At 35.9% G+C, this 72089-nt stretch overlaps 3 protein-coding genes across 6 annotated transcripts; 1 reads left to right on the forward strand and 2 right to left on the reverse strand.

Annotated features, from left to right (window-relative positions):
* The first annotated feature begins 29249 nt into the window (after window positions 1-29249).
* On the forward strand, window positions 29250-33543 carry LOC107848110 (serine/threonine-protein kinase AFC2). Of its 4 annotated transcripts, XM_016692794.2 has the most exons (12): window positions 29250-29463; window positions 30539-30725; window positions 31363-31389; window positions 31481-31634; window positions 31716-31764; window positions 31860-31974; window positions 32176-32267; window positions 32404-32560; window positions 32651-32715; window positions 32820-32917; window positions 32993-33095; window positions 33175-33543. In XM_016692794.2, exons 1-12 carry the CDS (start codon window positions 29365-29367, stop codon window positions 33322-33324), a joined length of 1296 nt encoding a protein of 431 aa, XP_016548280.1. In that variant the 5' UTR covers window positions 29250-29364; the 3' UTR covers window positions 33325-33543. The 4 variants fall into 4 exon arrangements, 3 of the variants coding, with proteins under 3 accessions (XP_016548280.1, XP_047254838.1, XP_047254839.1); XR_007046761.1 differs by lacking the exon at window positions 33175-33543 and having other exon boundaries at window positions 29273-29463; window positions 32651-32748; window positions 32993-33061; XM_047398882.1 differs by lacking the exon at window positions 30539-30725 and having other exon boundaries at window positions 29332-29463.
* Window positions 33544-33896: 353 nt separating this feature from the next.
* Window positions 33897-35875, reverse strand: LOC107846909 (uncharacterized protein At1g08160). The gene is made up of 2 exons (XM_016691182.2): window positions 35117-35875; window positions 33897-34684 (listed from the first exon to the last, which is right to left on the reverse strand). Exons 1-2 carry the CDS (start codon window positions 35511-35513, stop codon window positions 34089-34091), a joined length of 993 nt encoding a protein of 330 aa, XP_016546668.1. The 5' UTR covers window positions 35514-35875; the 3' UTR covers window positions 33897-34088.
* A 2065-nt stretch (window positions 35876-37940) lies between these two features.
* LOC107847800 (myosin-10) lies at window positions 37941-47545 on the reverse strand. Its single transcript, XM_016692296.2, has 5 exons — window positions 45841-47545; window positions 45679-45755; window positions 45367-45478; window positions 45089-45205; window positions 37941-38578 (listed from the first exon to the last, which is right to left on the reverse strand). The coding sequence occupies exons 1-5, from the start codon at window positions 47227-47229 to the stop codon at window positions 38225-38227; spliced, it is 2049 nt and encodes a 682-aa protein (XP_016547782.1). The 5' UTR covers window positions 47230-47545; the 3' UTR covers window positions 37941-38224.
* Between the last annotated feature and the right edge of the window lie 24544 nt (window positions 47546-72089).

A 72089-nucleotide genomic window follows, 5' to 3' on the forward strand; every position in this document is an offset into this window, starting at 1 on the left:
TCCTAAGCCTTTATGGTGTGTTTCCACTCATTTTCGAGCCTTGAATGCATCCATATACCACCATAATTGGCTCATAAAACATCCTACATCATAATACACCAAGGACGAGAGATCAACACAACACAACATCAAGAACAACGAATTCAAAACACAAACTAAGACTAGGCTTGTTCATATTGAACATTAACGTATTGTTTTGACTCTAAACTTGATCCAAATGACCATTGCACATCATAAAAAAAATTTCCACTTATAAACATACAATTAAACCATTTGGAACTCATTTAACACACTAGAATCCATCAAAATAGAATAGACAAACACCTAGCTCAAGCTAGTAACACTAATTTCCACAATTGAACTCTAAGTTTCCCATTTAAGTACAAACTTGTTTTAAAGCACCTTTACACATTTTAATCATATCCTTGAACACTTATATGCTTGTTTATATCATCATCACACATAAAGAACACGAATTATCCTCAAAGCAAGGCTCAATAAGCTAGAATAATAACACTAGAGTGCATAAATACACCCAACATCACCGTTCCTTGGGAATGTCGTGTCTAAGTATGGGATTATAATAGACCCGACGAAGATTGAGGCTATTTGTGATTGGGCTAGGCCTACATCTCCGACCGAGGTTTGCAGTTTTATTGGTTTGGCTAGTTATTATAGATGATTCATCGATGGTTTTGCTACTTTTTCAGCACCTATGACTAGATTGACTCGAAATAAGGTTCATTTTCAATGGTCTTAAGAGTGTGAGTCAAGCTTTGGAAATCTTAAGGACTTTCTCACTTCATCTCATATTCTAACTTTTCCTATAGAGAGGGAAGGGTTCACTGTGTATTGTGATGCTTACAGTGTTGGCTTGGGTTGTGTGTTGATACAGTAGGGCCGTGTTATTGATTATGATTCAAGGCAGCTTAAGGTGCACATGTGCAACTACCCCACTCATAACTTGAATTTGGTGGCGATAGCTTTCGCACTCAAGATTTAAAGACATTATCTTTATAGTGTGCATTATGAGATTTTCACCGACCATTGTAGTCTTCGGCATCTTATGACCCAGATAGAGCTTAATTCTAGGCAGCGTAGATGGATGGATTTACTTAAGGATTATGATATTTTTATTTTGTATCATTTGGGTAAGGCAAATGAGGTAGCAGATGCCTTGAGTCAGAAGGTGGTGAGTATGGGTAGTTTGGCTTGTATTTTAGTTTCTCAGAGATCACTGGCACAGGATATTTAGTCCTTATCCAACTTAATGGTTTACATTGATATTTCAGACCCAAGGAGGATTCTTGCTAGTATTGAGGCAAGATTTTTGCTTTTTAAGCAGATTCAGGATCGTCAGTTTAAGGATAGTAAGCTTCGCTTCCTTCGTGATTAGGTGCTGAGAGGTGAGTCTAAGAGAATTACCATAGATTCTGGGGGTGTTTTGATATTTGATAGCCATATTTGTTTTTCGAGGATCGATGACTTGATTCAACTGATTTTGTATGAGGCTCATAGCTCTAGATATTCTTTTTATCTAGGTATAGTTATAATGTATTGAGATTTGAGACAGCACTATTAGTAGAGTGGCATGAAGAGAGATATGGCAGAATTTGTAGCTCATTGCCTTTATTGTCAGAACGTGAAGGCTGAGCATCAGCGACCATGTGGTTTGATTCAGAGATTGCCTACTATCAAGTGGAAATAGGAGCATATTACCATAGATTTCATTATTAGGTTGCCTCTTACTTCCTGTGGTTTCAATGGCATTTAGGTCATTGTATATTGGTTAACCAAGATGGCACATTTTATTTCTATTCAGATGTCTTTCGATGTCGAGAGGTTAGCACATATTTATTTAAGGGGGATAGTCTATTTGCATGGTGTAACCATATAAATCATTTCATATTGGGGTTCTGTGATCACTTCTCGCTTTTGGAGATCTTTTTAGGAGGAGTTGTGTATTCAGGTGAACCTTAGTACAGCCTTCCATCCTCAGACAGATGCCCAGTCTGAGAGGACTATTAAGGTGCTTAAGGATATGCTCTGAGCCTGTGTTATGGATTTTGGAGGCTAGTGGAAGGAGCACATAGCACTGGCAGAGTTTTCATACAACAACAATTATCATTCGAGTATTAAGATGGCACCTTTTGAGGCTGTGTAAGGTAGGAGATATTATTCGCCAATCGAATAATTTGAGACTTCTGAGATTCAACTCTACGGTACTGATTTGGTTCAGGAGTCGTTGGACAGGGTTGGGGTAATTTAGGATAGGTTGAAAGTAGCTCAGTATAAGCAGAAGTCCTATGTAGACCGTAGGCTTCGCGCCTTGAGATTTGGAGTTAGTGATCAAGTATTCCTCCCAGTGTCTCCTATAAAGGGTATGATAAGGTTCGGGGGAAGGGAAAGTTTAGCCCCAGGTATATTTCACCTTTCAAGATCACTCACACAGCTGGTGAGGTGGCTTATGAGTTTGCCTTACCTCCATATTTAGTCGTTGTCCAACCGGTTTTCTATGTTTCAATATTGTAGAGATACATCCCTGATCTATCTCATGTGCTTAGATGGGAGTCAGTCCAGTTGGATGAGAGGCTGACCTTTGTGGAGGAGCCTGTGCTCATTTTGAATAGTGATGTCAGGCGCTTGTGCACCATAGAGATTCACATAGTTAAGTTATAGTGAAGGCACCGTATAGTAAAAGAGGCTGCTTGGGAGATCAAAAGTGAGATACAGACCCATTATCCTCACCTATTCAAGGCTTCAGGACATCTTAACCCTTTTACTTTTGCGGATGAAAGTTCCTTTAGGAATGGATATTGTAATTATCCTTCGAATTATTTTCCATTTTTTAACGTATTTTCACTGTTAGATATTTCCTATAGTTGCCCCAAGTCATTTATGACTTGCTAAAACTAACAATTCGGTTACTAGGAAGTTCATTTGATTTTTAGAATCGATTATCTATTTTGAATCTTTCACTAGTTCCAAATGGCCACTAGGCAAAAACTTCAGTCAGACGACCTCGCATGCAATTTCTGACTACTCCAGTAACTTCAAAATGTTGATTTTAGGCTAGGTGGACTCTTGATTTGGGTCCCGACATCCTGGATTATTTTGACCTATTAATCTGAAATTTAAGAAAATAAAAGTTAGGTGTAGGATCCATTTTTTGTCGAAATGACCTTGGGCGGAAATTTTTTTGTGCCATTAAGTCTGAAATATTGAACCTGCTGTGGTAGCATAGTTTGCTTGTGCATACGGGGTTTCAAATAAATCTCGAGCACCCAATCGAAGTTCATTTCAAACTTAGAAAATCTAGTGTACCAAATTTTTTAGTGCAACTGCGATCATATGCTATGAATCATGATCGCCAAGTGAGTTTTACTCACAAATTGCAATCACAAGCTGTAAATCCTAATCGCTGAGCCTGATTTACCCTATGGAAGAAATTGCGATATCAATGGTAATAAATCACAATCATGACATACATTTTACATTGCCAGATTGCGATTGCAAGACTCAGGTCAAGATAGCGACACCCGTGAACCTGGTATGGGTATAAATAAACCATTTCTGTCCGATTTTGCTCATTTTTCATCCATTTCAAGAGAGCTAAAACCTTATATAGTGAGATAGATTAAAATTGGAGCTTGTGAGTGATTTGGGAGCTTAGTTAACTCTTGTTAACGCGATTATTTTTCGATTTGTGGTAAGATTTCACTTTTTCCATGGTACATTTCCTCATTCTTGCTCAAAAATTTTAAAACCTTGGAGGCTTGAATTTAGCCCCAAATTAGCTCAGATTTCACCTATTTTTTAGTGCAATGATTCCTTAAGCGTATGAAAACATGATGTCGGTTTAAAAAATATGATTTCCATAAGTAGGTCCCACATGGGATTTTGGTATAATTTTGGGACTCAAAGCAAAATGGTGCAATATGGGTATTGTTATTCTCATATTGATGAGTAGAATGTGAATTTAATAGCTTGACATCTTGTGGAAGCTTCTCAAAAGGGAAAACCGGTGATTTAGTGGATCTTTTGAGCTTTCTTAGGCGTCCATATAGGCTAGGTTTTACCTCTTGTTAGATTCAGTTAATTTATAGTATGTTTATGATATTGTGTTGGATTTGGGATGGGTTTTAGGTGTTGATGGAATAAATAACAATACTTGGGTTAGTTGGGTCATTTATGCTATGTTAGATATCGTTTTGGGCATAATTAGCATAGTTAAGCATTATCTTAGGTGAAGTTGACCTTTTAGGATCTTGCTTATGTTAGAAATGCTTTGGTTACTCTACAAATAAGGAGATTACCTTAGTCACTTAAGTTTAGGATGGAACTTACCTTAGTTGCCATCACCTTAGGTGGAATTGACTTAGCTGCTCTTTATTGGAATAAATTACTATCCTAGGACTAATTATGGATTATTCAACATCTAATAGTGGATTTAGATACATTAGCCTAGTTCAGGATAGACATTGCTTGGTAAAGGATTTCTGGGAGTTAGGAGTGGGGGCCTTTGACCCACCATAGGCCAAGACTTGTGTTAGTAATTAAAGACCATTTTATGCATTTGTGTACATCTAGGAAATATGTATTTCGGTGGTACTGAGATGCCTTGGTACTTGATAGTTATGATGGGTTGACATTGGGAGTAATTCTTATTAATTTTTCTTTGAATAACTTATTGATTAAGCAAACAATGAGCTAATTGATTAAGTCATCAATTATGTTATGTATTATACTTAAGACTATGCTTATTAATCATATTAGCGAATATGTTATTGCTTATGCTAATGGTCATGCTTAATTACTATATCGGTGATTATGCTAGAGATCGTGCTTCTATTACTGTAACACCCTAATTTTCTGGAACTGGAATGCCAAACGGTGCTCATGATCCCGAAAGACCACAAGCTAACCCTTTTCTAATATCTGTACCTGAGCACTGCATAATATACTAAAATAAATGCAGAAAACTGGTGGAAACTTGCCATAAGGTTCAAATATCTAAAAATACTCAATAATAAAAACTGAATACTAATACATCTGTCTGAAAAGCCTCTATACTTGTCTGAACTGTGGAGTTGATGGGACATATCCCCAACTAACTCCATTCACTAAAAATAAACTGAGTCTAATGCCATAATAAAATAAGGATCATCCTCGAATGAAGATGACTCACTGCTACGTCTACTGTTGCTGACTGAGTCTAGACTGCTAAGAGTGCTCAAGATCTCGCGCTTTGGAACTTATAGTATAAGACACCATAGAACAAAAGAAAAGTATGCGTCAGTACCTTAAATGTACTAATATGCTAGATGAGGTAAGGCTAAATGCAAGGGCTTGTGCATGAACATAGCTTAACTGAATAACATGAGAGTACTGAATGAGGACATATGCATGAATACACAGACCAAAATTGGAATCGCAGTAACACTGAATACGAACTCTGAATACTAGTTTTTGAATACTGACTTACTGATGACTGAGTTTACTAGTACTGATGTCTGAGTTTACTAATACTGAGAGATAGAATAATTGAGTCTATTGAGATTGATGTCTAATCTTGCTGATACTGATACTGATTTATTATATCTGAGATTAAGCCTATATAATAGGTGACCTCTGATTTTACTGGTAATGATGCCTGATACTTGATAAACTGAGTCTGAGATCAAACCTATATAACGGGTGACCTCTGAGTATACTGATAATGAATATAATTGTCTGAATCTGAGATCAAGCCTATATAATGGGTGACCTCTGAGTCTACTAATAATAAATATGATTATCTAAATCTGAGATCAAGCCTATATAATGGGTGACCTCTGAGTCTACTGATAATGAATATGATTGTCTGAATCTGAGATCAAGCCTATATAATGGGTGACCTCTGAGTCTACTGATAATGAATATGATTTTCTGAATTTGAGATCAAGCCTATATAATGGGTGACCTCTGAGTCTACTGATAATGACTATGATTGTCTGAATCTGAGTCAAGCCTATATAACGGGTGACCTCTGAGTCTACCGATAATGAATATGATTGTCTGAATCTGAGATCAAGTCTATATAACAGGTGACCTCTAAATCTACTGATAATGAATATGATTGTCTGAATCTGAGATTAAGCCTATATAACGGGTGACCTCTGAGTTTACTGATAATGAATATGATTGTTTAAATTTGAGATAAAGCCTATATAAAGGGTGATCTCTAAGAGGTAGTCAAGCCTAGTATAACGGGTGACTCCTCGGCAGAATTCTATTACTGAGACTGAATCTAAAACTAACATTGTGGGAGGTAGTCATGTAACCGACATGCCCCTTCTAACTTCTTTGGGTTCCAACCTGTAACCCCAGTTGGAATCATGTCAGTACCGTGCCATAGGTAAAGACACTTCTCTCTGAACCCATGATGCCATGCCTAATATAACGGATGACACCTGGTTGAAGCCAAGCCTAATATAATGGGTGACTCCGAGGAGGTAGTCAAGCCTAATATAACGGGTGACTCCTCATTCTACGCTGGCTATATAGTTCTGGAGTACAGGGATTGTTATTAACGACTCTGCCTAAAATAATGGGGAAGCCGTCATTCCTGCCCTCACTCGATGCTGAATCTTACTCCCAACTGAATAGACACTGAACTGATTCCTAGACTATTCTAGACTGAGCTGAATCTGTTACTGGTCATCTTACTTGACTGAGCTGATTGAATTTACTTGGTTCCATTATCTGACGGAATGCTACTGAATTCCTGTTAGCTTACTGAGTTTCACTGAAGTCTGAACTGAATATTGGATACTATGAATACTATTGAATCAAAACTGAATACTGAGTTGGATTAGACTGATACTAAGACTGAATTAAACTAGTACTGAGAGTACTGAATTTTCTTAAGTTCTGTACTGGCTGAATTCTACTGATCATAGTACGACTGAAATTATCTTGAGACTGACTCGGCTCTAGACATGCAGATAAATTTTTGGGTATAAATACCCCCAGGACTCGATAGCATAAATAAATAAGACAGGACCACACTTGAGTATCATGATAATGGACTTTCATTCACAACACAATCAATACGATATCTCGTCAATCACTTAAATGTCATAAACATATAAATGTATAGGGAATGCATACTAATACCTCATAGTTGTTCAATAAGGAATACACATGGATAAGAATGCATGCAACTTTTCATAATACATTAACTAAGGAATTTCAACAAACGTTTGGCATGCACTCGTTATCACATAATTGGGGATTTCATGCTTAACATACTAAAGAGGGCACTATTCTCTTTACTTAAGCATTCTATCAAACATATGGGGAGCATTCTTTAGTTATACCACAGATTCTATACTTAATTATCATGAATACATCAATATCACGCAACTTGAAGAGGGTTTATCATGAATATCATACAATTCATTACATACTAGAATCAACTCTTGAAATTGGTAGTCTAAATCATGAATTAAAACTCAATAATACTATGAACTTCTATTTTAATTCACATGAATCATGAAAACTCATAAATATAAGATCTTTGAATTTAGAAAAGGATTCTTGAACTTCTTGGGTGGAAGGAACCCAAGAATCAATATTTGCATACCTTAGAAGACTCTTTCTTAAAGGTTCTTGAAGAAATCCTTAGGCTTGTTCTTGATTTCTTGGCTAGGGTTCTTGACTTCTTGAGAGAGAAAATATTTTGATTTGGGGAAAAATTGATGAATAATGAAGTATTTTCATTATTTAGTGTATAAATCCCTTATATAGACTAGTTTGGGGCTTTAGAAAATTACCAATTGGTCCTTGAAATTTAAAAATAGAATTTGAAAAAAATCCTAATTTTACATACTGGCGCGACGCACCATAATCGCGCCAGCTTACTGAAAATTGGACAATTTGGAAACTGAGCCTTGGCGCGATGCGGTGGAAATCGCATTGCCACCTTGGTTGCAAACTAGAAATCCATCAAGACATGGTGGAATTACGGAGGCTTACTGGATTTTGACAATTGTCATTTTAGCTGGCTCCGCGATGTACTAAAGTACCTGGCGGTACACTGTCTCACTAACATGGCTCTAACTCTTCACCCGAATATCGGATTTGGGCGAATTTGGTATCAATGGAAAGCTTATTTGATTTTTCACAGAATAAAAAGTCAAAATCTTAAAATTTTCACATGGAATAAATTATATTCATCTTTGAAGCAAGATCTTTGATATTCTAGAGATGAATTTGAACTTGGAGAAGGGTGGGTATTACAATTACGAATGATAATCATGCTAAGTAGCTATACTAGCAGTTATGTATTTAAAACTCTAATGATCATGCTATTGGATATGATATTGATGATATGGTTATCGGAATAAGTCCGAATATTGATTATGCTATTATCTATGTAAAATTTGGTTCAAGTCCGAATAATGATAATGTATCGATTATTTATATCCGGTGTAAGTCCGGAGGATAGCTATGATATTGATAACAATGTTGATGGTATTGGTGATGCTATAGAGAATGATATCGTTATGATAACTATGATAATATTGTTGATTATACTTACTAATTCAAGTTCGGATATACATCTTATACCATGATAATATACTCCTTATGATATGATGATATTGGGGTGTGAGACTTGGAAATAGTAATTCTAGGTAAGTCGGAATATTAGGAAATGGTTATAATGTGGCATAATATGAATGGGTTCTAGTGACATCATGACTAATTGATAAATTGTGGTTAGTTGTAACTAACGAATAGTTGATAATTAATGATTGGTTGATAATTGGTAATTAGTTGAAAAATATTGGCTAATGGATATAGGATGGCATGACTTGGGTGAATTCTGTTCGTGTTATGGGTTTTGATAAATGACAGTTGTGGGTTATGCTATTTTATAGGGGTCAATTTTGTAGTTATGGTTGCATGTGTTGATGTTGTATGTTATGTTATATTATTATGGTGTTTATCTACATATTCATGTACAGTGATGGAGTTATTTCAGGTTTGTTCCCTTACCTTGATTTAGTTATGTTATCTTGCATTTTATCATACTTATATCATAATTTAGCTTAGTCGACCAACAATGCCTACTGAGTACTCGTGGTTTTTGTACTCATACTACACTTTTGTACATTTTTTGTGCATATTTGAGTACTAGTTGTCGTCGTTGATCGATGTTTGTGTTGTGTTAATTGTCAGAGATAGGATGAGCTCTTGGAGTCAGAGTCCCTCATTTCCTTCTATCTTACTTATGTCTAGTCTTTAGTTTCAAGATTGATTATATTGAGTATTTTAAATATTTGGATTGTATTTATAGTTTCTCTTGTACTGGCTCTACCAAGCTGTGGGATGATATCTATATATTGATTGTTTTTTATCTATTCCTAATACTCTGTGTTATTTACAAATCGCACTAGTTGTTTTTCGCCTTGTGGGCATTTTCTACCAAGATTAACCCATTATTTTTAGCTCCAGGTTTCAGTTTGGCTTGTCTACTGGAGGGATATAGTAGGCACCATCATGACTCGTAAATTTGGTCATGACAATATGAAATTGTTATTTTTCACTTTAGAATCATATTATTATTAATCTTTTGTTAAAATTTAAAAAGATGTAAGGAATATAATGCTTGATTTTAAGGACTTGAGGAATAAATTTTGGCAGATAGTAATTTTGTTAGAAACCAAAGTTTCAGTATAATCATACTACCAACCAACTTAATTTTTGTTATAATTTTATTCAATATCAAATAATCTTTGTTTAATAAATAATTTAATATTGTAGGATATAAACTTCTTAATCTATAATTTTATTAATATTTAAATTTTGGAACTAACTGAAATAAATAACTATTAGATATTTGATTTTAAATTATCAAAGATCACGTGTGAGGCACGAGCATTTAAACTAGTACAAAGAATAGTCCAAACTTTTCAAAATACGAAAAATGACTAGGATAATGAGAAAATTTGAGGCAACCGAGATCAATAACTGCTACCTCAGAATCATCGAGAAGCAATCACCATACACCCGTAAGATTAACGTTCAGAGGCCACTGGCTCAGTACATGCATGTAAGGTGCATAAAAAGCAAGAGTGAGTATGAAACACGTGTACTCAACAACATCGTTAATTATCCCTAATTCAAAGTAGTGGCAAGAAATATTGAAACCAACCATCCAATACAGCTAAATAACCTGCACTCAAGAAAGTCAGCCTACTGTAACAGTTATATCATAACAATACTAGTAATTATCACCAATTCTTGAAACCATAATGATATAAATCAATCAAATATAGTGCTAAAACACAATAAATCAATTATATGAAAATGATAAGGTGATGTAATATGATGTAATGAACTACAGTATACACCTGTTGGTCTGTCTGGCTACTTGGGACCCATAGGGGACTCCAAGGTCCATATACCCACATAAAATAATTTCTTGATGGACATGCAAATCAATGAATCTGCCCAAAACCATTTCTATTAAGCTACCAAAATAATTTATGTTAAAACCCTAGGGGATTGCACTACACAGTGATGGACCAAGTCCCTTAAAGTCAATTATAGGTAATCAAACACTGTTGTGTAGGAAAACTAAAGGTTGTGTAGGAAAATAACAGCACACAAGATTTAACATGGAAACCCTCTTGCTTAAGGGAGGAAAAACCATGTCTTGTCATCATAAGCACCCAAGAAATCTACTATAATCAACCTCTTCATTACAGACTAGATTTCAGCCTAACTCTAGGCTCTTTTCGCTTGTAATAACTCTACTACAAACTCATCTTGGCAACTTTGGCAAGGACCCTCTACACTGATTAACTCTAATCAGTATCAACTTAGGCAACTCTACCTAAGAACTCTCGAATAACAAAAGAAAACACTATTCTTATAGCATGAGTAGTTCGATTACAAATCAGCACTCAAGAACACTCACTACTCTTTAAGCATACCACAAAATAAGAACATGAGAAATGCTTGAGAAATTTTGAAATGGAGTTCTTGCTACCTCTTTTCACTCTTTAGATTTATGCAAAAATTATTTGATGAAGAATCATCTTTTTATTTTATAGATGAGTGATAATTAGGGCAGAAATATCACTGGACGAGGTGTCCTATTCAGTACAAGAAGCACCTGCAAGTTTGTTACACAAGAAGACAAAACTATGCAAACACGCATACCAGTTGTATTGTACCATGAACATCCAAGGACCTAGTCCCTTGCAGTTAGCTGCTCATTATCAAAACTACACATAGAAATTTTACCCCTTTTTGATGATGACAAACCAACCATATATCTTTGAGCACATCCATCATATTTAATCAATATGATTACCACTCTAAAGATAAATGTTTCCTCTATCATCATGCTTCCACCATCATACAACACAGGGATATGGTCCCTTATTGTCATTTGTAGCAAAAAAAATAATTTCTTCCCCCGTCATCATGCACCTTCATTTAGTACATTTGCATAATTTCCCCTGTCAACACATCTTTCTTCATTCATCTATTCAGGACATTACTTACTTCCCCCTACCAGCATGACATTTAAATTTACAACATAACTCATCATAGGCATTTGCATCAGTTCCACCTAGTACCTGGTCCCTACTACATCAACTCAGTATTTCCCCTTTTGGCATCATTGAAAATTAAGTGCAGTAAACCAAGAGTAAAATAAGCACAAGTTAGTTAACTTATGGCCACTGGGCAACACTAACATGAAGAATAACTTTACAATTTAAAGGTAACAAATGTAACACACAACAAAAAGATTCATTCATAAGTAGAGAATAAGTATCATAGCAGTGCATAAATTAAATGTTCTAGGGAAAAAGCAACAGGAATTAAGAAGGATTAATAGGTGAAGGACTGGGGAAAAGATTTTAAAGGAGTAGGTTCAGGTTGTTGTTGAGATGCCTTATCTCTGAATTTAGGCTAAGGACCTCATTAGTTAAGATTAACACCCTCTTCCTCAGTTCAATATTCTCAGTTTTGAGCATTTCAGAGTCACATGGGCTTCTTTTTGGAGAGATGCTAAATTGTAACCTGGAGCTTGCTAAATTCTTTATCCTTGGTAGCTGAATTAACCTTCAGTTACTCTATTTCCTTGTTGAGCTCTCTTTGATAAATGCTACTTGATTTGACACACTTAGTTTTGACCAGTGTTTTCATGCCAAGCATTCGAACCACAAATCCTTGGGTTCCAGAGTCACAGACAATGCCATAGTGATCAAGTTCTTTGTTCAACCAATATCCATAAGGCATGCCATCTTTTCCATTTTCCCAAGAACCATTTTGTGAATATGTTCTATCATTAATACAGGTAGATTAATAAACTCAAAGCAACTAAGGCATTCCATCACATATAAATCAGTGGCTGAGGAAATGTTTATCTTCTATGACCTAGGCAGAATTACCTTGTTCACAAAGTCAAAAAATAATTGAAACTCACACTTGAATGAGTTCCTACTCACTGCAGCCATATATTTTCCTTTGAAAGTGGATGCATTTTTTAAGAATTTAATTGAAGGCAGCTGCTTAGAGACAATTCTTACCCCAAACCTAGGAACTTCCAAAAAAATTTCCAGTGTTTTATCATTTAGCTTTAGTTTCTTTCCTTGGACCTGTGCAGTCAGATTCATCCTATCTTCTGAGAATTCCAAAGTGAAATAGAATTCCCTGACTATCTCATCAAAAACATTGGGAATAGGTCTTTCCATGATATGCATCCAACCTTGATGTTTTACCAGCTCAACTAATTCCACCATACCAGGTTCTGTTAGCACATTTGAATCAAAAATCCTTCAGTTAACGCCTTTTGATTCTTCAAGAACCTGTTTATAACTTTCTTAGGTACAACCTTACTTTTCTCTCCATTCTTTCTTTTAATATAAGTGATCATAGATTCTCCTTCAGCTACTTTTCTCGTCTTGGTACCAGGTCCCTCAAGAGTCAGTTGCTTCTCAGTAAAACTTCTAGTTCAATTTTTAGAAATTCTTGGTGTTTTACTAACATTGTTTTTCTTGTGATAAACTATGCTCTTTCGGGGCTATTTGACAATAAGATGAGATTTTCAGCAGCCCAGGTTTCTTTCACTATAACACTATCAGAACGGTTTTGATGATTCAGAGATGATTATTTATTAATAGGTTGAGTGATAAAGGAGTTAGGCTTTGTAAAATTAAAAATAGAAGGATGTTTTTCAGGAAGATTTGGGAAGGGATTTTTAACTATACTAAGCTCAGAATCCTTTAAAGGATAAGAAACTGAGAGAGCTGCAGCCATTAAGAAGGTCCTTTTATCAGAGGGGATATTTGCAATTAGGATTTTCCTTTTTGATAAGAGAAAGAGTGGGTGCAGCAAGATTTAAGGAATAATGAGCAGCAAGATTTAGGTGACTCACCTTTTTTTTTAGAATAAGATAACTTTTTTCTGACACAAGGATAAGGGGCGTGGCTTTTTCTTGACAGAACAGACAAAATTTGCACATACAAGATACTAACCTAAGAGATAGGACTAGGTCCCTCTCTAGTTTGAATGAATCTTCAATTTTGTGCCTATCACATTTGTCCACCTCTAAAGTTGTTCCCATGGGTATATACCTGCAAAGGTATGGTATTGAGTTAGACCAATATATACCTAATTTACCAAGGATACCTAACTCCTGAACATAGCAAATTTTGTGAAGAGACACTGATTCACTTAATAAAAGGTCAGGCTAATCTGTTCAATACCAACATCAACTTGTTAGATTTATTGCACCACATCATACCATGATTTGTTCTTGAAATAGGTCTAAGGACCAGGTCCTAGACTTGGCTTTCTTCAAATGTCCAGAGTTCCTTCTACATTGCTTTGAACTTGCTAGACTCTTTCACATATTTGTGAGTTTATTCTTGGGATAGGATGCTAATCACATAAGACACCTTCACCTTAAAGTGTCTTAGGAAAGAGAATACAAACATACCTTTATTATAGACTTAAGCAATTCTCAAGAAGATTATTCTGATTTCAAACCCTTTCTCCCACTTGTACTTATGATCATTTGTTAGACTTGGGAACCTATTTGAGTTTGAGTTTCCAGTAGGAGGATAATGGTGTAATCAAATCCTTTTTTGTCCATCTAGGTAATATGAGTTTCTTCATATTTTTCCAAGGTATTAAACCTTTGGGATAGGTTCTTCCCTGATGTATATGTCTAACATTTTTCAATTTTGCTCTGAGCCAGCTTTGACGTTCCTTTTTTATATGTCCATCTCTACCATAGTGAGTACATAGAGGCTTGTGGACCTTGTTCTTAGCATTTTGAGTAGTCTTTCCATAATATTCAAGTGATTGAGTTTTCAACTAATACCCAAGCCCTTTGCTATTATTAATTTCTTGATTAGTCAAGTTAGAAAGGATCTGAGAAGATGCAGTCCATTATAGGGATTTTTTAAACTCTTCCCTCAGATGTACCAAGTCCCTTTCTAACTCCCTATTCTTCTGAAGTGTAGTCATGAGAAGCCTTTGAGAATCCTCCAATTTCTTTTCAAGCTCAACCTGAAACTTTGAGGCTTATTTCTTTTCTTTACACTCAAAAATATCTACTTTCTCCAGTTGACTTACCAAACTTAAATTTTCAAGTTTCAACTTAGCAATATGTTGCTTAGTTTCTAATATTTGGAGAGTCAAAGCTATCAACTCAAGCTCCTGATCTTCTATTTTTTCTTCTAGAGCATTATTCTTTTCTTTGTCACAAGCATAATCTCTTTTCTCCAGTTGACTTACTAAATTCAGATTTTCATACTTTAACTTAGTAACCTGCTCTTTAGTTTCAGATATTTGGAGGGTTAGAGCAATTAACTCAAGCTCTTGACTTTCCACCTTTTCTTCTAGAGCAATTTTTTTCTCAGTCATTTTACGTATAGACTCAATCAGCACATTTGCAAGTTATTTTATCTTTCTAGTAGAATAGTTGTCCAAGTTTTCATTACGGTCAAAAAGTGTTACCCCATTTTCTTCCTCATTTCAGTGTTTGCCACAAAAGCAAACAAGGAAACAAAGGTCACCTTCTCATCCTCCATGACAAGCATGGAAACATCTGCAGACTTTTCAGCCTTATCAAATTCACTAGAGGAGTTACCCTAACCAGCTAAAGCTTGTTTAACTACAAAATCAGCTGCAGTCTGTCTTCTGGATTTTACAAGGACCTAGTCCCTACTTCTTCCTTTATCATCTCCAGTGTTGTGATAATCCTAATAGTCCATTTTGTGCATTGACAATCCTTAATGATATTTTCAGGACTTCCATATCTGTGACAAACTTCCATAGTGCCTCCCATTTTGTTGTTACTCCAACTTCTTTAAAACTGGCCACTTTGTCTCATAGCTCTAACTATTATTTTCGCTAAATAGGCAACATCAGTGTCTTTTTCATTAGAGTCTAACTTAAATACTTTTAATGCCAAAGATTTTTCCCTTTTTACCTTCATTTTCTCATGCTCTTGCTGCTTTTTAAGTTCATGAGTCTTCAGATTCCTAATGAGTTCATCTATGGTGAGAGTTTTCAAGTTCCTAGTCTTAGTGATAGCATCCACTTTGCTTTTCGAGGATTTAGAAAGAACCCCAAGGATTTTTCTCACCTATTTGTACAAAGGAATTACTTCTTCTAAGCAGTGCAACTCATTAGTGATAGAAGTAAACCTGGTATGCATCTGTTGAATAGTTCCTCCTTCTTTCATTCTGAAGGTTTCATACTGAATGGTCAGCATATTAACTTTTGAATCCTTCACATCAGCGATTCCTTCAAGAGCTGTCTTAAAGAAATCCCAAATTTCCTTAGTTGTTTCACAAGCTAAAATCCCATTGTATTCATCTGGTCCTATGCCACAGACAAGCAATTTCCTGGCTTTATAGTTTTACTCAATTCTTTTTTTGTCTTCATCATTGAACTCCCTCCTATTTTTTATAATCATTCTAGTAACATCTCCTTCTTTGAATCCTCTTGCAGGTACATGAGGACCATCAAAAATAATATCCATTAGTTCACTGTCCTAAGCCATAATAAAGCCAAATATCCTTGTTTTCCACAACCCATAGTACTGTCCATTAAATCTAGGTGGTCTAGTGGTAGATTATCCTTCTTTCAGGTTTGGTGGGGCAGCCATGATAACCAAAACACTCGAGGTGTGAAACTTTTAGAGTGAACCAGCTCTGATACCAATTGTTGGAACTCTTGGGGGTTGCACTACCCAGTGAGGGACCAGGTCCCTCAAAGTCAATCACAGGAAATCAAACACTAAAGTGCAGGAAAACTAAAGGTTGTGTAGGAAAATAACAACACACAAGATTTAACGTGTAAACCCCCTTGCTCAAGGGAGGGAAAACCCATGGTTTTCCCTCACAAGAACCTAAGAAATCCACTATAATCAACTTCCTGATTACAGACTTGATTTCAGCCTAACTCTAGGCTCCTTTCGCTTGTAATAACTCTACTACAAGCTCATCTTGGCAACTCTGGTAAGGATCCTCTACACTGATTAACTCTAATCAGTATCAAACTTAGGCAACTCTACTTAAGCACTTTCGAATAACAAAAGAAAACACTACACTTATAGCATGAGTAGTTGGATTAAACTCAGCACTCAAGAACACTCGCTCACTTTTTATGCATACTACAAAGATAAGAACATGAGCACTGCTTGAGCAATATTGAAATAGAGTTTTTGTTGCTTCTCTTCACTCTTTAGATTTGTGCAAAGGCGGTTTAATAAAGAAGCATCTTTTTTGTTTTATAGATGAGTGATGATTAGGGCTAAAATATCATTGGATCAGGTGTCCTATTCAGTACAAGCAACACCTGCAAGTTTGTTACACAAGAGGACAAAACTATGTAGACACGCGTGCCAGCAATACTATACCATGAACATCCAGGGACCTGGTCCCTTTTAGTTAGCTGCTCATCAACAAAACTACATATAGCAATTTTCCATTGGGCATACAAGTAAAAATCAATAGAATCCACCTAAAAAACTTTCCCATCAGGCATACAAAACATTTTAAATTAATCTTTCTCACAATATCAATTTCACAGTGCTATAATTAAATATGAATGAGTATGCATGATTCACAGTAATAAGAAATGGGCTCACAAGGTCATACTCAGCTCGATAATACCGGCTACAAGCTTATAATTCATCAATCTAGATCAATTATCTCAATTCTCACTCATAAAATGCTATATAAACAATATCAACAACCACTAAGTTCAGATTCACCACTAAAATATTTCACACAAGATAATCCAACAGTCAAGAATAGAGAATTACCCACAAGTCCTTGAATTTTACTTTTACCCCTTTCAATACACTGGTACCCGCATAGATGTTTGCCACCTCATCTATACTTGACTCTTCATCCCCATTACTCTCAATTCAAGCAACACACATATATGCACGTTGAAAAGGAGCAAAAGAAAGTCTCAACATGCCTTAAAAATTCGAAGAATTAAATTGACATTTTACCCTTCTAAATTGCCTCCAACGAGTCCAATCTATTAAAATATGATTTATAGGTGAAAACAAAGCTAACGATGCCTATATTTACACACTCTAGATACAATTTCAAAAGTCAACTCAAAAATTGACCCTAATCCCACAAGGGTAAAATGGATTTTTTATTGAAAAATCATGTTTTCCATAGTTTAAGATATTTAAATCTGAAATTTCATCAAAATGGGGTTAAAATAAAGTTTGAAATCACCGAAATATCATATTTTAGCTTTACCAAAAAATCTTCAAGCTCAAGGTCGAAAAAAAAAGATTTGACGTAAATATCATGGGGAAATTAGGAGGGAATGATAATAGCTTTAGGAACCTACCCAAATATCGAATCTCAAAAATCTCTTTGAGAACACTCAAAATCATGATTCATATGTTATAAATGGTAGAAAAATAGAGTTTAGGCTCGACTTGGAGTTTTTTAAAGCTACTAGCCTGATCCTTCATCACATTCATGGGACACATTCGTATCTGTGAGGATCCCCACCCTCGGGCTATTGTGTTTGCAAGAGCCCAATCGCGATCGTGAAAAACAACTCTGGCGATCTAACCCCGACCCACTGAGACCTTTTGTGAATGTGAATGACTACCAAATTCTTCTTCACGAAAATAATGAGAAGCCTACCAACAAGAAGAAGGAATCATAGTTGGTGGTGTCTTAAAAAATATCTCAAATGTAATCTTAGAAAAAGTTCAGACCGTACAAATATAATTCGACTATTCCACTAGACTAAATTTGATATTTCGAACACAATACTACGGTCAGAAATTCCAGTGGAGGTAGTTAACATCAAATATTGAAAAAAAATCAACCCTTAAGATTAAACTTTCAATATTTCATCTAAACGCTCAAAACCACAATGAAAGTCTCAAGACCCGAACCAACTACACTACTAACTTAAAATTGATGTTTAGGAGTTGATAGACCTAACGGTATTTCCATACGACACTCAGATCTCTGAATATTGACCAAAGTCAACCATTCTAATTCTAACCCATTCCAAACAAAATCCCCCCTAGATCTAAACCAAATGTATGGGTGGGTGAAATATCAAAAAATAGAAAAAATGAACGAACCAAATTGATTCGTTTTTTTAGTTTTGATTTTGTTTTGGTTTTTCAATTTGGTTTTGATTTATTTTTTAATAATTTTGATATGTCGGTTTACTTTTCAGTTATAGGATTTTGATAGTTCGTAATCAGGGTTTTGGTAGTTCGATGTTTCGGTTAAATCAAAATCTTATAATGTATTCTAAAAATATTTTTAATACAAATATTTTGTGTATGTACATATTATTATATTCTATTAATAATTCCAACAACCCACTCTCCACTAAGCCTAAGTCTGCCAACAACCCGTGAGCACATACCCACTTAAACTTAAAAGGCTAAACCTAATTCACAAACAAACAAAACACAAACACAAATCACACAATACAAATCTTAAGCACCGATTCACAATTGAATTCACAACTCATAAGCAGCGTGCAGTGATTCACATGTCATGACTCATAAGTAGCGAACAGAGAACGACAAATAGTGACTTTGTGATTTCAAGTACGTCGTTGTTTTAATTTTTCTGTTTTTCTTCTTCTTCTTCCATTTTCTTTGATTCTGATTTTTTTGAAATATTCCTAGTAAAATTGTGTCACGGCCTGAACCAGGGACTGAATGTGATGGATATCTTAAGTCCACCAAGGACCGAAGACCACCCCCTTTTCCTAGTCAAAAACAACAAAATGCAACTAGCAGTGGTTGAATTCCAAACATATAACAAGATAGAGATGAGTTCCAAACATATAACAAGATAGGTAACTCAACTAGCTCAACAAGGAATCTAAGAATCTCAATAACAATCCCAATCCACAGTAATCCACAAAGCCTCTAAACAGAGCAAAACCAATTTAAGTTGGAACATACCCTCGGTGATAGCCAAAATAGTCCAATAGAAGTAGTCTAAGACATAAATGAAACAAGACTTTACAATGATATCCCTTCTAAAGAACGAAAGCTCACCACTACAAAGTTGACTTACGAACAATCCAAGAATCACCTAACACTGTGTAAGAAAAGCAGAAGTATCTCCGTTCCCTACATCGCATGGGGATATAGCATCTGAAGATGGTTAGCAGGGTGAGTGCTAGCATGTAACTTAGGGAAGGGGATAAAGTAATTCCATGAATCAACAAATCAAAATCATTTCGAGCCAATGCTCACAATCATATGCATATACACATATTTATAACGTGTCGGGATAGGGAACAAGGCTTAGCGTAAACTTTAAAATATTAGCCTGGAATGTGTAGCTTAACTGTCATAAAAAGGCACCTACGGGCTATATAGGCTCAACTCTCTCTACTGAAAGGGCCTTAGTGCATGTCAACCGCATGAACTAGAGAATAATAATATATGTATATGCACTAAGGGTGACTCGAACACTCAGCCATATATCAAGGGTGACTCAAAGGCCCGATCATAAAGCAAGGGTGACTCGAACATCCAGCCATTTAGGCCCTCATGCCGGCAAACGTGATTTCTAGCATTGGTCCCTTGGGACCTCCACTTTCACAGCCTAGTTACACAACCCCCTTTAAGCCTAATTAAAACATGTTTCACAAAATCCATCCATTAACCAATGATACATGTCAGGCATACGCTGTTGGTATCATCATACCAACTACACTTACAAGCTTATAATTATTCCATTTCAATTCCATTAACTTGGGAGAATGCATCGACCCTCTTTATTCATTAAATCAAATTTAGTTCTATAGCATTTTATACTACGCAATAGTTCTAAAGGTATTTTCAATACGTATATTCTCATGTTCAAAATAAGTTTTAAGAAATTGGGTCGAGTTTATCACCAATTCAATTATCAAAATCCACATAATTTAGGAAATTTATGACCCTCTAATTTATTCACCATGCCCATGTACCCCATACGTTTAAAACCATCATTAGAGCATGAAAAATTACATATAAACCATGGGAACATCATTTAAGGAAACAATCATCCTTAACCCATATTCTAAAGCCAACATTCAAAACTACTTGAATAACAATTTAAAACACATGCTTTAACAAAATAAGTTTTGGGGAAGAGTAATATGCCTGAGATATCAAGAATTATGGAGAGAAATCAACCCTTAGAGGCTCTAATTATCAATTCCTTGGAAGCCCTAGTGTTCTTGACTTAGGGATTTGAGAGAGAAGTGAGTATGTATTTGATTGGGCTTGGATGACAATGTGGTCCCCAAAGGGTTTTCAGGTCATGCGGCACTATGGGGAAAAGGAGAAATGTCCAAAGTACCCTTAATAAAAAGTTGAAAAATGATCGCCAGTGACTAAGGGTCACCTTATGACTCGTCTCCATGAGTCGTGGCCTGGGCAGAAATATGGGTCCTTCCCACTGTTTTCCTTATGAATCATACTATACAGGTCGTATTGTGACCCTATGACTCGTGGGGTCTAAGTTGTAGTCAGAACAGAATCAAGGGGTCCCCATACTATTGAGGCTACGATTTACACTATACGATTCATAGATAGTCTTCACGACTCGTGAGGTACAAGTCGTGGTCAGGGCAGTAATCTAGACAAACCTTACTGGTCAGGCTACAATTTGGGTCCTACAACCCATATGGACATATTACGACTCATAAGGTAAGTTGTGATCTGAGCAGTAAGCCCAAAACTCAAGGATTTTTCAGAGGCAAACACCTGGGGTGCTAGATTCTCTCCCCTCCCCCTAGGATCATTCATCCCTAAATGATAAATCAAGGCATCCATTTGTATGTTTTAAGAAAGAACACAACCACAATTTCCTTTAACAAAGTTAGAAAACAAAAATGTTAAGGAAAACACATACCTTAAGAACGATTATCCAAAATAGGGAATAAGAATGGATATCTGGACTTCATGACCTCTTCAATTTTCCAAGTAGCTTTTTCAACCTTATGATTCCTCCATAGAACCTTTACCGAAGCCACATCCTTAGTCCTCAAATGATGGACTTTCCTATCCAAAATCTCAATCGGGATTTCCTCATAATACAAGGAATTCGAATGCCAACACTCTCCAAAGAAACAACCAAGAAAGGATCACCCACGCACTTCTTCAATATCGAAACATGGAACAACGAATGAATAGAATCTAAACTCAAAGGCAACTCCAACTCATAAGCCACATTGCCTACTCTCCTCAAAATCAAGTATGGGCCAATATAATGGGGGCTGAGCTTCCCCTTCTTTCCAAACATCATCACCCCTTTCATGGGAGATACCTTCAAGAACACCTAATCACCAACCTCAAACTCTGACTCCCAATGTCTCACATCCGCATAGGATTTTTGGTGACTTTGGGAAGTCTTAAGCCTATCCTTAATCACATACTGATGAACTAAGTCAGGGCCAATCAATCTAGTGTCACCAAACTCGAACCACCTAATAGGAGAACGACATCTCCTACCATATAGAGCCTCAAAAGAAGCCATCTGAATACTAGAATGCTAGTTGTTATTATATGCAAACTCTATAAGAGGCAAACGATTAACCCAACTACCACCAAAGTCAATCATATAGGCCCTTAGCATATCCTCCAAAGTCTAAATAATCCTCCCCGTTTGTCCATCCATCTAAGGATGGAAAGCGGTGCTAAGGTTTACCTTATTTCCTAAAACCCTCTGAAAGACTACCAAAAGTGCGATGAGAACTGCGTACCTCAATTAGATATAACAGAAATAGGCACACCATGCAACTTGATGATCTTCTGAATGAAAAGCTTATCATAATCCTCCAAATAATAATTAGTCCTTATGGGAAAGAAATGAACAGACTTGTCCATCCTATCCATGATGAGCCAAATCGAATCAAACTGACTACGAGACCGCAGAAGACCAGTAACAAAGCCCATGTTAATTACTTCCAACTTTCACATGGGTAACTCAATCTCTTGAAACAAACCACCAGGCCTCAAGTGCTCTACCTTCACTTGCTGACAAACCATATACTTAGCCACAAAATTGGCCACATCCCTCTTCATGATATTCCACCAATAGATCTTTTACAAATCATGGTACATTTTCATCGAAATAGGATGGATAATGTACCTTGACTCATGAGCCTCAATCAAGATCCTCTCTCACATCCCATTAATATCGGGAACACACAATCCCATCAAAATACCATCACCACCAATCTCAGAAGTCATGACTTTCTGCTGACCTACATCATCCTTAATCTACATTAAGATAGGGTCCAAAATCTGCTTCTCCTTCACCACAGTACCAAGAAAAGACTTCACCATCTCTTGAAAAATCACACCTTCATATTCAGAGTCCAAAAGACGAACTCCAAGATTAGCCAAATAGTGAATATCCTTTACCAAGCCTCGCTTTCTCTCATCCACATAAGATAATCTCCCCATAGACAACCTGCTACAAGCATCACCAACTATATTAGCTTAACCTGGATGATAATAGAGACTCATATCATAATCCATGAGCAACTCAAGCCATCTTCTTTACTTGAGATTCAAATCCTTCAAAGCAAAAACCATAGCCAATAACTCCAAGTCATGATTCGGATAATTTTTCTCATGCACCTTAAGCTGCCTAGAAGTATATGCCACAACTTTACCATGTTGCATCAAAATACAACCCAGTCCTACACGGGATGCATCACAATAAACAACAATGCCATCAGTTCCCTCAGGTAGTGTTAAAATTGAAATTAAAGTTAACCTATCCTTCAACTTCTGAAAGCAACACTCATAAGCATCGAACTACAAAAACTTTACTTTTTTGAGTCAACTTAGTCAACGGAGCAGCAATCGAAGAAAAACTCTCCATAAACCTCCTATAATACCCGGCTAAACCCAATAAGCTCCAAGTGTCAGTTGGAGTCGTAGGTCTAGGCCACTTCTTAACTACTTCAACTTTCTATGGATCTACTATCATTCCCTCACTAGAAATAACATGACAGAGGAAGGTCACAACATTCAACCAGAACTTACACTTTTAAAACTTAGTATTCAACCGTTAATCCTTAAGAGTCTGCAATACTATACGGTGGTGATTGGCATGGTCCTCCTCACTCAAAGAATATACCAAGATATCATCAATAAACACAATGCCGAATAAGTCTAGAAACTGATGACAAACCCATTTTATAAGACACATAAATATTGTTGATGCATTAGTCAAATCGACTGACATGACCAAAAACTCATAATGGCCATACCAGGTATGGAAAGCAGTCTTAGGGATATCCATCCCCCTAATCTTCAACTGATGATAACTCAACCAAAAATTAATCTTAAACAAAGTACTTAGCACACTAAAGATGGTCAATCGGGTCATTAATCCTAGGAAGAGGACACTTATTCTTCACAGTCACCTTATTCAACTATCGATAGTCTATACATATTCAAAGGGGCCCTTCCTTCTTATGCACAAAAAGCACAAGAGCACCCCACGAAGAGACAATAAGGAAAATAGAACTCTTATCAAGAAGATCTTTTAATTATTTCTTGAGTTCTTTCAACTCGGCTGGAGCCATTCTGTAAGGAGGGATAGAGATAGGACAGGTATCCAGGAGAAGATCAATTCCAAAGTCTATTTTCCTATCAGGAGAAATACAAGGAAGATCATCGAGAAATACTTTAGGAAATTTGTTAACCATAGGGACAGATTGTAAAGAGGGCCCCTCAGAATTAGAATCCTTAACCCGAACTAGATGATACAGACACCCCTTGGAAATTAATTTTTGGGCTCTTAGATAAGAAATAAACCTCCTCTTTGGTGCTAAAGAACTACCTTCCCACTCAATTACCGGTTCATTCAGAAATTGGAAACTGACCCTTTGGGTTCTACAATCAAGAGATCATAGCGTGAATAGAGCCAATCCATTCCCAAAATGACATCAAAGTCAAACATATCTAACTCTATTAGATCTACCAATATCTCTCTACCACAGATAGATATCACACAACCCCTATAGATTTTTCTAGCATAATAGAGTCATCCACCGAGGTAGACACAGAAAAAGGGTCAAAAATATACTCAATACCAAAACCAAAATGAATAGCCATATAAAGGGTCGCATAAAAAGAGTAGACCCCGTATCAAGCAGACAATACACATCATGGGAGAAAACCTGTAACATACTAGTAATAGCTTGAGGAGATTCCTCGAATTCCTGACAACTGGCAAGAGCATACAGACGATTTCGGCCAGGATCGGTACCAGAAGTAGCTCCCTTTGGTGCTATAGCTGAATATGTAGCAACATGGACTTTGTTAGCTCTATAAGTAACCCTTGAAGGACACTCCCACCGCATGTGACCAAGTTGACCACACTTAAAGTATTTATTCCTCCCCTCATTATAAACTCCATAATGTATCTACCCATAAAAATAACAATGGGTATAAGATGGGGTTGACTGAGATCTGTTAACCGGAGACTGGGCACCTTATGCCCTAAACCCATTATTAGCCTAGAAGAAATGATCACCGAATCGCTTAGGATATGGAGCACTAGCCGTAGAATAAGAACTAGAATTTCTACATTTCTTCTTAAACCACTGTCTGTCATCTCTACCATAATTTTGCTTCCCTCCACCCTGCTCAAAATACCAGAATTTCTTACTTTGTCTTTCCCCTATATCGGTTTATTTTTTTTCCTCCTCAACTTGCTACATGTACACCACAAGCCTAGAGATATCCATGTCCTTATTCAGTAAGGTGGCCTTACACTCCAACACCAAGTCCCGAGACAAAACCGAAGCAAATTTCCTCATTCTAGCCTTCATAAAAGATACCAACTTCAAAGCATAGTGAGACAATTGATAAAATTTCAAGGCGTACTCTCTCACATTCATTCTTCCTTGCTTCAAATTCACAAACTCCTCAGCCTTTGCTTCCCTCAACTTCTAAAGAAAAAACGATCAAGAAAAGTACCAAAAACCTCATCCCATAAGGTCGGATCAGCACCATCCCCTCTAAATTACTCCTATTCCTCATACTACTAATATGTCGCATCCTTCAACTAATATGTTGTGAACTCCACACCCTTTGATTCAGAAGCATATATCACTCAAAAAAAAATTTCCATCTCATCTATGAACCCTTGAGGATTCCCCTCAACCTTAGAGCCTATGAAAGTTGGAGGACTCAACCTCATGAACTGGCCAACCCTTGTGGCCTCAGAAGGAGTAACAGAAGCAGCATGCTCAGACTGGCATGACTGAGAGGCCACCAACTGAGTAAGCAAATGGATCGACTGGCAAAACTCAGAATTAGACACATCAACCTGAGGAGTCCAAGGTGGACTAAAGAGAACCGATGGAACTCCATAAGGGTAATCAGGAGTGGGGACCCTAGACTGGGTCTGTACCCTATAAGTAGGATGAGTTTCATCTACGTAGTCCTCAGGTGGGACAGAGAAGTTTCCACGAGTATCAGATCTTTGGAGAGGCGTGATCTGAAATGCGAACAAACAAAATTAAAGTAGATTTCAAGTCCTTAGACTCTATAATCCAAAAAATATATCACAAAAAAAGGAAAACATTCCTAAATGCCTCATAGCCTCTCCCTTATAAGTATGGCACGCTACACGCCTATAAAATAGACTCTATTTGACACGATTTTGTGGACACCTAATTAACCATGAACATAAGGTCTTTGATACCAAGTTTGTCACGATCCGAATCAATGTCTAGCCGTGACGAGTATCTCAAGTCCATCAAGGACCGAAGACCACACATTTTACCTAGTCAAACAAAATACAATACAACTAGCAGCGGATGTATTCTGAATATATAACAAGATAGAGTTGAGTTTTGAACATATAACAAGATATGTAACTTAACTAACTCAGCAAGGAACCTAAGAATCTCAACAACCATCCCAATCCACCATATTCTACAAACCTTTAAACAGACCAAAACCAATCTAAGTCGGGGCATGCTCCGGACGATAGCCAAAATAGTCCAATAGAAGTAGTCTAAGACATAAATAAAACAAGACTTTAAAATGATAACCCTTCTGGAGAGTGGAAGCTCACCACTTCAAAACTGACTCACGAACAATTCAACAATCACCAAACACTATGCAGGAAAAACCAAACACCTACCCATTTAGACCCCTACGCCGGTAAATATAGTTTCCAATATTGGTCCCTTAGGACCTTCACTCTCACAGCCTAGCTACACAACCCCCTTTAAGCCCAATTAAAATAAGCTTCACATAAACCATCCATTTAACCAATGATACACGTCAGAAATACACTGTTGGTACGTCATACTAATTACACTTGCAAGCTTATAATTATGCCATTTTAATTCCAACTTGGGGGAATGCCTCGACCCCTCTTTGTTCATTAAATCAAATTTGGTTCTTTAGCCTTTTATGCTATGCAATAGTTCTAAAGGTATTTTCAATGCATATATTCTCATGTTTAAAATAAGTTTTACAAGATTGGATTGAGGTTATCACCAATTCAATTATCAAAATTCACATAATTGGGGGAATTCACGACCCCCTAGTTTATTCACTATGACCATGCATGCCACACATTCAAAACCATAATTAGAATGAAAAATTATTATAAACTATGGGAACATCATTTAAGGAAACAATCATTCAACATCCCCAACCCGCATTCCATAGCCAACATTCAAAACCACTTGAATAACAATTTAAAACACATATTTTAACAAAATAAGCTTTGGAAAAGAGTAACGTGCCTAAGATATCAAGAATTACAGAGAGAAATCAACCCTTGGAAGCTCTAATTATCAATTCCTTGGAAAATCTGATGTTTCTGACTTAGGGATTTGAGAGAGAAGAGAGTATGTATTTAATTGTGTTTTGGATGATAATGAGGTCCCCAAAGGGTTTTAAGGTCGTGGGTCACAATTGGGGGAAAGAGGAAATTCCCAAAGTTCTCATAATGAAAAGCTGAAAAATGATCATCAGTGACTACGGGTCACCTTACGACTCGTGAGGTCACATTACAATTCGTCTCCACGAGTAGTGACCTGGGAAGAAACATGGGGCCTTCCTACTACTTACCTTACAACTCATACCATAAGACTCGTATTGTGACCCTACAACTCGTAGGTTCTAATTCATAGTCAGAACAGAATCAAGGGCCCCCCATACTGGTGAGGCTACGTTTACATTATACGGTTCGTATGGAGTCTTCACGACTTATGAGGTAAAAGTTGCAGTCAGGGTAGTAATCTAGACAAACCGTACTGGTCAGGCTACAATTTGGGTCGTACGACCCATATGGACATCTTACAACTCGTAAGGTAAGTCACAGTCTAAGCAGTGAGCCTAAAACTCGGGGATTTTTCAGAGGCAAAAATCTGGGGTGCTACAAATCAAAAAAACAAGTGATGATAAAGTCACAACACAAAAGCTTTATTGTCCTGATAAAGTGCTTAATAATCGAAAAATCAAATTATATAAATTGAAACCGAAGTGAAATTGAATTAAAGAAAAAACAAATTGAACTAATTTGGTTCGATTTCGATACCCCACTTCCATAATCGAAAATAAAAAAATTAAAATAAATAAATCAAAATCGAATCAAATTATTGAATGTCGCCACTAAGTAAATTCCTCGAAACCACGCCACCCACTCCCGCAATCCACAAATACAAAACTGCAACTACGAGGAGGGGTAAAACGGTTAAAACACACCAAAAAAAATTAAAAATCAAACTAAGGGCGATTACACTAATTCATGTGTTACTAACATTTGTATAACTCTAATTAGCTACCAAGATTGGGTGTATAAGAATAGTGTTGAACACAATGTTTATTACTGCCACATTAGTAATATTGGTATGAATTAGTTATGTTAAGATTATTTCATATGTATTGCATGATTTGATGAATTAGAAATAACATACAATGCAGAATTTTTAAAAAAAATATTTATTTACAAAAATATCCTCTACAAATACTATGAAAAGAATCTGAAAAATATCTTGAGATGAAATTATGTTTTTAACCATACTAATATATATATGTATATATATTAAAAACTCTTGCATTACTAATATTATATTTTTTATGTATTAATTATACATAACATAATATCAAATAAAATACAACAACAACAATAAACCCAGTATATTCCCACAGCGTGGGGTTTGGGTAAGATGTACGCAGTCCATACCGCTACTTCCGAAGAGGTAGAGAGGTTATTTTCGATAAACCTCCAACTCTAGATAAAGGGTAGTAAACAAGGGGATGGATGACATAACCGAAATAAATAATAAGAGATAACACAAGATGCTTTGATTTCAATTTGTTTGGTTTATTTTAATTTTATGTAAAAAAAATTTAAAATAAAGAAATTTTAAATTTTATGATATTAAACCAAAAGATATATCGAATTTATCAAAATATATTTAATTTTATAATCTAATTATATTATGTGAAAAATTAAAATTTAAAAATTCATTTTTCAAAAAATAAACTGAAAAAATATAGATCAAATAAATTAAAAAGGACAATGTAGAAATGCACATACACAGAAGTTAAAGCTAAAACAAAGAGAAAATAAATAAAAAAGAAGAAAAAAATAAGGTAACCATGGTTTGTATCCCTAACCCATGACTATTAAAGTCGGTCTTGATTCAGTTTAAGCTTTTAATCCAACGGTGACCGTTGGATCAGATTGTGAATCGGACGCCTCCACAGCATTAGCTTTTGGTGCTCCTTAGTTGACACAAATTTGGGGCTTAGGGTTTTCTGTACCTCTCTCTTGATCGATGGAAATGGATTACGTAACGGAGTATCCACATTCTTACATGGATCGTCGTCCTAAGAAACGTCCAAGATTAGATTGGCATCCTTCTCACACCCCTAAGGTACACCTTTTTTTCTTCTTCTTTTCATTTTTCTCCCTTTTTTTGTTGAATTTTTTATTTTTCATTTTTTGTGTGAAAATTGTTCGAAAAATGAAACATATTTAGCTCAATTGTTAATACAATTGAAGTCTCGTTTTTTTTAAATGAGATGTTGTTGGGAAAATGAGAAAAAATTAGCGGAATTTCGAGTGTTTTGATTACATTTAACAATGAAAGTTCAAAAAATGACCAAAAGGGTAATAGATTTACAGATTACTTACGTAGAGGAGAGAGGAAAGCTGATTATAGATAGGGCGAGAGCCCTTGGTTTTGATGTCTTGTATTGAGGTATACTGAAGAAATGAAGTGAAAGTAGAATAGTTCGATATGGGTATTTTGGTTACAATTGAAGTTCTTGTCCAATGAACGTTTGGCGAGCCGTTGGAGGTTGTAAGTTATTGATGTGTTAAGATAGGATACTGAAGGATAAGTTGATGATTAAATTATTGACTAGAAATGTATGTGTTTCAGTTTGTCGTATAAATTGGATATCAGTAAATTTGTTTGTTTAATTTGGATCTGATATTTTACTCCATTTGGGGAATCTACTTTGGGGGGAGGGGGGAAGAAAAATTATTACTTTTTTTTTCTTTTCTGAAATCTGGCTTAGAATATAACTTTTTCTGGAGGTTCTTTTGAGTGTCATTGGCATTTGAATTAGTATGATTAAAAGATGAATTGAATCATGATGAAAAAGGTACTAACCGATCCCAGTAGGTTAGGAAGATTTATGTGCGATATAAACTGAAAGGTGTAGTAGTGTTTGGATCACCCATCAACTCAACTTAGTTTGATGTTGGTGAGAATATATGTAACTGGACAAACTTTTATGTTGTTTTTTTTCGTGTTAATTATATTGTAGTGATTTAATAGTTATGTCCAGATTAGTGAGTTTGTTGAGTTGGGGATTGTGTGAAAGTATTCATCTTGGTTGTTGCTCTTGCAAATATTTCAAACTTCAGTTTAGTTTTAAATATAGGGTAGGTTTTATGATGTATTTTTTTTCAGAAGAATATGAATGAATGGTTGTCTGTAGGCTCAGTCAGGAATTTATTATGGGCAAGAAGTTGGCAATTCATCGAGCTATGTGCATTCAAGGTTACTACCTGATCATGATAATTTATATGTAAAAGGACTGGCTCAAAAAGGCTCTCCCCCACGGCGAGAAGATGACAAAGATGGACATTACATGTTTGAGCTTGGAGAGAATTTAACAATTCGCTGTAATCACTTTTTTTTTTTTCATCACCATGTTATATATGTGTTGGGCTCTGCTTTTTCAGTGTATGTTAGGTTTTTTCCTGATGCTCTTATATTCCAGTTCTTTCTGGAATTATGATTCAGATTTGTGCTGAAGTCCATCATTTTTGTCCGTAATAAATTATGTAATTACGGTTTTGTAATTAGCAAATCGAAACCAAAAAATGCATAGAAATCCTGATGATTGTTATGCGTGTAGTATATGGAAGTATCCCTTTTCTAATACAAGAGATATCTTTACTAATTGATGAAAGTAAAAAAGAAATAATAGGAGAGAAGTACTTTTTTACTTCTCAACAATCTATTTCTCTTCCCAGGCATAATAAGTGACTATCATGGAAGTGTAAGAAATGAGGTTGCACATTGTTTTATAGATGTATTTGCTTGCATAAACTTCAGGAGTTGACCTTCCGTCCTGTCCTGGTTTGGGCCAAACCAAGGAGTAAGCAGAATAGTGGAAGCTTTTTGTGATCTCAAAATTTATTGCTCATCATGTTTATGTTTGACTGCATATCCTGAACACCTTTAGTTTAGTTGCATTCAAGTACAGCCCTGCTTTCTCCATAATGTTCTCACTCATTTTCATTCCTGTAATTGCAGATAAAATTCTTAAAAAGATTGGTGAAGGTCAGTCTAAATTTTCTTTTCCTGATTTACTATTTAATATCACTTTTGATTGGCCATGGATCTTTTTCTTCAATGTTTTATAATTCACCAGGTACTTTTGGTCAAGTTCTAGAATGTTGGGACAGAGAGCAGAAGGAATTTGTTGCCATCAAAATTATCCGAAGTATAAAGAAGTATCGTGAAGCAGCAATGGTCGAAGTCGACGTGCTTCAGTTACTAGGGAGATATGATAGGGATGGAAGCCGGTATGTCTTTTCTATATTGAATATACTGGCTCTTCATATAAATGCAAGTTTGTGATGGTTAAAGAAGTTCCCTCTTTGCAGTTGTGTACAATTACGGAACTGGTTTGATTATCGTAACCATATTTGCTTAGTAAGTACATTACTGATTTGTGGTAACCTGATATCCCCGACTTTGCAAATTCTATGGGGACTTAAGGATTGCAATGAATTTAATGGTCTTAACAGGTATTTGAGAAGCTTGGGCCAAGTTTATTCGATTTTCTACGGAAAAACAGTTATCGCGCATTTCCAGTTGATCTAGTTCGTGAAATTGGGAGGCAATTGTTGGAATGTGTAGCATGTGTGTGGTCTATACTTCTTCAATTCACTTTTCTAGTATGAAATTCTTGGGCATCATGTTGTTCTCTTGCTCACAAGAGTTTTACCTATTGCATTTTACTTCGCTAATTCGTTAGTTAAGATACTGGCTTTATATTGCCACCACTGTGTTGGAGACGCCTTTTCGTGGACTGTGAATGCTTATTGAGTCCTTTGTTTACAGTCATGCATGATATGCGCCTCATCCATACGGACCTTAAGCCCGAGAATATACTCTTTGTTTCTGCAGAATACATAAAAGTGCCCGACTACAAGGTATGTTAGGTTCTGCTTTTCAAGCTCTTAGGAGCATGTTATGCTCTTTTAATAACTAAAATATACTAGCCCTCTGGAGATCATGCCACATCACTTATATCTGTGTCTGTGTATGTTCCATTACTTGCCTTTGCAGGGTACACCATGGTCACACAGGGACAGGTCATTTTATAAAAGGTTACCAAAGTCTAGTGCTATCAAAGTAATTGACTTTGGTAGCACTGCTTACGAACGACCAGATCACAACTATATTGTGTCCACACGACATTACCGTGCACCTGAAGTTATTCTTGGTGGGTTTTATATTTTCTTCCCCTCAATGAAGTCTCACTAATTTTAGCAGTGTTCTCTTACTTGATTATTGGGCTTTATGTTTGTTTCAGGCCTTGGATGGAGCTACCCATGTGATTTATGGAGCGTGGGCTGCATCCTGGTGGAACTATGCTCAGTACTTTCTAGCATCTGATTTTCTCATTAATCTGTTTGTCCGAAGCCAGATGTTAATATGTTGATCGAAAATGCACTAGGTACTCATGTGTGGTGGTTTTGCAGGGTGAAGCTTTATTCCAGACACACGAGAATTTGGAGCACCTTGCCATGATGGAGAGAGTATTGGGTCCATTACCGTCGCAAATGTTAAATAAAGTGGAGTGAGTGCCCCTTTTTGTATGTTCATGTCAGCAGTTATTATCAGCAATTGACTAATTCCTTTTCTATTTGGATAGTCGACATGCAGAAAAATATTTAAGGAGGGGTAGATTAGACTGGCCTGAAGGTGCCACTTCCCGAGAGAGTATAAAGTCTGTGATGAAACTGCCTCGTCTCCAGGTGGATTAATAATTCGTCTTCTCCGTCTACAATTGTTCTTTATTCACCAGAATCTTACATACTCTGGGATTTGGTGCAGAATTTGGTGATGCAGCATGTTGATCATTCTGCTGGTGATCTTATCGACCTTTTGCAAGGTCTCCTTAGATTCGACCCATCTATGAGAATGGCGGCTCGTGATGCCCTAAGGCATCCTTTTTTCACTAGGGACCAATTCCGGAGGTTATAAAAGGATGCATTTTGGTTCGTCATCGCTCCTGCATCAGTTGTTCATACCTGTATTGTAATCTCAAGGTATCGAGTTATTTGGCATTTCTATGAGAAGAGAATATAGTTGGTGAAGTTATGTGCCTCGTCTGAGGGTGAACTTGTATGTATTATTATGCTTGAGAGGATGTCCACTTCCACCGTCTCTCTAAGAAAATTCTATTGTTGTGGCAGTCTCAAATTTTGTTCATTACCTTCTCCTTCTGCAATAAGAAAATTATATTGATGTCCGATGCTTTAAAAAAAAAAGATGTCCAATACATAATCTGTCTATTTTTATCTCGGCGATGATATTATATTGCATTTGGACATGTCTTGCAACCTCTACTTCGCACCTATGTAAGCTGTATGGTTCCAAGATCCTGCAGGTGCTGAAAAATCCTGGTATTAGCCTTTTCGTTATACGAATGCCGTGTTCTAGTTTGAACATGCAGCAAATAAGCTGTCATCTGACCTCGGGGCTGAGGGAGTCACCTTCCCGTTCTAGGTAGTTGAATAAAAAAGAACAGCAATAGAAAGGTGGTGTGTGAAATATTGAGTTAACAATCCTTTTAATAATATTGACAAAACAGAGAAGTACAAAGAATAGTATTAGGTAATAAAGCTCCAAATCACATCTTTTGACAGAAAATAGAAGAATGGGGAAACAAAACATGAGTTAGAGCAGTTGGCACCAGTTATAACTGAAGCCATTTTTGAAGTCAAAATAATATGCTCTGGTCACTGTTAGCGCTTTGTGACGCACTTCCTGCCAATCAAGACACCAGTTGGAGGACTGGTAACGATAATTGTGCACTGGGCATACAACCAGTAGGAGTATTGAAGGAAGCTCCCTAAATTAGACCTTGCTCTAAACAAACCCTTCACTTCAAACTTCACTCTTCCACTATCCACTTCCTTCTTCAGCTGTTGGCTTTGTTCCAAAGGGAGACGCACTTGGCTGCTCACCAAGTGAACATCTTGAAACCTCGACTCATGGCTCATCGTTGAGAAAGGGTCCATGTAACTGGAAGCCAATAGGTGTCCACCATGATAAAGGTCAAGAATGGCGTAATGGAAATCCACCCTGCCTTTCTTGTTTGGATTTGTGAAGTTTGCAAGTATAGTAAGATCAGCATTAAGGAGGTATCCCATATCAAGATAGGCTGCGTTGAGTGTGGCGCTATTTATGTCAAACTTTGGATTTCTTGGGCGAAATACAAGATAGATGATCAGGATTGCTAGGCCAGCCACTATTACCATGACCCAGAAAAGTGCACAAAAACCTGCAACTAGCCATGCAAATGGCCTAGTTTTACGCCTAGTGGGCACTCGCACTAGACCTGAACAAAGTAGTCAAAAGTGAAAAGCTCAAGAGCCCATCGAAGTCTGTTTGGGTCTTTAATGTAATAAATATTTGTTCAAGAGAGTCGAAAACTACAATGAAGCGCATATATGCAGTTAAAATCATGTCAATAAGCTCAAAATGTAGTGTCATGTTTTCAGAGGTGGCTGGCGTCCTATACTAGATTCGTAATTTCTTAGACTGATAAAAGTTCAGTCATAACGTTTCTCCATCAACAATTAATGCATCACTTTGTTAACCATATTTATTGTCTAGTACTAGTGTTGTGCTCTTAAAGACACAGCTCATCAGGTGATGAGTACCTTGATGCCTACGACAAAGAAGGAACTAAGCCAGGTGAAGCGCGCACTTTTTGGGCTTCACCAAGCTTCAGGGTTTAAGTGAGCCTGTTAACAACATTTGGACTCACCTGAAGAGTGACGATGATGTTGGCTCTGTGGTCGAGATCCTGAATGTGGCTGATGTTGTGATGGTGGCACTGGTGCTGGTAAATGAGAGTCATGACCGGAATTTGGTCGAGATCCTGAATGTGGCTGATGTCTTGGTGGCGGTACTGGTGTTGGTAAATGAGAGTCGTGACCAAAATGTGGTTGTGGTCCTGAATGTAGCTGTGACTGGGGATGTCTTGTTGGCACTGGCATTGTTGGACTCGGAAAATAAGAGTCACCAGGGGAATGTGGTTCATTAGAAGGCAGAACTGGTGGAAATTGAGAAGAGAAAGGAGGATGTTGTGATTGATCATGTTGTTCAAGAGGAGGAGCATGTGGTGGAAGAAAATAGGGGTTGGTTTCGCGCTGACGGTACATTACGATCAAATTTTGGAGATGGAAGAAGAAGAAGACGAAGATTGAAAAACAAAAGAGTTTGTTGCTGTTGTTGCGAAGAAGATGGCTTCATGAAGACTTGTAGTAGGAAGGAGGATTGATGAAAAGGCAAAGAATAAGAATTAAGTGAAGCAAAGAACGCAAGTAATCTTAATTGATGCCTCCTCTTTTTATATCTTACTGTTATACCACATCACTTTTTGGCACCCAAATATAATGCTCCCCCTTTTTTTTTTTTTTTTTTTTTTAAGGAAAAAAGACACTCTATGACCTTTTTAAAAAATAATAGTCCAATTATAGCCCAAGTTTGGCATTTGGACAAATAATGTCCAGTCGGCTAAACAAATGTCATTTGATGGCCATTTCCTAATCTTTTCTAATTTGGGTCATTTTGATCTACGTAGTTCATATACAGTCAATATACGATACTGATACAGTCTATAGACAAGTCCATATACGATACTGATATAGTCTATAGACAATACTGATATAATATTCAACTTGGGCAATTCGGTCTTTTTAAAAATATTTCAATTTTTTTTTACTATAAATTTTTAAATTGATCAAATATTCTGCTTTTTTTTATTCTTTAGAAATAATAATTAAATTATATAAAAACGATATAATTATTAAATAGAATATGAATCTATATAACATATATGTATAGAAATTGTATAGTTCTACCAAATATGTATATGTACAATACATAGAAAGTGTATACAAATTATATAATTGTTGTATAAAATGTGTAAAAAAAATACAGTTATTATATAAATTATGTATCAAAACTATATAATTTCCGTATAGAATATTTATGTATAAGATTTGTATAAAACTTGTATAAAAGTTGTGTAAAAACGGTATAGAACCAGTCAGTAAATTAAATGGCTAGAAAGTGAAATTTAAATTGCATGGCCATTTCAAGGAAATAGTTTAATTTGAAGTGCAAATGTACAATTATTATATAAATTATGAATCAAAACTGTATAATTTTCGTATAGAATATTTATATATAAGATTTGTATAAAACCTGTATAAAAGTTGTGTAAAAACGTTATAGAACCAGTCAGTAAATTAAATGGCTAGAAAGTGAAATTTAAATTCCATGGCCATATCAAGAAAATAGTTTAATTTGAAGCGTCGTTTCTGTCTTTTCCCCCTTTCTTTTTAAACCTTCTTAATTAGGGTCTCATTTGCTGCTAATATTTATGCTTGGTTAATTTTCAGTAGAATTCAGACTTTCTACAAAAAATAATTATACAATCAGGTTATTAAAAGATATTTTGTTGGTAACTTATCATAATAAATATCGATACGAGCTTCCTTCATGTAGGAGGCCTCTAAATTCTAATAATATTGCAGGTAACAAAAGAATTTGTGACGATAAATATGAAAGAAGTGAGGGTTGTGTAATAAACTACAGTGGAGACGTGTTACAAGCTAAAACCTCAAGGGAGGCTGATTGAAATTTTTCCTGAGTAAGATTATGAGTGAAAATTGTTACCAGTTAAACAAAATTGACCTTTAAGAATTAGGGACATAAATTTTACCTTAATTTAACAAAATTAAATTAACCCATCTTAAAATTTGGATGTGCCAAATTGACCCATAAGTTTGTGTTCATGATGCGTTTTTTCTCTCTAAGATGAATCATCTTTTGTTTGAGATGGTGATTACACAAATCGGAATATAACTTTTCCGGACGATTGTATTCCATATAAAAAAATAAGAGGGAAGAAGCTATGGCAGAATTCTGTCTGCTTTTTACGTCATGCTAAATTGTAGACAATTTTGAAAAAAATGGCTATAACTTAAATAGAGGTCCTAATGGTGGTTAACAGGTGACACTTCCACCATCGACATGGCAAAAACATAGCCCCACGTCATTTGGGCCTTCGTTGATCTCGTGCCTGCACCACACTTTCGTGGAAAAACCGATGAATGACTGATTTTGAAGTGCTTAAATGTGGCCTACAGACTTCGGTAAAAATTTCCAGTGTATGCATTTGATGCTGACCACTTTGTCAGAAAATGTTGATGCTTAGGATGTTGCAAGTTCAAGACCAAAAAGTTTGATATGCAATCTCAACCAAAGATCTTCTGTGACTTACTTAACAATCCCAATTCGCCTTTCTACCTTTTTCTTTGTTTAGTGGTGAATCTGGTGATATCTTTACTTTTACTTGAAACCCTCTACTTTTTCTTCCTATCCAAAGATAACAAATTACAGACGAAATATCTTGAACGATTTGTTGCCAAGACTCTGCAGAATGAGTTAGAAAAGCATTAGAAATGGATTAACATTTATGCATTCTGATCGAGATAACAAAAGTGCCTTTACCAGCGAAAAAGGGAAGGTAAGTTTTGAACTGAGCTCATTCCGGAATGGGGCGTTATCCAAGCCAACAATACCAAACGCTCAATGTTCATGACTAGAAAAAGGCACGTCTGAGTTAAGACTTCCTCTCGACAGAGCCAGTTTTACTTGTATACAAGCCAAAAGGCTTATTTAACTTTGAACAATCAATATTCTATCATTTGTCTAATTACGTTTCTTACAGAGATCACAGAAAATATACAGCGGATGGAAAAAAGAGGAAATAATAAAAATGAATTACAAAAAGAAAGAGAAGAAAAAATGCCGGGGGTTCAGAGAAGAATACAATTACCAAAAGAAAGAGACGAGGAGGGAGTCAAAGAAGGGGTTCGGAAAGTTCCATTTCATTAGCACCCTCTTGTTGTGTCTCTACACGTCTCATACCTGCGAAATCTAAGCCAAGCCATTGCCATGGCCAGCACATGTATCTTGGCCTGTTTAGACCAGTTGTTGATGTTTCCCTGCCGTCTAGCTCTTCAAGCTGACGGGTGAGCTCTTCCAATTTATCCCTCAGCCTTGATGCTCTTAAATCTGCTAGTCTCAATGATTTCTCAGCTGCATCCCTTGCAGCCATGGCTGCATCAGCTGTTTCTTCTTTGAATTTGAGCTTCTTCCCGGACTCTAGTACAGCCTCCTTCGCTGCCTCAAGCTCCTGGCGTACAGCCGATAACTACAAGAACCATCGGAAGATATTCTTAGTGATAGTCTATGAGGGAATAACTGGAATGGCAGAATATGCAGCAGTTTGTTTACAAGAAATTGTTAGAGAATAGAAAAAACAATACACATACTGCTTGGTTTGTATTCTGCTAGTAAATTGAAAAACATGAAACTAGAACCCCAATCAATATTTGGATTCTTTTGGTATATAGATGATTTAGGAGTCCTCAATATCAGTAAACCATGATCCACAGACAACTTAACAGGCTGAATCTATGATGTATTCCTAATTATTTGCCTAGGACAAATGGCAAATGGTGCATGCCATTTTTTTGGTATGAGTTTCTTGCTATTAATCTAATAGCATGTGATATTGTCTATGCACTTCCACGGCCACACTGCTTTTTTTGTAGAAGTAAATATCTAAGTGCATGAGTCCAATAAAAAGTGCTTGTCTGAGCTTTGCTAGACTCTGATTTTCAATCCGATAATGGCTATAAATTTCATTTAACATTTGAGATTAAGATATTCAAGTAAAGACCTGCATTACAAATTGACATACAGAGAGCTTTCTCTTCTGTCTGTGGTCGGTGGTGCTTGGCCATTCATTCTGCTACGTTTATCTTGTTAATGCAGTAAACAAATGTGATATTGTCTACGAATTGCTCTATGTGCATTATTTTTCAAGCAGAGTTAGACATTAAAGTAAGTAACCTCAATATAAAAGTGTTTTCCCGTGCTTTAGTAGATTCCGCTTTTTCAACAGAATAGATACCAAAAACTTTGGTTTGCCATTTAAGAACTAAAGATGGATAAAGGGGCAATAACTTGTGGACATCAAACTCTGGTACTGTGTCTTAGTGTAACTCAAGAATCTAACAATGCGTAGTTGCTTGAAACTCTCAAACATCTAATGACAGTTCTTTTGAAACAACTTCTGCATGCCAAAGTTCATACCGCTTAGCAAGCATTCATACATTACATCATGAATCACTACTATCTTATTTCATAGGACACCAAAATCTTCTTTACCAAGCACTCTACTTCTCCTCCACACTCTTTGTAGCCACAGTTGCTTATGATATTCATATTCTAAGATATTTCCAGTCCTTATTAACAAGCACATCAACTACAGAGTAATAATTATTTTGGAACAGGTGATGATAACACTCTTTCTATTTCTGCAGTGGACTTCTATTTCTTTCTTTTTCCTCAGATCTATTATTTCTTTTCCGTTTTTGGAAAAGGGCCAAAATACCCTTAAAATATTGGAATTGGTTCAAAAATACCTCCGTTTACCTATTGGGTCAAAAATACCCCCCATCCACCTTTATGGCTCAAATATAACCTTACAACTAACGGTCCATTTCTAAACCATAATTAATAATTTTATTTATTACGTGTCAACTTTCTCTTGGTTGCAAACTAGACTAATTTAAATCTAATTATCTTATAAACAAACACAGACCCAACTAAAACTACCCGACCCAATCTATTGCAAAAACATCCACACTAGCTGCACACAAGAAGGTGTGCAAATTCTTGCATGCTTTTGTTTCCTTTTTCACTTTTTTTTTTTGGTTAGTTACTGTAGATAGGAATTTTTTTACAAGTCATGGATAGATCTTGTATTTTCCGCGGTCCTTTCAAGATACCTACAGCTCCAAATATGCAACTCAATGAGTACAATGAACGCCATAGATACACAAGCTTGTGGAAATCGGCTTTCCGGAAGCTCAGGTGAGGAGTACTTTAGATGCAACTGGTTGGGATGAAAATATGGCTCTTGAAAAGCTGTTTTCCAGCTAGAACCCTTTTACTGCAGCTCATATTTTGATGCATAAGATTATATCCCTTCAGATGATGACCAGAAAAAGTCACTCTGCTGTTGCTTTAATAGATTGGGTCGGGTAGTTTTAGTTGGGTTCGTTTGGTTATAAGATAATAAGATTTAAATTAATTTAATTTGCAGCCAATAGAAAGCTGACATGTAATAAATAAAATTTTAAGGGAAAAGGGTCAACAATACCCCTTTACTTTGATAAATTGGTTAAGTTTGTCCTTCGTTATCCTTTGGGGTTAAATATACCCCTACCATTAGCAAAGTTATTAAAAATACTCCTCTTTTTAACACTTTTCCACCATGGCAAGATGAGAGCCACGTGGCATGACAGTTGGTGAGGTGGATGCCACATGGCATGCCACCCCATCATTAGTTTTTTTTTACTTTTAATTTTTTTACTTCAACTTTATTAATAGGAGTAATTTATTTTGTAAAAAAGGAAACTTACAATATTAAAAAAAAATAATCAAAAAAAAAAATTTCTGGCCACCGGCGGCGTGTCACAACACCAGCAGTCCGATGGAGACTTTTTTGACTGGAATTGATAAATAATTGATACATTAATTTGTTAATTGTTAATTGAAAGAATTGATTCTTGATTGGGGAAAAAATGGTCTGCCTATAGGGAAATGGTTGTTTACTGCTTTGATACATTGGTGTCTCCCTACAACAAGGAACAAGCTCCGTCATTGGTGCCATTAATGTCTCCCATCCATTAATAATTTAAAAAAAAAAAAAAAAAAAAGTAACTGAAATTTTAGTGCTACCTATTTGGACAACGATATTTTGCATCAATTTCTCATATATAGAAAATCTTTTATTAAAAATTAGTTTTCCATGGTTTTTTGTATCTGTGGCTAAAAGCCATGTTTTGTTAGTGAATTAAATAGGCTTTTGATAATAACACTGTATTTGTAGACACTTGTAATGTATTTCATTTATTAAATCGGTATAAGTACAGAGGGTTTTGGCGCCAACGCCATTAACGGCGAGCTTTAAGCTTGTCAAAACCATCAGCTTCTTGGCCGGAAAAATGGGAAAAATGGGGAAAGGTGATGGTTTGTGGTGGACTGCTGGTGGTGTGATGCGACGCTGGTGGCCGGAAAACACTGTTTTTGATTAAATTTTTTCTAATATTATAAGTTTCCTTTATTACAAAATTAATTATTAATAAAAGTTGAAGTAAAAAAATTAAAATTAAAAAAAAAAAATAAAAGATGCTGAGGTGGCATGCCACGTGGCATCCATCCTCACCCAACTATCATGCCACATAACTCTTATCTTGCCATGGTGGAAAAGTGTTTAAAAAAGGAATATTTTTGACAACTTTGCTAACGGCAGGGGCATATTTAACCCCAAAGTATAACGAAAGGCAAACTTAACCAATTTATCAAAGTAGAGGGGTATTTTTGACCTTTTACCCAATTTTTAATTATGATTTAAAAATGGACCATTAGTTGTAAGGGTATATTTGATCCATAAAGGTTGATAGAGGGGTACTCTTGGCCCGGTAGGTAAACATAGGGTATAGGGTATTTTTGAACTAATTCAAATACTTGAAGGGTATTTCTGGCCTTTTTCCGTTTTATTATAAGTAACATTATAAAACAAGAAAAACCTACAAGTTTCTTTTGCCAAAAGGGAACTATTGGGTATGATTTTCACCAGATTTATTGTTCAGACCAGCTGGTGTTTCTAAAGGAACAAACTCTTGACCAGGTGAATAAAAAGAAACCTGTTAGCACAGAAATCTCAATTGTCTAAGGACCACTATCTAAAAAGAGCCAGCATATATATCCTACCTGAATCCACGATTAACAATCAACTAGGCATCAATCCCCAACTAGTTGGGTCGGTTGTTTGAATCTTCTCTATCCATTCGGCTCTATACAGATTCATTAAATAAATTGCTGTTTCCTCAAAACAGCTTACATAAGGATGTCGAGCCCACTAGATATGGTAAGTTCTCTAAGTGCTTTTAACATGCTTGGGCCAACTTTCTTAGTAATATGAAATTTAACCTATAATTCCTTTTAATATCACAATGTACTTCCTCCTACTACTCCAAGACTTTGAGTCAGGTTTTTTTTCCCTGGACAAGGTTTGAAGTTGATCCTTTCTTTTTCTTCAACAAAGTACTTAGAAGTCGAATATCTCGTTTCAGTGTTCTTATCGTTAACCTCAAGACATTGAAACAGACTGCAAAGCAATTTGAAAACACTTTTGACACGAAACTTTTCTAAAATTACCTCTTGCATTACATGTTTAGCTATAGGCTGTTAGAACAGCAGTTTCACTTTATTACTCAATTCCTAAATCTGAAATCCCTTTTGCAAATTTATATAGACATTTTTAATTAATAGCAGGATAATACAAATTTCGCGTTACAGATTGCAAAGCAAATTGAGAATACTTTTGACACGAAGCTTTCTAAAATCACCTCTTCCCTAAGAGGGTGTTTGGATTAGCTTGTTTTAAGTTCTTTTGGATTTTAAGCTCTTTTTTTACTTTTTGTGTTGTTGGGAAAGGAAAAAAAATGCTTCTAAGCACTTACTTTTACGCCAAAAAATTATAAAAATAAGCTAAAAAACAACAGTTGGGTATTTCCAACTTACGACTTTTAGCCGTTAGCTTATAAGCTACTTCCTCCACCCCATATTAGTTGTCCAACTTACTGTAAATAGTTGTCCCAATTACTTGTCCGTTTACCAAACTAAGATAAAACTAGTTACAAAATTTTTCATTTTACCCCAACTACTAATATTTTTGAAAGCCTAAACAAGTTTAAAAGTGGTGTACATCAAAGTGACGCTACTTCAAGAAGGCCTTTCACAAGAAGTTAAGCTAAGGACCTTCAAGCATTTCAAGCTTTATGGATGAAGATGGGATCTTTGGAAGGTTCCAATATAGATGACTTGAAAATATTTAATATACTATAGATGACTTGAAAATATTTAATATACTAAGTGTCTACCATTTAAATTAGCTTGTAATTTAAATGAAAGGCAATTTGATCTTTCTGTACTTCTTTTAACCCTTAGTATAAATAGTTAGCTATTAGGGTTGAACCACTAGTTTTTAGAAGATTGAAAATTTGTGCCTCCTTTGAGAGCTTGAAAATCCTTTGTTGATTTTCAACACTTGTCCAAGGATTTGCAAGTAAGGTTACTACCTTCTTGAGGATTTAATAAATAAGATGTTTTTAGTTCCCAATTAAGTGGTGTAAGTTAGTTTCACCATTACATCTTTTAATTGTTTGAATCTAATTGTGTCTATCTTTCTTTAATTTTTATCTTGCTTCTATTTTCTTGTTTCACATCAAAAAGTTTCTTTTTCCAAAGGAATGGTTAAAGGGTAAATTAGTAAAACTATCCATCTTATTTATGATTTCTTAAAATGTGTGTAAAGAGGAAAGTGGACAACTTATATGGGACGGAGGGAGTATTTTTAGAAAGCCAATCCAAACCCCCTTAAGTGTTTAGCTATAAGCTGTTAGAATAGCAGTTTTACTTTACTCTAGGTACGAGGCATATTCTCAAATCCTAAATCTGAAATATCCCTTGTACAAACTTACATAATCATCTTTAATTAATAGCAGGATTATACAACCAAACGCCCTCAAGTGTTTAGCTATAAGCTGTTAGAACAGCAGTTCCACTGTATTCTAGGCTACGAGGCATATTCTCATATCCTAAATCTGAAATATCCCTTTTACAAACTTACATAGTCATCTTTAATGGATAGCAGGATTATCAAATTTCGCATAGAAATTTTGTTCCTCCGCATGCTTCAAATAACAATTAAGTGATACATCTTACAAGCACAAAACAGAGAGATTCTATGAACTAAAATTTGACATATGTAAGACAATAACCCCCTCTTCCAACCCCCACAAAAAAAAAAACGAAAGAAGAAAAAAGGAAAGTAAAGAGCACTAAAACAATATTAAGATCCATCTCTCTTTATGAAGTAGGAGTATTAAATATCTTTTATTGTTCCAAAGAGATTTAAAGGCCAAAGGAAACGAGATTTGCACTTAAAACCCATGAAAAGGTGTCCAGATGGAAAGAAAAAAATCAGCCTGAAGGAGATACTCTCTCTTCATTCTAAAATATAGTAGCTGACAAAAAAGTTGAAAGATTTTGGCAGGAGTAATGACCTAACTTGTTTTAGCCTGACAAATAAATCAGAAACGTGCTAACAGGTTCTTATCAATTGAACAACTATGACAAGATGTGTTTGCTTGTGTCTAATGGAAAACAGAACAGCAGAAAAGCACAAACTCCTAGCATGACAAAAGATACGGATCCAGGATTTTAAAGTTGGGTTTCTACGGCGATCTCGAGTTAATATACAATAATAATTGGGACCATAGTCAGATGTTTATAGATATTTAGTGGATTTCCTCTATGTTGCTCGGACTCTTCAAAAATATGAATGGGTGTGTCTCGATCCGACACGGGTGCAAAAACATTTTTACAAGGTCAATGGAGAGTCCAAGCAAAATTGAATTTCCTAATACATATATACAAGGTCTGAGAAAAAGCTAATGAGTTCAGTGAACCCGTAACTTATAACCTAGCTCCGCCCTGAATATATCAGATTCTACTTGTTAAAAATGCATATATGATTTTCAGTATCATTAATTAAACTACATTAAGATTAAGCATCCATTACCTGTGCTGCACATTCTCGCTCAACAGCTTTGCCTGCAGCAGCTTCTTGCTGTGCAGCCACTTTCCACCGTGTAATTTCTTCTTCAGCAGTAGTGATATCCAGCATAAGCCCTTCAACCTACAATGAACCAGTTGGTATAAGACTTCATAATATGACAAGAAAACATGCATATCAGATATCCATAATTCTCGTAAGCGAACCTCCACAAAGGACATTAAACTCTATGAACTAAATACTAGTATGATGAGATACTATATTGAGATAAGACAGTGGCTTACATTTTCATTTGCCACCCTCTCCTTTTCTTCAAGTTCCTCCACACGTTGCTTCCATTGACTGAGTTCCTTTGCTTGAGTTTCCACATGTTCCTTCAGTAAACTTGACTCTGCCCTTTGATTCAGTAAAGCAAAATGACAAAACAACCAACTCAGGGTAAGAATAGAATATGTCCCTACTCGAGCGTTTCTAGAGAGGGAAAAAAGATAAAGGGCCAATGCGTTAATCTGTTTTTTCAAATAGAGTATCATAACATAGTAAAGAAATGCATCTCAGACAAAAGGTTAACCCAACATAAGCTTGACAGGGGGTACCTTAGCTCTTCAACAGTATGTTTAAGGTCAATGATCTCAACCTGAGACTGCTTAATTATATTCTCTAATGCACCAGCCTACATCAAGAACATCAAGAACATCAATGAATTAATAAAATAACAAGAAACTGTGAATGCAAATTTGTATTTAAAAAGGACTTACCAAAGCATATACTTCATCCTCTTCTGTATCTTCGGCATGCATTTTATTATCAGAAGCAGGGTTCTTACCATCACCAACGTGATTGTTGAACTTGTAATTTATCCCAGCTTCTCTCAATCCATTTTCCGCTATCTTAAACAATTCATTTGTTTTGGATGACAAATCCACTGAAATTCTCTTTGAAAGAGCACTTCTCAGTAAAGACCCAATCTGTTCTTTTTCTTTTACTAATTGTGAAACTGACTCGTTTAGGCTTTTCACTTCATGACTTCTTTCTTCTAGCAAATCCCTTGTTTTCTGGACAACAAATTCACTCATTTCATATATAGATTCCAATCCCGCTAAAACTGCCCTTATATTCTCGTCCATATCCATCTCTTGAGCAAGAAACAAGGATTCCGACAACTCAGATGCCTTCCGCGCATCAACAACCTTAACAGCACTATGAATCTGTTTGTGTATTTCCGTAACATGTTTCAATTGCTCAGCAAGTAATGATCTTTGCATTTCCATCCTTGATTCTAAACTGCTCGACTTACCTTCATATTCCTTCACCAAATCTCTCAATTCAACCACTTCACTCTCCAAAGCCTTTTGCTTCCCACACACCTCTCGTTCCAATTCAAACAATTTCTCATCTTTTTCACCTACAGCTTTCTCTAAACTCTCAACAACATTATCCTTCTTCGCAACCTCCTCTCTCAAACCACTAATCGTTGACTCTAACTGCGAAACTTCAATTGCAATTTCATAATTCCTATGATCCATTTGTTCTCTCGCCTCATTTCTCGACTTTGCTGCCAATTCAATCTGTCCCAACAATTCCTCTACAATATCATTCGTCCTTTTAATCACGCCATACGCCACTGCTGGAAACCCTGTATATTTCTGTGACCTCGGTAATCCACCAGCTACAAAATTCTTAAATTGACTTACTTTACCAGATATCTTATCAATTCCACTAACTAACATTGAACCAGCAGTTTCCATCTCACTTCTCATCGAATCTTTCGCTTTCTTCACTTCTTCCAACTGCTTCGACAATTCATCTTTCTGCTTAATTTCTTCTTCCAGTTCCTCCTTTATCTTCCCAACTGTTATTGAAACTTCTTCTTTCTCCCGCAAAGCTTCATCGCGTTGTCTCGAATGCTCGTCGCGCTTTTTGATAGCGTCATGAGCGAGTACTCGCAATCTATTGAAGGAAACTTGTAGCTGTGATTTAGAATCCTCGGCGGCTAATCGAGCCTGGCGTTCTCGATCGAGCTCAACCAGCATTTCACGGAACTTGTCAATTGAAACATCTTCATTTGTTATATCAATAGGTATCGGATCATCGGCCTCTACGTCGCTTAATACGGCGTCATTGTCTTCTTCACCGATGTTCGACATCGGAAAAACGTTTCAGCATCAATGAATAATTGAAACCCTAGAAGTAAGTCGACTAAGTATGAATGGAAAGTGATTAGGAAGATATGGTGATTGCCGGAGACTATGTCGGAAGGATCTATTTTTTCTTTTGTTTTATTGTATGGAGGAATAATCGAAGAAATCAAAATGCAGGAAAGGAAAAAGAATAAAATTTGGAGGGTTCAATTTCGCTACCAACTACTTCATGTTCTTTACGTTCTTTACGTTTTTTTTTTTTTTTTATATAATTATTTTTAATTATTAGTATTTGTTTACTGTAATTTTTTTCTTTCCCTAGATTTCGGTTTTCAATTCAGTTTTATGTTTCCCCTAAATCTGGAGGAAAATTGAGGGGTACGTGTTGTGATGTTTTTTTTTTGGTAATTACGATACTTAGTATTATAATAGCATCATAACAAAAACTACATGGAGGTAGTTGGTAGTATAGTCATCGTAGTATCTGCACATAGTGCAATATTTACAAACCATTCATAGAACTAGTAGGAGTATTAATAGAGACGCTAGGCAGTAAAGCTGCTGCAGATTTGACACACCTAGTAGCAAAAATTCCTCGCATATCAGCCCGCAAAAACTTCTTCAAATCTTGAGGAGGTGACCAAAAAGTGGATACAGTATCCATAACTGAAGAACTATGAAATAAACTGGATGGTAGTGCAATAGAGATGACTTTTTTTTCCCAGGCCATCAGCTAGCCTGTTTTGTTCCCTGTAGACCAAGCTTACCACCAGATTACCCATGTGTAGGAGCAGATACCTACAGTCATCCAGAAGCGAAAAACTGTCAATAAAATAATTAGCACTTATTAACATTGTTACCACTTGCGTAGCATCCACATTTATTTCAAGAGATTTGAAATTATGTTTAACAGCTAGCTGTAAACCTGCAAAAAATGCTAAAAGTTCAAGGTGAGTTATGTCCTGAATAGTTGTAAAAGCAGTAAAACCCATTATCCAATCACCTCTGCGGTTACGGAAAACCCCCCTAACCCGCCAATACTATGCTCCGAAGATATAGCAGCATCAGTGTACAGCATGAGATTGTTAATATTTGGAGGGTTCCATTTGGCATTAACAGTGATGGGAATACTGGTATTGTGTAAGTTTCTTGCTAAATACCAAAATTCCGCAGCCATATTAATGGCTAAGAGTGGTGATGGTTTAGTCCCATGTCCATTAAAAAGGTGTTTATTACGTTGGTTCCAAATAACCGACAAACAGTAAGGGAGCAGGACTCCAAGAGGTAGCCGAGGAGAATTGGTGGTATACGTGTTGTGATGTTTACTCGTTGATTTATCTTTTTTTGGCTTTTATGATCGAAAAAGGGAAAATACTAAACAAATGAAGCTTCCTTTTTTTATATTTATGGAATTTTGATTGACACATTCTTTGAATATATTTTATTATATTATTTTTTAATTAATATTTAAAGTATAAGATTTTAAAAATAATTTGAAGGATAAATAATTAATACTAAAGTTAAAATAGATTTTTTTGAACCTTTTCTTGATTAGTCCAAAGTGATAAGTAAAAATAAAAATTTATTTTAAAAATAAGTGACAAGGAAAAGGAAAAGGAGAAAATTGAAGGAAAGGTGTCATTTCTGTAAGGATTGATGACATTGACCAATTTAAAGGGTCAAACATAATTAGGAAAATTGATTAAGTCAATTATTGACTTGATTAATATTTTCAAAACTTTTTAATCTTTTTAAAACTACAAATCAACTCACTTTCAAAAATACAAATCAACCCACACTTCTCTCCTCTTCAAATCATCAACCATCTCTCTCCTCTCTCTCCCCCAACCAATAGTTCTGTAAAATTTCTTCCTTCAATCCCCGGCGGCTTCAACCTCCGGCGAAAAATATTTGGGCGAGTTCCTTTTCGACTTTCAACCGCCAATCGACCTGACAACAATGTTCTCCGACGACAACAACTTTGAGTTCTTCGTCGTCCCATTTCTTCTTTCACAAGTAAGAAAATATGCTTTTTTAGTTACGAAGAAAAAGAGGAACTTAAACCAACTTCTCTTTTAGTATTGTTAACAATTTCAATATTTCTTGCTTAAATTTGAAATGTGGACTGAAGAAAATTCTAATTTCTGGCATTTCTTCTCTATTCTTTTCGGTGTGAAATATAATTTTTTATTGTTATTGTAGTTCTTGTTGTCGAACTGTTGATTCAATTTGTTAATGTCTGTTGAGTTTTTTTAAGTTTAATTTTTGTTATTTGTGTTTGTACAAATGTAAAATAACAATGTTCGTAATTTTTTGTCACCGTTGATGTTTTTAGTGTGTGTTTTGTGTTGGTATTGTTGGGTTAATTTGTTGTTTTCTTGATAAAAATGGTGTATTTGATATTAAATGGTGATAGTGTTGTTGTTTTATTGAACAAAATCCTAGTACTTTTTTTCTGCAATAGATGAATTATCTGATGCAACAGATAAACCATCTGATGTAATAGATGAATCATCTGATGCAACAAATAAAAATCTGATGCATAGATGGAAATCTGATGCAACAAATTAAAATCTGATGCAACAATGAAAATCTGATGCAACAGATGAACACTCTAACCGGTCATTCATCTGTTGCGTCAAATGACTATTTTGTTTAGAAGAAATCAAAAATAATATTGACAGTTGATAACAGTTCCAACGGATAACTCATTTAGCAATAGATGAGTGATCTGTTTCAACAGATGAGTGATCTATTTTTATTGTTTTCAATAGATTTCTCATCTGTTGCAACAGGTTAGTTATGTGTTGCAACAAATAACCTACCTGGTACAACAGATGAGTGATCTGTTTTTACTGTTTTCAATGAATTACTCATTCGTTGCAACAGGTTGGTTATATGTTATAACAGAATCCTACTTGGTGCAACAGAAGAGTGATCTGTTTCAACAGATGAGTGAGTTTTTTTTTTTTTCAATGGATTACTCATCCATTGCAATAGGTTGGTTATATGTTGCAACAAGTAAATACCTAGTGCAACTGACCAGTCATCTGTTTCAACAGATGAGTGATCTATTTTTATTGTTGCAACAAATTACTTATCCATTGCAACAGGTTAGTTATATATTGCAATAGATAACTTACCTGGTGCAACAAATCTGTGATATGTTGGAATTATTATTTTACTATTGTACATGTCAGATATACTGTTATCCTTTTTTAACAATGCATTAATCAATTATAATCTATTTTATGTTTCTATTATTTTTAGATTATATGGCTCCCAAAAGAAAAGAAATCGAATCAAGTCCAAGTAAAGGAACAAGTAAAGCAGCTAGGCCACATCCACACTCTATGAGCTTGCTTTACAAGCGTTATCTCAATCAGAAGCAGAAGATAATGAACATAGGGAGGAGGAATATTTCAAAAGAGATGATCCAAATGCTCTTAGCCCTTCCACCGAAGAGTTGGTCAAAACCTTTAGCATTGATAGTTATCCTGTGAGAATGCAGTACGATGGTGCCACAAATTTAACAGGTGATTTCGTGGTTAAGTCAGCCATGGAAAAAAATTTTGATGCCTTCAGAAAAATACTTCGAGAACAAAATTTGAAAGCTTATTTCAGGGACAGCTGCTTTGGGCAATATCTTGATTTGCCGAAGGACAATAATGCTCGTTTTCAAATAAAAATGGTATATAATCTTCTCAAGCGGAAGTTTATGTATGAAAACAAAGATAAGATAGAGAATGTGTGGATAAATTACTATGACATGCCTTTTTGTTTTGGTTGGAGTTTCGCATGTTACTGGATTAAAATGTTATCCTCCTTCTCCTTCTCAAGTTATACCTGTTCTAACCTAAAAAAAAGCACCCCGCACACCCAAAAAAGGCAAAGGCAAGTCGAGTGATCATGATGACTTGATGTCCTTTATTGGTCCAGGCTTTAAAAACATAAATTTGATAGAAGTGTTGAAATATAAAAGACTTTCAAAGAAGCACAAGGAATCATTGTGCTTGGTTTGGTTTGTACATAATATTCTTTGGGCGAGAGACATTAACAACAACATGCCACTTGGTCTAATAAAGCTCTCCTAGGATCTTAAGGAATTTAACAACTATTCTTGGGGTTATGAAAGCTTCAAAATGACTGTCAAATATTTGTTGACTTTGTTAACACCAAAGACAGTCAACTTATATGGCTTTCCATGGGCTTTCATGGTAAATATTTCTTTTATTATGACATAATTCATTAATTTTATTCAATAATATTTTTGATTTTTTGACGTTATTTTATAGGCTTGGACATTTAAAGTCATTCCTTATTTGAGACAACAAGTGAACTACCAAGAAAAAGTTTTCTATCCAAAAATTCTGAGATGATTTTCTGCCAAAACTGATAAAAATGCAAAAAAAATTATCTTTTCAACCCCCCAAAGGAAGAAGTAGGTCTAATTCTAATTAAGTTTTTGTTTTAATTAATGGTTTTTAAAAATGATTTCATCATCATTCTAATATATGTACTGATTTAATTTAGATTGTCCATCCATGACTTGTTCCGACTAATCGAGAGTTGAAGATGTCATTTTTTCTTACTTTACATTTTGTGCAAACTTTATCGGACCCTAAGGTCATTGATAGAATAAAGAAGGAATTGTTTGGAGTAACAACCATCACAAGAAAAATAATTTTAGAGGGTAGACTTGTTGTTGTTAATGATGGTAGCGGTAGTAGTGCTGCTATTGGGGCTAATGATGCTCCTCTTATAGTTTTTGAAATAACAAACAATTATAATTATAATCATACTGGTTATATAGATTTTGCCACTTCTAGCGAATGTTCAGCATGCAAATATCAATACTGCAAGGCAAAACATGATGGAGTGATTAATGCTATTAATACATTAACTGCTTCTGTAAAGGAAATGACACCTAAGAGGGGTTTCATTAGGTGTCATTCCAATTTCATCAAAGAGGATTTCACATCCGTACACTCCACTAGAGATTAAGGTGGCTAAGATGAGAAGGGAAGAAATTTTCAAGACATCATCAAGCATAGAAAAAAGCAAAATTGCAACTTCTCTGTCTTTGTCTTGCACCTTTGATCAATGTACAAGGGCCACAGGAAAGCAGTATGAGCTGAAGAAGGTGAATGTATATCATCTGTTCCAACAAAAAAACAAACACATATCTATTTTAACAGATGATACATCTGCTGAAAATTATCAAACAGATATATACATCTGTTGCAACTATCATCTAACCTGTTGCATCAGATGCATTATCTGTTACAATATATGTCCGTCTATTTTAGCAAATCAAACAGGTATTCATACTATTTTACTTTGTACCAATAAATAAGTCATATGTTGCAACAGATCGGTCATCTATTTAAAATTATCGTACAACCCTATTTTACTTGTTCGAATTTTCCTCAACAGATGATCCATCTAATGCAACAGATAGATAATCTATTGTATATATGTGATTAGCATTGATAATTTTGTCTTTTCAGGTGGATGTCACAGTAGAAGCTACTGCTGAACAACATAATATCGTAGTTGATAATCCATCAACTACTTTCATGAAAGAAGAAAAAATAGAGTCTGTCAGTTTGGGAGAACGAAAGAATTACCCATTTGAAGGGTTCAACATCTCGGATGAGGCTCCAAAAAACTAACAAAGTTGGTCAACGACTATTCAGAATGGATTGTCGATGGGCTGTTAAAGCATCATATCGGCAGGTACATAAATCATCTTTAAAGATATTGATTTATACAATTATTGTTGTAAAACCATGACATTAACACATATAAATCATGTAGAAAATAAAATAATGAACACTACAAAGTGAATGAATCAAGTCTTGATTTTAATATGTTCGACTTTGTTGTTGCACATCCTGGAACGAAGGATTAGTTCTATTTGATGTCATTTTTTTCTCTTTTAAGAAAAGAAAAATCTTATTTCCCAGATCGTTGTATATTTCAATTTAAATTAGGCATTCTATGTCCAACTCTAAATAGTCCTTACCTACATATGCATCTGATCATATATGTATTATCTATTTCGACAAATAATTCAAAAGAATGAGGTTTGGATGCGCTTCTGTCCTTAAAGAGACTTCACCGAGGGTCACATCCCCAAACTTGCTAGAATGATGAGGTTTAAATGTCATACATATTACTATTAATTAATACTTGATTTAATTGCATTTGTGTATTAATTTTATTATCACATAATCTAAAATATTTGATAATATGTGCAGCACATCGATGTCATTTTTTACTACCTCCAAAAGAAGGTTAAGTTGCAAATACAAGAACAATACAGATACATGACAGACAATTATTTGTACAAATTTTACATCAATAATGCCTACGATAGGTTTTGTCAACAATAGTCGGAATTTTCTCGAAATAGGGCAAGCTTAATCAACATCATCAAAATATTTATATTCCAGCTGACTTACCTTGACATTTGATCGATGAAGTGTACAACCCAATCAATTGTGGTGATGAAAGAGTGGCACATCTGAGTTTATAACTCGATGTCACGAAGGAGATGTTCTGGGCGTCGTCTGAGTCTAAGATACAAAAGCTGGTCAAAATATTGCCTACTTACCTTGATATAAGTGACTTTTTAGATCAAAATATTCGTACTGATTGGTTGACAATTGAAGCATACCGGGATAAAATGGGTAATTCATTTGATGTAGAATATGTTGAAGGAATTGCTCAACAACTCATTGGTAGCCTGTAAGTATCATGATTTATTTTAATTTCATAAATTTTACAATGCTTACATGAATTGCAAGATATGAATTATCCATTTTTTTAAAACACAGGGATTATGGTCTTTTTGTTGCCGCTTACACTGAGTATTTGAGCGATGGATTATAAGTACCAAATGATGGACTTGATGCCAGATTACTCCACAAAAGATATGTTGCTCTTTTATGAAAACACAAAGAAGTGAAAGCATGGAAATTATAATGCCCCGCAAAGTCCTCTTCCAGTCTGAGCCTTAGAGTATATTCAGTAAAGCAGAAATCCGAGTTTAAAAGTTTCAGAAATATCTTTCCAAGTACGAAATACTTTGAATCATGTGGAATTTCCCTAATTTCTACTTTTTTCATGTAGATCATTGAATAAGTTTTTCATTGATACCAAATTTGCCCAAATCAGATACTCGGGTGAAGAGTTAGAGCTATTTTAGTGAGATAGTGTGCCACTTGGAACCTTAGCACGTCGCGGAGCCAGCCAAAATGATAATTTTTAAAATCCAGTGAACCTTCACGATTCCACCGCATCGCGGTATAGTTCCAGTTCATAACCAAGGGGCAATGCGATTTCCACTGCGTCGCGTCATCATGCAGTTTCCCAATTTTCCAAATTCCAGTGAACTGGCGCGATTATGGCACGTCGCGCCAGCATGTAAAATCGGAGAATTTTTAGTTTAATTTCAAGGGCTTTTTAGTCTTTTTCCCTTTTCCCTAGCCTCTATAAATACCCGACCAAGGGACCTCAGCCTTATTTCTCTTCCACTTCCAAAAAATTAGGGTTTCCAAAATCAAAATCTCTCTTTTCTTTTCAAGCAAAAATCAAGAAAAATTAAGAAAGATCTAGAGAAATCAAGAAATCTTTCCAAAGGCCTTCAAGAAAAGATTCTTCCCAAGGTATGTAGATGTTGATTCTTGGGTCCTTTTCATCCAAAAAGCTCAAGTACCCTTTTCTAAAACTCAAAGATTTTATGTTTATGAGTTGTTAATGATTCATGTGAGTTTAAATTGATGTTTCAGCTCATGTTGAGTTTTGATTCATGTTTGCTTATAAGATTTATGAGATTTGACCCTTATATATGGAATCCATGTGATATTTGTGATGAATCTTTCTTACATTGTTTTCTATGTGATGTGTTCATGATATTTGGGTGTAGAAGTGGTTGAATAAGTGAGCATGTTCCTCATAGGTTTGATAAAAAGCATAGGTGAAGCATAAAAGGGCCATTGTAGTATGTTGAAAATGAAACCCCAAATTGTGAGTTAGTTTATGCATGCCTGATGTTTGATAAAATGCCCAAGTAGATGAATTATTCCATGATAGTGGGAAATCCCCAAATAAGATGAACCCATGCATGTCTAGTGTTTGTTAAAGGACCTCAGTGAACAAGTGGAGATGTGATGGTAGTAAATTCTCCAATTATGTGCTCTTTGATATATGCTAAGCTTTTAATACATGTCAAGTGGTTAGCAAGTAAGTTGAGACATGATAGTATGAAGTTTTCCCCAAATCATGTGATGTCCAAATAGATGTCAAGACTGATTTAGGTGTGAAGTACTTGAGGTAAGACCTTGTTAAAGGAAGTATAATCTAGTAGTATGTTTCCCTACGCTAATATATGTTGATGTTTCCTAAATGTTTGACGTGATGCCTTAATGATTGTAAAGGTGAAGGTATGTTATGTTTCCTAAATACTTGAAGAGATGCTTTAATGATAATGATGATGAATGAATGGCTGTGATGATGAATGAATGATTATGATAATGATGATGAATGAATGACTGTGATGATGAATAAATGATTGTGATAATAATGATGAATAAATGACTGTGATGATGAATGAATGATTGTGATGATGATGATGAATGAATGGTTATGATGATGGAGGAATGATTATGCTTTATTTTATGTTATTGAGTCCTAGGGTATTTATACCCGACAACTTAGCTGCTGTCTAGAGCCCGTGTCAGTTTTACGACAATTCCAGTCGAGCCGTGATTCTCAGAACTCAGTAAACTATAGAACTCTGTATCCTCGGACAATTGCAGAACTTAAGAAAGCTCATTAATCTCAGTTATCTCTGTAATCTCCATATCAGTAGTAATCTAGCCTCAGTCCTATAATTAGCTCAGATCTAATAGTATGCAAGTGTTTAATTCTAATCTCGAAAGTAACCAAATAATCTATTCAAGCTCTGTATCGTCAGTCATATACCGTGATTTAATACCATTTCCGTCAGATATGGAACTAAGTGATCTCCCGTAGCTCAGTCAGATCTTTTAAGAAACATGATCAGTATCAGATTTAGTTCATTTATGTTCAGTTAAGACTTCAGCCAGAGTTTTTCTGTTGGGAGTAGAAACTAGCATCGAGCGAGGGAAGAAATGACGGCTCCTCCCGTCAGCAAGAGAGGTCAGAGTTGTTAGTAGTAATCCCTGACCTCCATAACTGCATAGCCAGCGTATGATACAGGAGTCACCCTCAGGAATAGGTTGTCACCTCTAGAGAGAGAGTATTTGACTATTATATTGCCTTAGGTTGACTGCTTGGTAAGGGTCATCCGTTAGAGAGAATTGACCAGAGAGAGGTCTTTACCCGTGGAATGATATTGACATCCTTCCAACTGGGGTTACAGGTTGGACCCCACCTGTGGTAGGTCAGGGCATGTCGGTTAAGTAACTACTTCCTATAGTTTCAGTTTCAATTTTAGAATCAGTCTCAATTTTAGTATAAATCTTCAGAAATCAGGACTGTTAAATATAGTCATCTATCATTATGAGGAACTCAGATAGTTCCATTGATTCATAGACCATCCCATCAGATAGACTTGGTCTTATATATAGTTATGTGTTATCATATTCGGAGATAAGCCACCAGACAGGTTTGATTCATAGTCTCAGATTCTATTGAGTATCCTTGTTGTCAGATTCAGATATATTCATATTTCTTATCATTGATAATAGTTTCTGAAATCATCCGTTAGAGAGGTTGATCTCTAATCCTATCAGTCAAAATTTGAAAGCTCAGAATTCAGTCCTTGATGTAAGTACATCCAGATCCTCAGTTATCAGTATCAGATGAGTCGGTGATTCAGTATCTCAGTGTCAGTAGTGAGTTCAGTCTGCAGTAAAGTGGTATCCGAGTTTTCACATCTAGAGTTACGATGATTGTGTTTATGGTCTATATAATTATGTATGTGTTCTCATATGGTATTTTCATGATTATTCAGTTTAGATATTGTGCACACATGAGCCCTTACATTTAGCCTTACCCCGTCTACATACTCAGTACATTTCTATACTAACGCATTTGCACTATGGTGTTTCATTTGGAACCATAGATTCAGAGGCACAGGATCCAGAGTTTCCTCGGCAGTTCAGTCCCAGTCAACAGCAGTAATCACAGCAGTGAGTCCTTTTCTTTCGAGGATGAATCTCAGTTTACTATTATTGCATCAAACCTTGTTATTTTCAGTAGATGGAGTTAGTTGTGGACATATCCCATCAACTCCACAGTTCAGAGAGTTTAGAGGCTTCTCAGATAGATGTATTAGTATTCAATTTTCAGTTTTGAGTATGTATAGATGTGTTGAACCTTATGTCGAGTTTCCGCATTTATTTCAGATACTAAGCAGTGTACAGGTACAGATATTAGAAAAGGGTTAGCTTGTGGTCCTTCGGGGTCATAAGCACCGTGTGACGTCTCGGGATGGGATCTTGGGTCGTTACAAAAATCATACGCAAGCAACATTAAAGATCCACGACGACCAAAACCAAATTCCATAGCCTCGGATAAAGAACAACTTATCCATATTGAGTAGATCTTTATAACTTGAGTTTGTCAAAGTAATAACCTCTCCTTGTGAATTGTTGGCACCAAAGGTCAAATTGTTGATTTATTTGTAGAGTAGATAATTTGTACCCATAATAATTTTTGTACATTTCATTTATTTGTTGAGTTATTTCATGTAATTTCTGAAGACTTAGATTTATTTTGTGTTGTCTATGAATGTAATTTAATCCTTAATTTTGAACTTATTAATTGAAATGAAATACTAGATTCAAATATCACAACAGATAATACATCTGTTGCAACAGACGACATATCTGTTGGAAATTATCAAATAGATTTAGGCATATGTTGCAATATGTATGTCTTTTATTGGAAATTATCAAACTGGTCTTCCTATTATTTTGATTTATTCCAATAGATCATCTATCAGTTGCAATAGGTAGACTATATGTTACAGGAAATTATATATTTGTTGCGACAGATAGACTGAAAAACATCTGTATAATGCAACAGATGACCAACCCATTACAACAGAAAATCAATCTATCTCAACAGATATACTATCTGTTGCAGCAGATAGATAATTTATTGCATTATAAAATATTCAACTTTTGTCAAATATAAAAAATTGTCACTACATGTAAAGTGAAGTGATTTGAAATAAAACTTATTATAGTGTTTGTCTTTGTACATCTTCTTTATACACAGACTTCAAACATCTAGTTAGTACTTCATAAGCCCATACCTCTTGTATCTTTTCCACAAAGGTGTCGCACAAATCGTCTAGTTCTGTGCCGGTCAGTAAACATTTGATGTATGTAAGCGCGTATGGCCCGCACACGACACTGGTTTTATTTTTTTTAAGGTCCGTGTCCTTGTTTCGACCTTCAAAATCCCATGCTTTCTTATTCAACACTTCCGCTGGCAAATGATCCATCAGTTTACTCTGCCTCAAAAAGCTGGGGAGCAACTCCAATAGTGGCTGCATTTGGGTAAAAAAAATTATAGTCGTCAAAGACAGGTAAGTTACAGTCATAAACCTTAATCTTTTTCTCCTTGAGAAGTATCTCAACAATGAGAAAATATATGACTTTCACGTTCATGACTGCAAGAATTCTCTTTTTCTTGGTCCATCTCTTGCCGTGTGGATATATCCTCTTCTCTCTAACATAGTTAATTATATCTTCATTCCACTTGTACGTAGAAACTAACCAATCAAATCCCAAGCCATCAAGAGTTTTAGCTAGGCTAGTGAGACCATTGTACCTATTCTTGAAATTGTTGTAGAAGCTGAGGTCCACTATTCTATCGGCAGCATCATAAGCATTCGGGTACACTAATCGTCTGCCCCTCATGAGGCAGAGAATTTCATCAACATACTGTGATATAAGAAGATAATTTTTAAATAGGTTAGTAATTATAAAGAAGAAAAACATAGTGAAAAGATGCAACGGATGGTCCATTTGTTGCAGAGGGTTCTCTGAATTTGTTCACAGATTACCCAACTAACGCAACTTATGTAATAGATGCTTAATCTGTTACAATAGAACCACCACCAGTTGCTCTAGAATACCTAGATGTTGCAATAAATTACACATTTATTGCGTAGCTTCTTTTTCATAGAGTAGATTAGAATGCCAGGTTAGGAAAAGTAAACTTACCTTGTCCACATACCACTCATGCATATTTGTCATACTCTTGAAGTCTTGGGCGTCAAACATATGCATAGTGTATTCTTGTGCAGATTTCTTCTTCTTGGCATACGTGGGCTTTCGTAGTTCCTTCCTCTCTTCGTCGCCAAGTCTCACATATATATCCACCTTCTTCAGTGGCCCCTGAACTTTAATAAATTTTGGAGAGGGAGGATTTGCAATTTTTTAGTTTCCAGACTGGAGACTATTTGGCTAATTTTTCTTTTCTTCCTCCTAACCGCCACTGTAGGAGTGTATGACTCCCTCACCTTTTTAGATAGTATGACACCCTTCTTGGATTTTAATTCCTCGGCAGCTTCAGTGATAGCCTCTAATTTTCAAAGAGTTTATCTTATATGTCCTTATACACTTTGTATTTGCAATGAGAACATGAGGGTGAAGGGGGGTGAGAGGGACCACTGTAAGGGTGGAAGGGATCGGTGTAAGGGTAAGAGGGACCTGTGTAAGGGGTTATTTCAAATGTATTTATATTTTCTTGAGCATCAACATGCTTATCATCATGACTAGCAATAGCATCAGCATCAGGATGGCTACCACCAGCATCAACAACTCCACCAGAAACACCTCTAGAAGAAGCACCCAGATCTGTTGCAGTAGGTTAGTCATGAAGAGCTTCAACATTAGGCTAACCTTGCCTAACTGCTCTTCTTACGTCTGTTGCTCCAGCCAATTCCTTCTTTATTAACTCTACCGTTGGGTCCACTATTGTATCAACAAGGCCTAGATTAATAAAGGAAGTTATCCCCAACTCCTGCTCAGTAGGCACGATCTAAGGAAGCACAACCTATAAAAAAGACAGCTATATTTAAATCATATAATAATAATTTATCAGTTGGGTTACATGTTAATACAGTCAACCTATGCAAAAGATAATCTATATGTCGCAATAGCTGATCTGTATGTCATAACAGATTAACAATATGTTGCATCAAATTACCCATTTATCGCATAATTTGAGTAGATAGGTAATCTATTAAGTCGAGTTTAAAGAACTAGAGCAACAAATAGTTAATTTATTATGAAATATCAATCGTCTGTCGCAACAGATTACCCATCTGTTGCACCAGTTCTAGTAGATGGATAATCTATTGCAACAGATGACCCATCTATCGCAACAGATGACACATCTGTTTCAATATCTTTCTTTGAGTCAAATTAGTTTACTTGAACTAAGACGTACTACATCATCTGGAGGGTTAAAGAGATCAACCTCTTTAATTCTTGTGCTGCTCTTTGCAGCCAACCACCTAAGGATCCTTGGATGGGGAACCTCATACGGATAATCTTGACCTACTTTCGAAGGGGAGGAATGGCTTCAAATGCCCAAGCCTAAAATATGTAAACAGAAAGCAAGCAAAAAAAGTCATAGTAATTATTCAATATAAAATAATAGATGAGTAAACAAATAGTGATTAATTTACCATAAAATCCCAAGGAAAGCCGTAGAATGTGATCGTCTTTGGAGATAGCTTTGTCAATAAATATTTGATAGTCAATTTTTATCTGTTGTATCCCCAAGAATAATCGTTGAATTTCTTAAAATCTTCAGCAAGCGCTAACAAATCATTTTTTATGACTTTCTTGGCGTCTCTTGCCAATATAATGGAATGGGCAAACCAAACTAAGCACAATTTCTCCCTGTACAGCTTTGGTATGGTTTTATCCTTGAGATCTCCTATTAAATCTGCCACTTTGTAGCTATGTCCAGCAATCTCCAATAACCCATCTGTTTTTTCCTTACGTTTATTAGTTTTGGTGGGTGGTTGTTTGGACAATGCCTTCCGTCTATTTGATAGTGGTGGTTTGACTATTCTACTTGCCTTGGACCTTTCGCGGGATGTTTCCTTGATGAGAGGTTCTTTTGGACGATCACATCTCAAGTCTGTCACTATGACAAACTCTTTCAAGCTAAAACAAACTGGCATGCCACAGTAGTTGACCCAGATTTCATCCATCTTTTTCCCCCCTCCATTGAATCTTTATCTTCCCCTACATACTTGATCCTGTGCTTGAGAAGACCATATACCAGCTTATTTGGAAATGGGCAGTGTGGTCCTTAGGCAGCTCAAGAAAGCATCCAAATCAGCTCTTCTTAAAAAGTTCATCTATTTTTTCTTTCTTCATAATATTCCAAAAGTCATCAAAAGGTTTCCTCAACTGACATTTAAGTACAAGATCACCAGTTAGTTATGTAGGGTCATCTATCGGCATCGCAACTTAAAACCTGTCAATACTAATAGTTTTGGCAGCCTCATGCTGGGATTTCAATCTTAATTCACGCCCCATTGGTGATGCATTATCATCTTGTTTATCTTCTTCTTCCTCCCCACTTTTCTTTTCCTCACCAGCCTTTATATACCCTTCTCTGCCTCTTTTTTCATAACTTTCCCCAGCTTTATTTTTTCCTGAGTGAGATTGTTAGGAAGTTCCTCTGAATCCATCTTTACTCTAGCTTTTTTTGTTGGGTGGTTCGACGTGGATCCACTTTCAGTTCTTTTCTTTTGGGAGACATCTTTTAACTACAAACAACATAAAAATAAAAAAAATACATTACATTCGATGTCTGCATAATTTTTTTTGTCTGCATAATTTTTTTAAAAAAAGGTAAGACAAATTTCAATAAACTATTATACGCCACGTTACAAATAAATACTCCAACGGATAACCCATCAGTTGGAACAAGTGGGGAATCTATTTGAAGACCTATTTAATAGCTCCCAACAGATGTTCCACCTGTTGCAACAAATGGACCACCAAGCCCACCACCAACACCGCTACCAATGCCACCAGACCACCAACACTACCACCACCATCACCACCACCAATGCCACCAATACCAATACCACCACCACCACCAATTCCACCAATACCTGCACTAAGGCCACCAAGACCGCGACCGCCACCACCACCACCAATGCCACCAGTACCAACAGTAAGACCACCTAAACCACCACCAAGACCACCAATACCGACACCACCAACAACACCACAAACACTATCCAATAATACCACGACAGTCAATGAAACACTGTAATAAAAATTAGGGTTTTCTCAAGTTCTTCCTACGTTTTAAGCATCAAAACTCCATTCTCGGAGATAATACAACTAAAAATCTTCTTTTTCATTATTAACTAAAAATACCTAATTTTTATAATGAAGAACAATGTAGAACTCTTCTCAAACTCTTTTACCTGTGAAGACGAAAAAACGATGGATACAAGCGAGAATAAAGTCGAAAATAACAACTATATGGTCGGAAATAGAAAAAAAATCGATCTATTTTGAAAGGTTGAGCAATATATTTAGTATTTGTTGTCTGTATTATTGAGAGAGAAAAAAAAGAGTGAGAATTCAAGATTTGAAATGATAAAATATTTTTCCCACAAATGGATGATTTATACGGGTTGATTTATATTTTTGAAAAAGAATGGCAAGTTTTGAAATTGTTAATTTGGTCTGAATTGATCTTAATTATTTTTTTAAATTTCAAAAGATATGAATTATTTTAATTCAGAGTGATCGATCTATGACTCGAGTCGGAAGGAATGCAATACCAACATCATGCAATTCCAATCACTCAACTGAAGTTGTAGTTGACCCTATGTACTCATCCCTAGTTCTAGCTAAATCAATTTAGGTATTAGCTTAACATTAAGTTAATATGAATCATTTTAACTTAGAGTGATTGATCGATGACTCGGGTCGGGAGAAACACAATACCAACATCATGCAATTGCAAAGACTCAACTGAACTTGTAGTTGACCCAATCTACTCATCCCTATTTCTAGCTAAATCAATTTAGATATTAGCTTAACATTAAGTTAATATAAATCGTTTCAACTCAGAGTGATCGATCGACGACTCGGGTTGGGAGGAACACAATACCAACATCATGCAATTGGAAAGACCCAATTGAAGTTATAGTTGACCCTATGTACTCATCCTTAGTTCTAGCTAAATCAATTTAGGTATTAGTTTAATATTAAATTAGTATGAATCATTTCAGCTCAAAGTGATCGATCGACGACTTGGGTTGGAAGGAACGCAATACCAACATCATGCAATTACAAAGACTCAACTAAAATTATTGTAGACCCTATGTACTCATCCCTAGTTCTAGCTAAATCAATTACAAAGAACACTGTTGCAACGGATGATTGAGTTGTTGGAAATTTTTAAATAGATATTGAGATCTGTTGCAACAGATTACCTATCTAATTTAATTATCAACTAGATATTTGCTTCTATTGCGACAGATGACTGAGCTATTGGAAATTTTCAAATAGATATTGATATCTGTTGCAGCAGATGACATATCTATTTGAAAATCTTTTTTTGTTAAATTTTAAAGCAATCTTCTGTCCGAAAGAAGAAAGATATAATACTACTAAGGCGGCAAAAAATATTTCTTGGATAACTCAAAAATCTCCTCCTTGAGTAGTCTTATCTTGTCTTTTCAATGTCACCCATCTTCCTCATGCCCCTCAAGTTATTAATGGATATTAATGAATTTTTAAACCTATCTTTAGAATTATCTCTCTTTCAGCCCTAAATTTATTCATCTATCTTCTTTTTCTTTCTCTCCTCTTTAGGGTTATTATAACTGTCTCCTTTTTTCTCTCTTTTCTCTCCTCTTTCTCATAAAAATCCTTTCAGATCTCAACTGATCTATATTTTTTCTCGATTGAAATTGTTGTTTTGATCCCTTTGCTTTTGACATTGCAAGTATGGTTCACTATTGCTCTTTCATTCTCATCTTCTTCTTTGCAAGTTATTTAAATTAGTTATTTACATCTGTTTTTTATTTAATTACCCTTTACCTATATCATATTTATTTACAAAATTTGAAGAAAAGATTAATTTTAATTCTTGAATGAATGAACCATTATTTTTATTAAAATATGCAAAAAAAGTCGTCTATTGGGAGAAGTTTAAAAGCCTTGTTGGTAGTATCATTTTTTTGTATGTACTTTGTTTGTTTCTTTATTATTGATGCTGTTATTGATATTGTTGATGGGGTTGGTGTTGTTGGAATTTGTTTTGTGGTGTTGTTGATGGTGTTGGAACAAATGATTTTTTTTGTTGATGTTATTGTTAATATTGTTTCTTTGTTGTTGATATTGCAACAGACGGATCAACTGTTGGAACAAATCAAACCACTAGTAAGGTTGGTTTGATGTATTCCATTAGTTTACACATTTGTTGTAATAGACTCCACATTTGTTGCAACAGGCTCTATATCTGTTATAACAGATTTACAATCTGTTAAACAGATGGAAAGTTGTTGCACTAGATGCGGAGCCTGTTGCAACAGATAGGTAGTATGTTGCAACAAATGGATAATGTTCTTTCTATTCTTCTCTTGTTTGACATCAATTATTTTTCTCTTATTTGTAGATATAAGAAAATAAATGTTGATCAACTTTTTCCCGACTAACACAAGAGGCTACTACAGTAAAGATGGGTTCAGAGGAATAAATTACTTACAGATAGAACCTCTTCATATGTGGGAGGTATGTATTAGTGATAATGTTATCGTGAAAACACACATAGAGTACACTGATTTTGTGAATGTTGTTTTTTACCAATTACGCATTGATCATTCAAACAAGATATTTGTAATTATAAATAAGTTTTATAGGTCCAAACTGATAAGGCTGAGAGACCACGAATATGGTTGTGATACCCTGTTAAGATTTAATGACGGTTGTTATTCATATCTGTGTCAAGCTTTATGAAGTGATCAAGTTTTGATGGCATTGTAAAAAGATTCGATAGCGATTGGACTAACTTTTAGGGTGCATCGAACTCTGAGAGGGTTTTTAGAGCCTTTCACTGCTTTAACCAAGAATGAAAATCAATATAGTTATTGCTCTAGCCCAAATTTATATGGTTGGGTTGCTCAGGGTGATGATTATATGCCAAAAGGTACAGTAGGAGAATACCTATGTGGGGAAAGGGGAGTTGGTGAAGATTATATCATCTAAGAATTAATTGAAGAGGAAACATAGGATAGGAGAGAATTTGTGGCGAATCTAGCCGATGAAATTAACTCCGAACACAAGAAATCTGAGTCAAGTACAAATATGAAAGTGTATCCAAAAATAAAAATTTATTTGTCATCTCTCTCAAAGAAAAATAGTACAACTAGGCACTATTTTAGGGAGCTGCGACTAGATAATGTGGTCGGGGTGATCACCTACATAGAAAATAATAGAACACTAAGAAAGCAGTTTTTCGAGCACCAAGGATTGAAATGATGTATATTAAGTCAAGAAAACTTACCCCAAGAACAGCTATAATTAAAATAAGAAATCTAAGCGAAGGCGGTATTTTCTGTATTTTAAATTGCATCCCATGCCTTGTTGTTTGTGGTTTCGATTAGGTCTACTGCTATTGACCTGATCAGAACCACAAAAAAAAATTAAAGGTAGATTGAGTATCATTACTTCCTTAGCCATATGGATATAATTGATTGTGTTTTGTTACCTTAGCATGCTTTCAAAATATCTTGGAGAAGATCAGAGGCTTCTTGTAGTATGTGAATCCTGATAATTTTTAAGCTTGCCTCCAACTTAAAAGAGTGGCACAACTTAGTTTTTTTCCCTCCAGTAGTGATACTTATGGGTTTCCATTTTTTCTGTTGGACAACTCTATTGATGACTCATAAAAATCTCTCCATACACAAGATAAAGAGGTAGAGAGAGATGGGGTCTCCCTACCTAATGCCTATGGTGGGATCAAAGTACAGAGAGGGTTTCTCATTAATAAGAATGAAAATAGAAGAAGTGGTAACACAAAATCTTATGAGGCCAATGAGATCCTGAGGAAAGTTAAATTACAAGAGGGTGTCCCTAATGAAAGACCATTCCAGTCTATCAAGGCTTTATCAAGATCTATTTTCAAGATCATGTTGGCTTTCTTACCTTTTATCCTTTCAAAAGTGGGTAATGTACTCCTGGATAATAATAACATTATCAGTCGCTCTTCTATTGGCAAGAAATCTGGCTTGGGAAGGGCCAATAGGGAGGTCAAAAAAAGGTTTGATCCTATTCACAATAATCAAGGTAATGAGTTTATAGGAGAAGTTACAGAGATCTATGGGTCTATAATTTCTTATTGAGGTAGCATTGGGGCATTTGGGAATTAGACAAAAAAAATAGTGCTAGCTTCTTTTAGGATTTTTTTATTTCTAAAGGTATTGTGGCAAAAGTTTATTGTTTTCCGCCCTATTGTGGGCCAATACTTTTGAAAGAAAAGGGGGTGAAGGTCATCAAGCCCAGGGGCTTTCATAGGGTAGAAGGAATGAAGAGCTTTGAGGATTTTACTATCTCTTAAAGGACTTGCCAGTTTGTCTTTAATGGTCTCTGGCAGAATGGAAGTATCTCCTATAACAGGGTTACTTTTTTTGGAACAGTAGTGCTCAGAGGTTATAGATTTTTGAAGAAATCGGTGATATGGTTGGTGATCTCTTCAGTCCCTTGGATATGGTTTCAAGAGTTATCATGAAGGGTGGGGATTTTGTTTTATATTCTTCTGTTAAGGGTAGACGTGTAGAAGAACTTAGTATTGGCATCTCCCTCACTGAGCAAAAGAATTCTAGATTTGGTTTCCCAAAAGTCCTCTTCACATTAAAGGATAAGCTGTTATTCCTCTAGTAGTTTATTTCAAGATTGTGGAGAAAGGTGCTATGGTGATAGTTTTTAAGCTTTTAGATACCATCTAGTCTAGTCGACAATTTTTTAAGTTTTTGTAAGATGTTACTAAATACATTGGTGTTCTAAGATTTGGTTTCTCTCTGAAACTTATTAATTGTATGGAAAAGACTATGAGTATTATTGAAACAGTGGACTATCAAGGTTTTGAAGGAATAGTGATTGCATTATATGGGCTTAAAACTAAAAAGAGTGGGGGAAGAGGTTCTGTCAGTGGCTAGTGACATTAATGAGCAAGAGCGAGTGGTCAGAATTGGTCCTTGGTAGGTAAGTGACTGTGACCTTTGGATAATGGGTTATCTAGAGGTTATTTCCCAGGAACCTATCAAGTCTTTCAACTATGGCCTAGCATTGCCGATGAAAACTAGCACTATTCGCCCCTCTCGTGTTCCAAATTATGAATTTCAGCATTCCTAGGTTGTTGGATGGGTGAATAGCGATCTTTTCCCCTTCCCCTTCGAGGAGGATGGTTATGTCCGCATTATTTGTAGAGTTAGTATTACTATTGTTGGTGTTTGTTTGGTCACAATCCTAACTATCAGTAAGAAGATCTTCATCTTCTCCGACAAGTGAGTTATAATAGCTAAGCTGTAGGGCTCGTTGAAACTTTTGTGAAGGGTTCTTTCTAGTAAGAAGAGCTCTTGGCTTAGATCGCCAAGAGTAAGGACTCCATCTCTTTGTTGTTTTGATACATGTTTTTAGAAGTAAGGCTCTTCCTGCGCCTCGGTATCCTACCTCTAACTCTGACGTCAGGAACTACTAGAGGGAAAGTGGGAGCCATTGAGTGAGGTTCAGAGTTTGGTTTCTCCTTAGGTATGGAATAGTTGGAAAGAAGGGCATGCTCTGGAAGGTCTGAGTCATGAGTGAGCTTAACTCCTCCAGTATGCTCAGATTCTGGTATTCGGGTAGCTGGGTTATTCGAAAGGTCTCTTGCCAGACCTACTTCCTTAGCCCCTCCATAGATTGATCCATGATTTCTCATGCTATCTAGGCTTGGTAATCTTGGTCTTGGAGAAAAATAGCTATCGGTTGGTTGCCCACTGATAGTCAGAGTTGGATCCACTTCCCCTCTAAGGTTTTCTCCATCCACGAAGTTGGGTGGCGGTTCAGCTCCATTGGAATGGTCATAAAGTAGAGAGGTTCTAGTAGTTGTTGGTTGGGTGTGGCATTGTGGGAATTTTCCATTTTGAGAGTCTTTCCCAGTGAAGTACTGTTGGGGTGCAGAAAGGATTTTCGGCCATGTATGGTTAATTAAAGGGAGGTTAGTTGAGGAGTAAATTGATTTGACTCTAAGAGTCATATCTGTAGGCTGAGCATGATGATTATTTTCTGGTGAGGAGGATTTAATCCATTTCAAAGAAATTGGCATGGATTCCTCCGTAGGTTCTTCATGGTGAGGTTGAGGGTAAGTGCGGGCCTTAGTTGACCCATGGTAGTTAATGGGATTTTTTGGGAAGTATTTATTATTATTATTAGCTTTTTATCAGCTTTCCAAATAGCCCGGTGGTTTTAGGGTCTTATAGGCCTTTTGTCTATTGTGGGTTATATGGGCACATTAGTAGTGACCCCACCGTCTCCATTACTGGGCTTTGTATTAGCATTTTTTTGACAGTTGGAGAGTTGTTATCGGTGGTTTTATTTGAAGGAGGGTTAAAGGACTTACCTGGATTGGTGTCAAAACTCTTTACCTGTGAGCGGGTGCTTGAATGTTTGATTGGACCCTTTCCATTTTGGTAGAGCCTCATCTTTTTGGAAAGGTGAATAATTGATATTCGTTTTCTTCCTTTTTCATTGATGAAATCGACGGCATATCTGAAGATGTTTGGACTGGATTGGATTAAGCACAAAATTTTTGTGTGTGTCCAATTCTTACGCACAAAGTGCAAAGTATCCCTTTACCCTCGTACACCACCTTTTGCACGTGAGAACCAATCATGACTTTTGTTTTTATCGAAACTTTAATGGGTACTTGTATGCATATTCTCGCATACCTTCCTCTTAGTGCAGACGATGTACATGCATAAATTTTTAGCAGTTGCCCCAATTTTCTCCCAACTCTTTGAAGTATGTATTTATCATAGAATTTCATGGATAGTTAGGGAAGATAAACCAAGACCGTTGTATGGGTGAGGGTGGCCTTTTCAGGGATAAAATTGGGTTCCCATCTCTTCACTGAGAGGAATCCTCCTGTTACAAACCACGGCCCACCATCTAACACTTTTAGGTTATTTCTCAGCAATTCAAATTTCGTTGTGTAGTAGTCATACCCCAGATCTGTGAGTATTAATGGATCAGAAGGTTTCCATAGTTCTTTTAATTTACTTTTGAGGTATTGATGGGCTAGTTTTTTTTCAAATAATTTAAGAATTATGGAATTCCTCCATGGTTGGTAGATTCTGTATTTTTCCTCATACGATAGTGCAATTGTGTTTCTTTCTTCCTCTCTATCAGCTGTGATACTTTCCACTAATAGGAGTAGTTTTGGTTTAGGAAAGATGGCTTGTTTAGTAGTACATTCTTAAATGTTGTTGCTTTTTCTATCGGGTCCTCCTCTATATTAGTTGACTGATCTGGTGGTTCTGATGGCTCAGGGGTGACAGTGGTGGTAGGAAACATAGGAACTGTTGCAGTGAAGAAGTCATTATTAATAGAAGATGAATAAATTGTTTGTATATAAAAGACTTAGAAGTATGCTAATGTGGCATTCTTCTTGTCACGCCCCAAAATCCCATCCGGCCGGACTGGCACCCGAAGCCGAGAAGGCCCAGGAGAACCCGTTCAAATACCTGTACTTTCACTTACATGTCACCAAAAATTTGGACAGCACTTCATTGCATATAGAAGGGTCTAATTACCTGTATCAGCACAACACGCACAAATATAAATATATATAATACTTGGCCGTCGGGGCCACCACATATACAAATATAACATCACTATATAAACTTCCATGATTTTACCCTTCCTTATGTCTACAAAGCCTCTAGGATATACATGACATAACTAGGGTCGGGACAAACCCCCGCCCACACATGACTCCTGTACAATAACAAAACATAAGGGACCGACTCGAAAAGCTCCGAAGCAAACTGGAGCTCACCAACAATAGCTGTATGACCTGGCTCTTATTTATGCTGTGAATGAGCTGAAGCACCTGTGCCTGCAGCATGAAATGCAGGTCCCCCGCGAGGGACGTTAGTACGAAATATGTACTGAGTATGTAAAGCTGTAAATAATCATATGTGGTATGGGGGATCAAGAAAATCAGACGCAAGTGAATAAATCATAATAGAAGTGAACCACACTTCATAAACACTTTTAGGATCATGTACATTATCTTATCATTAATCTGAATTGGGTTCTTGAATTCAAACACATTTGTGGAACGGTTTACATTCGTTCATTTCATTCTTTACAATTATCATTCGCTATTACCTCCTCCTCCCGAACCTCCAACCACCTAACAATAATCAATACTGTACCGTACTGTGACCATTAGGCTGCCCCCAGTACATATCAACTGTAATCATATCAAATATCGGGATCGGCCCATGCTAGGCTTAAGCCCCTGAGCTACCACCCACACGTATATCAAGTAACACACATAAGAGATCTTTCCAATAACTTAGTTCAAAAACTTTTGAGATTATTACATTAGTGTTCATGCCAATATAGTACCTTTGGAATAATGATACATCAATAGGAACCAAGTAATAGACTTTCTATACAATAACGATGTAATAAAGACTCATTGGTACATCAATAATGTGTTTCGGAATCATCAATATCACAACAATGAAATAGGAGCCTTTCGGTATATCAATGAAACATTTTGACACTTTATATAATGGAAACAAATTCGTTGGTAATGTAGAACAATACATGTTTTTGGACAACCTCGGAATCTTACTTGATGGAACATTGGTGTTTTCATGCCAAAGAACATCGTTAGAGTATGCTTTACATACCTCGTTGTAGATTCGGATATTAATTCAACACAACTTCCCGCCTTTACAAATCACTTATCTACAATAAAATATTTGGCATCTAGTATTAGCAACCCAACACCACAATTCTCTTCCATAATTCCATACAACCAATATTTGCAAAGCATTCCAAAAACCAACTTGAACAATCGGTTTATGTGTATATATATATATAATCATCATTTCAATACCACATCATCACACCAAATCCCTTCACAATTCAACATAATCCAACTATGCACAAGAATAATCCAACATCATTTCCAATCATCTTTCAACAACAATCAAATAACATACTTCTTATGCTCACATGCATATATATATACATATCCATATAAATAACACCAATATAATTTACATCCTTACCATAAAATGGCCCTTTTGATTTCGAAGTCCTGTTGGCACAAATAAGGGGTGCTTTTCGAAGCCCTCGAGACGGTGAACACAACTATGGAATCAATTTGGATCTTCTACGGTTGAATCACAAGATAATTGGAGTTGAACTTAGGCTAGGGTTTCTTATTCTTCAATAATTTGGATGATAAATGATGGATACGAGGCTAAGTATATGTATATAATGACCAATTTTCGTCCATGAGGTGATGGAAAATGACCATATTGCCCTTAAAATTTAAGTAAATCCGAATCTGTCCATGGTGGACTGTTTTGATAGGCTAAAGTGAATCAACCATAACTCTTTGCTTCGATATCTGATTTGGGTGAAATTGGTATATTTGGAAAGATAATTCAAAGGGCTTTCATTTAATATAAAGTAGGCCACCCAGTTCGTCCTGTACAAGGAGTTATGATCGTTTGAAATTGACCCTAAAAATCTGTTTTGAGAGGCTGAAGTAAAACGAGTATAACTCATTACTTAGATGTC

This window comes from Capsicum annuum, chromosome 11 (assembly GCF_002878395.1).
Source record: "Capsicum annuum cultivar UCD-10X-F1 chromosome 11, UCD10Xv1.1, whole genome shotgun sequence".
In the NCBI taxonomy this organism is placed as follows: domain Eukaryota; kingdom Viridiplantae; phylum Streptophyta; class Magnoliopsida; order Solanales; family Solanaceae; genus Capsicum; species Capsicum annuum.

What these genes read in the sequence shown, in the direction of transcription:
- LOC107848110 (XM_016692794.2), top strand. Translation starts at nt 29,365, where the DNA reads ATGGAAATGGATTACGTAACGGAGTATCCACATTCTTACATGGATCGT. An exon ending in TCTTAAAAAGATTGGTGAAG is followed by an intron (nt 31,390 to 31,480) that starts GTCAGTCTAAAT and finishes ATAATTCACCAG; the next exon opens with GTACTTTTGGTCAAGTTCTA. An exon ending in ATCGTAACCATATTTGCTTA is followed by an intron (nt 31,765 to 31,859) that starts GTAAGTACATTA and finishes TGGTCTTAACAG; the next exon opens with GTATTTGAGAAGCTTGGGCC.
- LOC107846909 (XM_016691182.2), bottom strand. Translation starts at nt 35,513, where the DNA reads ATGTACCGTCAGCGCGAAACCAACCCCTATTTTCTTCCACCACATGCT. An exon ending in ACATCATCGTCACTCTTCAG is followed by an intron (nt 34,685 to 35,116) that starts GTGAGTCCAAAT and finishes TACTTTGTTCAG; the next exon opens with GTCTAGTGCGAGTGCCCACT.
- LOC107847800 (XM_016692296.2), bottom strand. Translation starts at nt 47,229, where the DNA reads ATGTCGAACATCGGTGAAGAAGACAATGACGCCGTATTAAGCGACGTA. An exon ending in CATACTGTTGAAGAGCTAAG is followed by an intron (nt 45,479 to 45,678) that starts GTACCCCCTGTC and finishes ACTGAATCAAAG; the next exon opens with GGCAGAGTCAAGTTTACTGA. An exon ending in AGAGGGTGGCAAATGAAAAT is followed by an intron (nt 45,206 to 45,366) that starts GTAAGCCACTGT and finishes GGTTCATTGTAG; the next exon opens with GTTGAAGGGCTTATGCTGGA.